At 45.1% G+C, this 69,783-nt stretch overlaps 7 protein-coding genes and 1 long non-coding RNA gene across 13 annotated transcripts in view; 3 read left to right on the top strand and 5 right to left on the bottom strand.

Annotated features, from left to right (window-relative positions):
• The window catches only part of macrod1 (mono-ADP ribosylhydrolase 1), a 114,391-nt gene extending 87,557 nt beyond the window's left edge, over positions 1-26,834 (bottom strand). Inside the window, exons 1-3 of one of the 5 annotated variants that reach the window (XM_014198901.2) lie at positions 25,817-26,834; positions 25,426-25,533; positions 23,943-24,074 (exon numbers count right to left, since the gene is read on the bottom strand). In XM_014198901.2, the coding sequence (XP_014054376.1) occupies positions 23,943-24,074; positions 25,426-25,533; positions 25,817-26,291 (715 nt within the window). In that variant the 5' untranslated portion in view covers positions 26,292-26,834. 5 annotated transcript variants of the gene reach the window in all.
• Positions 26,835-30,570: 3,736 nt separating this feature from the next.
• LOC106604371 (fermitin family homolog 3) lies at positions 30,571-39,962 on the top strand. The gene is made up of 15 exons (XM_014198930.2): positions 30,571-30,858; positions 32,330-32,454; positions 32,668-32,901; positions 33,087-33,203; positions 34,462-34,630; positions 34,750-34,852; positions 35,485-35,592; positions 35,840-35,974; positions 36,440-36,486; positions 36,666-36,790; positions 37,022-37,128; positions 37,321-37,533; positions 38,249-38,373; positions 39,036-39,177; positions 39,473-39,962. Exons 2-15 carry the CDS (start codon positions 32,331-32,333, stop codon positions 39,650-39,652), a joined length of 1,929 nt encoding a protein of 642 aa, XP_014054405.1. The 5' UTR covers positions 30,571-30,858; position 32,330; the 3' UTR covers positions 39,653-39,962.
• Positions 39,963-47,997: 8,035 nt separating this feature from the next.
• On the bottom strand, positions 47,998-49,592 carry LOC106604373 (uncharacterized). Its single transcript, XR_001328659.2, has 2 exons — positions 49,163-49,592; positions 47,998-48,177 (listed from the first exon to the last, which is right to left on the bottom strand). It is a non-coding gene; the product is annotated as an uncharacterized lncRNA (long non-coding RNA).
• Positions 49,505-53,108, top strand: LOC106604372 (zinc finger and BTB domain-containing protein 3). Of its 2 annotated transcripts, none has more exons than XM_014198931.2 (2): positions 49,505-49,581; positions 50,767-53,108. In XM_014198931.2, exon 2 carries the CDS (start codon positions 50,769-50,771, stop codon positions 52,530-52,532), a length of 1,764 nt encoding a protein of 587 aa, XP_014054406.1. In that variant the 5' UTR covers positions 49,505-49,581; positions 50,767-50,768; the 3' UTR covers positions 52,533-53,108. The 2 variants fall into 2 exon arrangements, with proteins under 2 accessions (XP_014054406.1, XP_014054408.1); XM_014198933.2 differs by lacking the exon at positions 49,505-49,581 and adding an exon at positions 49,702-50,374.
• A 3-nt stretch (positions 53,109-53,111) lies between these two features.
• On the bottom strand, positions 53,112-55,984 carry rnaseh2c (ribonuclease H2, subunit C). The gene is made up of 5 exons (NM_001140587.2): positions 55,916-55,984; positions 54,878-55,032; positions 54,622-54,734; positions 54,162-54,281; positions 53,112-53,455 (listed from the first exon to the last, which is right to left on the bottom strand). The coding sequence occupies exons 2-5, from the start codon at positions 55,029-55,031 to the stop codon at positions 53,432-53,434; spliced, it is 411 nt and encodes a 136-aa protein (NP_001134059.1). The 5' UTR covers position 55,032; positions 55,916-55,984; the 3' UTR covers positions 53,112-53,431.
• A 217-nt stretch (positions 55,985-56,201) lies between these two features.
• LOC123743238 (sodium/potassium/calcium exchanger 1) lies at positions 56,202-58,035 on the bottom strand. Its single transcript, XM_045719400.1, has 4 exons — positions 57,071-58,035; positions 56,646-56,831; positions 56,512-56,558; positions 56,202-56,406 (listed from the first exon to the last, which is right to left on the bottom strand). The coding sequence occupies exons 1-4, from the start codon at positions 58,033-58,035 to the stop codon at positions 56,300-56,302; spliced, it is 1,305 nt and encodes a 434-aa protein (XP_045575356.1). The 3' UTR covers positions 56,202-56,299.
• LOC106604353 (putative cyclin-dependent serine/threonine-protein kinase DDB_G0272797/DDB_G0274007) lies at positions 57,844-61,407 on the bottom strand. Its single transcript, XM_014198908.2, has 7 exons — positions 61,328-61,407; positions 60,973-61,032; positions 59,850-60,003; positions 59,579-59,662; positions 59,351-59,456; positions 58,646-59,267; positions 57,844-58,478 (listed from the first exon to the last, which is right to left on the bottom strand). Exons 1-6 carry the CDS (start codon positions 61,405-61,407, stop codon positions 58,663-58,665), a joined length of 1,089 nt encoding a protein of 362 aa, XP_014054383.2. The 3' UTR covers positions 57,844-58,478; positions 58,646-58,662.
• A 411-nt stretch (positions 61,408-61,818) lies between these two features.
• On the top strand, positions 61,819-64,997 carry zdhhc24 (zDHHC palmitoyltransferase 24). The gene is made up of 3 exons (XM_014198926.2): positions 61,819-62,410; positions 62,611-62,888; positions 63,145-64,997. Exons 1-3 carry the CDS (start codon positions 62,100-62,102, stop codon positions 63,447-63,449), a joined length of 894 nt encoding a protein of 297 aa, XP_014054401.1. The 5' UTR covers positions 61,819-62,099; the 3' UTR covers positions 63,450-64,997.
• The last annotated feature ends 4,786 nt before the right edge of the window (positions 64,998-69,783 follow it).

The following is a 69,783-nucleotide window of genomic DNA, read 5'->3' as shown; positions in this document are numbered from 1 at the left end:
GAACAAAGTGGGGGGGGGGGGTCAAAATCTAAAAAGTAACAGTCAGTATCTGGTGTGGCCACCAGCTGCATAAAGTACTGCAGTGCATCTCCTCCTCAGGGACTGCACCAGATTTGCCAGTTCTTGCAAGGCACCTGCAAGTTCCCAGACATTTCTGGGGAGAATAGCCTTAGTCCTCACCCTCCGATCCAACAGGTCCCAGACGTGCTCAATGGGATTGAGATCCGGGCTCTTCACTGGCCATGGCAGAACACTGACATTCCAGTCTTGCAGGAAATCACGCACAGAACGAGCAGTATGGCTGGTGGCATTGTCATGCTGGAGGGTCATGTCAGGATGAGCCTGCAGGAAGGGTAACACATGAGGGAGGAGGATGTCTTCCCTGTAACGCACAGCGTTGAGATTGCCTGCAATGACAACAAGCTCAGTCCGATGATGCTGTGACACACTGCCCCAGACCATGACGGACCCTCCACCTCCAAGTTGATCCCGCTCCAGAGTACAGGCCTCGGTGTAACGCTCATTCCTTCGACGATAAACGCGAATCCGACCATCACCCCTGGTGAGACAAAACCGCGACTCGTCAGTGAAGAGCACTTTTTGCCAGTCCTGTCTGGTCCAGCGACGGTGGGTTTGTGCCCATAAGCGATGTTGTTGCCGGTGATGTCTGGTGAGGACCTGCCTTACAACAGGCCTACAGTGAGGGAAAAAAGTATTTGATCCCCTGCTGATTTTGTACGTTTGCCCACTGACAAAGAAATGGTCAGTCTATAATTTTAATGGAAGGTTTATTTGAACAGTGAGAGACAGAATAACAACAAAAAAATCCAGAAAAACGCATGTCAAAAATGTTATAAAATGATTTGCATTTTAATGAGGGAAATAAGTATTTGACCTCTCTGCAAAACATGACTTAGTACTTGGTGGCAAAACCCTTGTTGGCAATCACAGAGGTCAGACGTTTCTTGTAGTTGGCCACCAGGTTTGCACACATCTCAGGAGGGATTTTGTCCCACTCCTCTTTGAAGATTTTCTCCAAGTCATTAAGGTTGAGGCTGACGTTAGACAACTCGAACCTTCAGCTCCCTCCACAGATTTTCTATAGAATTAAGGTCTGGAGACTGGCAAGGCCACTCCAGGACCGTAATGTGCTTCTTCTTGAGCCACTCCTTTGTTGCCTTGGCCGTGTGTTTTGGGTCATTGTCATGCTGGGATACCCATCCACGACCCATTTTCAATGCCCTGGCTGAGGGAAGGAGGTTCTCATCCAAGAGTTGACGGCACATGGCCCCGTCCATCGTCCCTTTGATGCGGTGAAGTTGTCCTGTCCCCTTAGCAGAAAAACACCCCCAAAGCATGATGTTTCCACCTCCATGTTTGACGGTGGGGATGGTGTACTTGGGGTCATAGGCAGGATTCCTCCTCCTCCAAACACGGCGAGTAGAGTTGATGCCAAAGAGCTCCATTTTGGTCTCATCTGACCACAACACTTCACCCAGTTGTCCTCTGAATCATTCAGATGTTCATTGGCAAACTTCAGACGGGCATGTATATGTGCTTTCTTGAGCAGGGGGACCTTGCGGGTGCTGCAGGATTTCAGTCCTTCACGGCGTAGTGTGTTACCAATTGTTTTCTTGGTGACTATGGTCCCAGCTGCCTTGAGATCATTGACAAGATCCTCCCGTGTAGTTCTGGGCTGATTCCTCACCCTTCTCATGATCATTGCAACTCCACGAGGTGAGATCTTGCATGGAGCCCCAGGCCAAGGGAGATTTACAGTTCTTTTGTGTTTCTTCCATTTGCGAATAATCGCACCAACTGTTGTCACCTTCTCACCAAGCTGCTTGGCGATGGTCTTGTAGCCCATTCCAGCCTTGTGTAGGTCTACAATCTTGTCCTTGATATCCTTGGAGAGCTCTTTGGTCTTGGCCATGGTGGAGGGTTTGGAATCTGATTGATTGATTGCTTCTGTGGACAGGTGTCTTTTATACAGGTAACAAGCTGAGATTAGGAGCACTCCCTTTAAGAGTGTGCTCCTAATCTCAGCACGTTACCTGTATAAAAGACACCTGGGAGCCAGAAATCTTTCTGATTGAAAGGGGGTCAAATACTTATTTCCCTCATTAAAATGCAAATCAATTTATAACATTTTTGACATGCGTTTTTCTGGATTTTTTGTTGTTATTCTGTCGATCACTGTTCAAATAAACCTACCATTAAAATTATAGACTGACCATTTCTGTGTCAGTGGGCAAACATACAAAATCAGCAAGAGATCAAATACTTTTTCCCCTCTGTAACGTCCGTTGTTCAAGGTAGACCAAGGCGCAGCGTGAGTTGAGTTCATTATCTTTTATTTTAAAGGTGAACCAGCAAAAAACAATAAATCAACACAACGAATGAAAAGCTTCATAGTGCAAAACACATGCAACCAAACAAAGACAAGATCCCACAACTGACTGTGGGAAAAAAGGGCTGCCTAAGTATGATCCCCAATCAGAGACAACGATAGGCAGCTGCCTCTGATTGGAAACCATACTAGGCCAATCAAAGGAAAAACCAACATAGCATTACAACACATAGAATGCCCACCCCATGTCACACCCTGACCTAACCAAACAGAGAAAAAACGTCTCTCTCAGGTCAGGGCGTGACAGTACCCCCCCCCAAAGGTGCGGACTCCCGGCCGCAAACCTGAACCTATAGGAGAGGGTCTGGGTGGGCCTCTATACTTGCCGGCGGTTCTGGTTCGGGGTGTAGCCCCCACACCGGCTCTCTCAGGTCAGGGCGTGACACCCTCACTGTACATGCCCTCAGTCCAGCCTCTCTCAGCCTATTTTATTTTTTATATATATATAAAAAAGAATATTTAACCTTTATTTAACCAGGTAGGCCAGTTGAGAACAAGTTCTCATTTACAACTGCGACCTGGCCAAGATAAAGCAAAGCAGTGCGACACAAACAACACAGAGTTACACATGGAATAAACAAACCTACAGTCAATAACACAATAGAAAAGTCTATATACAGTGTGTGCAAATGGCGTGAGGAGGTAAGGCAATAAATAGGCCATAGTAGCGAAGTAATTACAATTTAGCAAATTAACACTGGAGTGATAGATGTGCAAGTAGAAATACTGGTGTGCAAAAGAGGAAAAAAGTAAATAAAAACAATATGGGGATGAGGTAGGTAGATTGGATGGGCTATTTACAGATGGGCTGTTTACAGCTGCAGTGATTGGTTAGATGCTCAGATAGCTGAGGTTTAAAGTTAGTGAGGGAGATATAAACATCTCCAACTTCAGCGATTTTTGTCCAAACAGTAAAAAAAGGTAATTAAAATAAAACATCACAATTATTTTGGGGGGATGGTACAACATTTTCAGTAAACTTGAACGATTAAAACCAGATATAAAGTAGGTCGAAAAGATAATGGACCTAGTGCTGTGGAGGTCATGGAATTTCGTCAGCCTGTGATTGTCAAGCAAATAACTGCAGGTCTCATGGTAATTGACCATTAATTAACCTATTAGGGTTAGGGGGCAGTATTGACACAGCCGGATAAAAAACATACCCGATTTAATCTGGTTACTACTCCTGCCCAGTAACTAGAATATGAATATAATTATTGGCTTTGGATAGAAAACACCCTAAAGTTTCTAAAACTGTTTGAATGGTGTCTGTGAGTATAACAGAACTCATATGGCAGGCCAAAACCTGAGAAGATTTCATGCATGAAGTGGCCTGTCTGAGAAGTAGTGTTTCATCTTGGCTCTTTTTATTGAAAACTGAGGATCTGTGCAATAACGTGACACTTCCTACGGCTTCCATAGGCTCTCAGAGCCCGGGAAAAAGCTGAACGATATCGAGGCAGGCTCTGGCTGAAACACTATCGCTTTTGGCAAGTGGCCACTCAGAGTACTATGGGCTTAGGCGCGTGCCCGCGTCGACCGAATGCTTTCTTTTCTTTTGTCTGTTTACCTAAATGCAGATTCCCGGTCGGAATATTATCGCTTTTTTATGAGAAAAATGGCATAAAAATTGATTTTAAACAGCGGTTGACCTGCTTCGAAGTACGGTAATGGAATATTTAGAATTTTTTTGTCACGAATTGCGCCATGCTCGCCACCCTTATTTAGCCTTTAGGATAGTGTCTTGAACGCACGAACAAAACGCCGCTGTTTGGATATAACGATGGATTATTTTGGACCAAACCAACATTTGTTATTGAAGTAGAAGTCCCGGGAGTGCATTCTGACGAAGACAACAAAGGTAATAACATTTTTCTTATAGTAAATCTGACTTTGATGAGTGCTAAACTTGCTGGGTGTCTAAATAGCTAGCCCTGTGATGCCGGGCTATCTACTGAGAATATTGCAAAATGTGCTTTCACCGAAAAGCTATTTTAAAATCGGACATATCGAGTGCATAGAGGAGTTCTGTATCTATAATTCTTAAAATAATTGTTCTGCTTTTTGTGAACGTTTATCGTGAGTAATTTAGTAAATTCACCGGCAGTGTTCGGTGGGAATGCTAGTCACATGCTAGTCACATGCTAATGTAAAAAAGCTGGTTTTTGATATAAATATGAACTTGATTGAACAAAACATGCATGTATTGTATAACATAATGTCCTAGGGTTGTCATCTGATGAAGATCATCAAAGGTTAGTGCTACATTTAGCTGTGGTTTGGGTTTATGACATTATATGCTAGCTTGAAAAATGGGTGTCTGATTATTTCTGGCTGGGTACTCTGCTGACATAATCTAATGTTTTGCTTTCGTTGTAAAGCCTTTTTGAAATCGGACAGTGTGGTTAGATTAACGAGAGTCTTATCTTTAAAATGGTGTAAAATAGTCATATTTTTTAAAAATTGAAGTAATAGCATTTCTAAGGTATTTGAATAACGCGCCACAGGATTCAACTGGCTGTTGAGTAGGTGGGACGCAAGCGTCCCACCTAGCCCATAGAGGTTAACCAACACATTTAGCATCTCCAGGCTTCCAGGCATACTGTAGCCTACAAGCCACTGATGCAGACCTTTGGAACATCTACATTTTAACAAGTCTAATAAATCCATTTAATATAGCCTACACCATAACAATAAATCCATTATTATTTTAGACAGGTCTAAAGAAACATGATATGAAGAAAATGTAGTCTATTTCAGAAGAACAGAATAACATACTCTGAGTTGTCCTTATGTTAGGTCCTGATGTGGCTATCCCATATGGCTGTGGGCTACACTAGTTCATTTAGCAGGTCCTGATGTGGCTATGCCATATGGCTGTGGGCTACACTAGTTCATTTAGCAGGTCCTGATGTGGCTATGCCATATGGCTGTGGGCTACACTAGTTCATTTAGCAGGTCCTGATGTGGCTATGCCATATGGCTGTGGGCTACACTAGTTCATTTAGCAGGTCCTGATGTGGCTATCCCATATGACTGTGGGCTACACTAGTTCATTTAGCAGGTCCTGATGTGGCTATGCCATATGGCTGTGGGCTACACTAGTTCATTTAGCAGGTCCTGATGTGGCTATGCCATATGGCTGTGGGCTACACTAGTTCATTTAGCAGGTCCTGATGTGGCTATGCCATATGGCTGTGGGCTACACTAGTTCATTTAGCAGGTCCTGATGTGGCTATGCCATATGGCTGTGGGCTACACTAGTTCATTTAGCAGGTCCTGATGTGGCTATGCCATATGGCTGTGGGCTACACTAGTTCATTTAGCAGGTCCTGATGTGGCTATGCCATATGGCTGTGGGCTACACTAGTTCATTTAGCAGGTCCTGATGTGGCTATCCCATATGGCTGTGGGCTACACTAGTTCATTTAGCAGGTCCTGATGTGGCTATGCCAAATGGCTGTGGGCTACACTAGTTCATTTAGCAGGTCCTGATGTGGCTATGCCATATGGCTGTGGGCTACACTAGTTCATTTAGCAGGTCCTGATGTGGCTATGCCATATGGCTATGGGCTACACTAGTTCATTTAGCAGGTCCTGATGTGGCTATGCCATATGGCTGTGGGCTACACTAGTTCATTTAGCAGGTCCTGATGTGGCTATGCCATATGGCTGTGGGCTACACTAGTTCATTTAGCAGGTCCTGATGTGGCTATGCCATATGGCTGTGGGCTACACTAGTTCATTTAGCAGGTCCTGATGTGGCTATCCCATATGGCTGTGGGCTACACTAGTTCATTTAGCAGGTCCTGATGTGGCTATGCCATATGGCTGTGGGCTACACTAGTTCATTTAGCAGGTCCTGATGTGGCTATGCCATATGGCTGTGGGCTACACTAGTTCATTTAGCAGGTCCTGATGTGGCTATGCCATATGGCTGTGGGCTACACTAGTTCATTTAGCAGGTCCTGATGTGGCTATGCCATATGGCTGTGGGCTACACTAGTTCATTTAGCAGGTCCTGATGTGGCTATGCCATATGGCTATGGGCTACACTAGTTCATTTAGCAGGTCCTGATGTGGCTATGCCATATGGCTGTGGGCTACACTAGTTCATTTAGCAGGTCCTGATGTGGCTATCCCATATGACTGTGGGCTACACTAGTTCATTTAGCAGGTCCTGATGTGGCTATGCCATATGGCTGTGGGCTACACTAGTTCATTTAGCAGGTCCTGATGTGGCTATGCCATATGGCTGTGGGCTACACTAGTTCATTTAGCAGGTCCTGATGTGGCTATGCCATATGGCTGTGGGCTACACTAGTTCATTTAGCAGGTCCTGATGTGGCTATGCCATATGGCTGTGGGCTACACTAGTTCATTTAGCAGGTCCTGATGTGGCTATGCCATATGGCTGTGGGCTACACTAGTTCATTTAGCAGGTCCTGATGTGGCTATGCCATATGGCTGTGGGCTACACTAGTTCATTTAGCAGGTCCTGATGTGGCTATGCCATATGGCTGTGGGCTACACTAGTTCATTTAGCAGGTCCTGATGTGGCTATCCCATATGGCTGTGGGCTACACTAGTTCATTTAGCAGGTCCTGATGTGGCTATGCCATATGGCTGTGGGCTACACTAGTTCATTTAGCAGGTCCTGATGTGGCTATGCCATATGGCTGTGGGCTACACTAGTTCATTTAGCAGGTCCTGATGTGGCTATGCCATATGGCTGTGGGCTACACTAGTTCATTTAGCAGACAAGATTTGTTTAGAATTCTGTGGTATTATTTTATAGTATGAAGAATACAATAGAACATAGCTGAATAAAATGGAAAGGATATTTTCTACAAATGATTTCCAAGGAAGTGTGCGCACATGCGGATATTCTGTGTTGAGTGGTTAACAAAGAAACAGGTCCTCCTCTATATGCTTCATTTAGAGCTATTTCTGTAACTCTAGTTGTGATACAAAACATTGGGCTCTATGTTTTGATTTGTAATACATTCTATGGCTGCATGATGATGATGATTTGAAAAAAGTTGCATGGAAGGCATGAGCTCTGCTTTGTTTCTTGCACAGGCTGCACATGCTTAATCAGTTTCTCATTCACCATTTGACAAGTACTTGATAATTTTCTCACCAGGCCTCGAAATTCCTGGCGGCATCCCCCTTGTGTGGCCGTAACGCTCCCTAAAAAATCCATGCCTTTTGCGGCCAATGTGGCCGTTGTGCCCTTGGGCTGAATACACAAATTATAATTCCCTTCTCCCAGCTGCCATGCTCTGAAGCACCTCTCACTCACATGGCTCTCTCAGATATCTCAATTCTTATTAGCCAACGCCCATCACGTGATCGGTTCCTTCTCACAGGCATCTCAGCTAAGAAGTAAGCTACAAGTGAAGACAAACACAACTGTGCTAGTTCCTCTTATCCAATTCCGATACGCATATTGAAGATGTTATAAGAACTGTCCTCATTTACTTTTTGTCAGCCAACAAGATGAGTAGGCCTAACAAACAGCAAAAGCACTAGCCTATGTCAATCTACTATCCCCCACAGTACAAAAGGTGACCTATTCTATTGGTCAACTTGTCCCTCGGTGCAAGAAATTCATATTCCAAAACATACTCTGGGACAGTTGTAGGATGCGATAGATGCCAAATTATTACAACCACTCGCATCAAAAAAACATTTTAAAAGCAATGAGGCTGATGCAACAGATCAGAACGTTTAGCTTAAAATGTTGATATACTATTAGGCTATTTCTTCACATAAGCACAGCAACGAACATACAGCAGTAGGTTATAAGTGCGAATGTTCCAAAATGCAATTAGCGGGAAAACACTGTTCACAAAAGTGACCACTAATGTGATTATGCATGTAATACTTTAATATAAAGGTGCATTTCTATGGTGAAAATTATCTTCCCCAAACTTGAAACTCAGGCGCCGCTTATGTATGCCCGTTTGGCTACACTGGTTGAAAAGCGGATTAATGTGCTTCATTTTAAGAAGTTATTTGGCCACTTTAGTTGTGATACAAACCTTATCAAAACATATAGGCCTATGGACTAGGCTACATGAGGTGTGTGACTATGATTTGAAAAAGTCGCAAGAAAAGGGCATGCGCTGTTTCTTGCCTCATTCACAAGTGATAATACATCACTCACAAGTGGTAGGTTTATATTGTCACCCATCAGACTAGTCTTGATTTAATATTGTCTTTACATATACTAAATAATATGTGTGAAATTAGTTTGATTTTGAAAGAACCATTATCATGCACCTGTCTGGAAAAGGGGGCAGGGGGGGAAAAAAAACATGTAACCTCTGCACTTAAATAGCGAATGGAGGATACTTTTCCCATGGTTTATTTTCATCTCAGCCAGTTAGGCTATACTCCTGTTGTAAAGCAAAGCAATGTACTTAATATGAGGAAAGTTGATAAATATAGTAGGCCTAGCCTTCAGAAAGCTGATGGGATCCTCCTCTTTTTAATAGAGGCCATCTCTCTGTTCTCACACAATTACACAATGGTTGTGAGACATGGAGAGGCCTACAAAGACACAGTGTCTCACACCCACTGTGAAATTTTGTGGAGGATTGTTTTTTCCAGCAGGACAATGCTCCATGCCACAGATAGGTCAATCAAGGTGTGGATGGAGGACCACCAGATCAAGACCCTGTCATGGCCAGCCCAATCTCCAGACCTGAACCCCATTGAAACCCTCTGGAATGTAATCAAGAGGCAGATGGATGGTCACAAGCCATCAAAAAAACCCGAGCTGCTTGAATTTTTGCACCAGGAGTTGCATAAAGTCAACCAACATCAATGTGAAAGACTGGTGGAGAGCATGCCAAGATGCATGAAAGCTGTGATAGAAAATCAGGGTTATTCCACCAAATATTGATTTCAAAACTCTTCCTAAGTTAAAACATTAGTATTGTGTTGTTTAAAAATGAATATGAACTTATTTTCTTTGCATTACTCGAGGTCTGACAACACTGCTTTGTTATTTTGACCAGTTGTCATTTTCTGCAAAAAAATGCTCTAAATGACAATATTTTTATTTGGAATTTGGGAGAAATGTTGTCAGTAGTTTATAGAATAAAAGAAAAATGTAAATTTTACCCAAACACATACCTATAAATAGTAAAAGCAGAGAAACTGATCATTTTATATATACACACACACACACACACACACACACACACACACACACACACACACACACACACACACACACACACACACACACACACACACAGTGGCAAGAAAAAGTATGTGAACCCTTTGGAATTACCTGGATTTCTGCGTGTTATAATGTGTCATAAACTTTGATCTGATCTTCATCTAAGTCATAACAATAGACAAATACAGTCTGCTTAAACTAATAACACAAACTACTATAGGTTTTTTGTCTTTATTGAACACAATGTGTAAACATTCACAGTGTAGGGTGGGAAAAGTATGTGAACCCTTGGAATTAATAACTGGTTGACCCTCCTTTGGCAGCAATAACCTCAACCAAACGTTTTCTGTAGTTGCGGATCAGACCTGCACAACGGTCAGGAGGAATTTTGGACCATTCCTCTTTACAAAACTGTTTCAGTTCAGCAATATTCTTAGGATGTCTGGTGTGAACCGCTCGAGATTACGCCACAGCATTTTAAATCGGGTTGAGGTCAGGACTCTGACTGGGCCACTCCAGAAGGCGTATTTTCTTCTGTTGAAGCCATTCTGTTGTTGATTTACTTCTGTGTTTTGGGTCGTTGTCCTGTTGCATCACCCAACTTCTGTTGAGCTTCAACTGGCGGACAGATAGCCTTACATTCTCCTGCAAAATGTCTTGATAAACTTGGGAATTCATTTTTCCGTCGATGATAGCAAGCTGTCCAGGCCCTGAGGCAGCCCCAAACCATAATGCTCCCTCTACCATACTTTACATTTACATTTTAGTTATTTAGCAGACGCTCTTATCCAGAGCGACTTACAGTAGTGAATGCATACATTTCATACATTTTTTTTTCTCCATACTGGTCCCCCGTGGGAATCGAACCCACAACCCTGGCGTTGCAAACACCATGCTCTACCAACTGAGCCACACGGGACCCCACTTTACAGTTGGGATGAGGTTTTGACGTTGGTGTGCTGGTCCTTTTTTTTTTCTCCACACTTAGTGTTGTGTGTTCCTTCCAAACAACTCAACTGTAGTTTCCTCTGTCCACAGAATATTTTGCCAATACCGCTGTGGAACATCCAGGTGCACTTTCGCAGACTTCAGATGTGCAGCAATGTTTTTTTTGGACAACAGTTGCTTCTTCCATGGTGTCCTCCCATAAACACCCTTTTTATTTAGTGTTTTACGTATCGTAGACTCGTCAACAGAGATGTTAGCATGTTCCAGAGATTTCTGTAAGTCTTTAGCTGACACTCTAGGATTCTTCTTAACCTCAGTGAGCATTCTGCGCTGTGCTCTTGCAGTCATCTTTGCAGGACGCCCACTCCTAGGGAGAGTAACAACAGTGCTGAATTTCTCAATTTATAGACAATTTGTCTAACCGTGGACTGATGAACAGCAAGACTTTTAGAGATACTTTTGTAACCCTTTCCAGCTTTATGCAAGTCAACAATTCTTAATCTTAGGTCTACTGAGATCTCTTTTGTTTGAGGCATGGTTCACATCAGGCAATGCTTCTTGTGAATAGCAAACTCAAATTTTGTGAGGTTTTTTTATAGGGCAAGGCAGCTCTAACCAACATCTCCAATCTCGTCTCATTGATTGGACTCCAGGTTAGCTGACTCCTGACTCCAAGTCATTAGCCTAGGGGTTCACATAATGTACTTTTTCCAACCTACACTGCGAATGTTTAAATGATGTATTCAATATAGACAAGAAAAATACAATAATTAGTGTGTTATTAGTTTAAGCACACTGTGTTTGTCTATTGTTGTGACAAAGATGAAATCAAATTGTATGACTAATATATGCAGAAATACAGGTAATTCCAAAGGGTATACATACATACATACATACATACATACATACATACATACATACATACATACATACATACATACATACATACATACATACATACATACATACATACATACATACATACATACATACATACATACATACATACATACATACATACATACATACATACAGTGGCAAGAAAAAGTATGTATAAACAGTTGAAGTCAGAAGTTTACAATCACTTAGGTTGGAGTCATTAAAACTCATTTTTCAACCACTCCACAAATTTCTTGTTAACAAACTATAGTTTTGGCAAGTCGGTTAGGACATCTACTTTGTGCATGACACAAGTAATTTTTCCAACAATTGTTTACAGACATATTATTTCACTTATAATTCACTATATCACAATTCCATTGGGTCAGATGTTTACATACACAAAGTTGACTGTCCCTTTAAACAGCTTGGACAATTCCAGAAAATGATGTCATGGCTTTAGAAGCTTCTGATTGACTCAAATGATGTCAATTAGCCTATTGGAGGTGTACTTGTGGATGTACTGTATTTCAAGGCCTTCCTTCAAACTCAGTGCCTCTTTGCTTGACATCATCGGAAAATCAAAAGAAATCAACCAAGATCTCAGAAGAAAAAAAAAATTGGACCTCCACATGTCAGGTTCATCCTTGGGAGCAATTTCCAAACGCCTGAAGGTACCACGTTCATCTGTACAAACAATAGTACACAAGTAAAAACACAATGGGACCACGCAGCTGTCATACCGCTCAGGAAGGAGACGCGTTCTGTCTCCTAGAGATGAACGTACTTTGGTGCGAAAAGTGTAAATCAATCCCAGAACAACAGCAAAGGACCTTGTGAAGATGCTGGAGGAAACAGGTACAAAAGTATCTATATCCACAGTAAAACGAGACCTGTATCGACATAACCTGAAGGGCCGCTCAGCAAGGAAGAAGCCACTGCTCCAAAACCGTCATAAAAAAGCCAGACTACGGTTTGCAACTGCACATGGGGACAAATATCATACTTTTGGAGAAATGTCTTCTGGTCTGATGAAACAAAAATATAACTGTTTGGCCATAATGGCCATGGTTATGTTTGGAGGGAAAAGGGGGAGGCTTGCAAGCCGAAGAACACCATCCCAACCGTGAAGAACGGGGGTGGCAGCATCATGTTGTTCCAATCTGCCTTCCCCTTGTCGCTCTGCCTTCCCACTTTCCCCCTGTATCCAATAGCCAGGTTCTGACAATAAAAAAACCTACACAAATATCAGTGGGTGATTACAAAAAAAAGTAGCTGAGAGCCTGACTTACCATTAATGTATGTAACACAGGTATTGAGTAGAACTTGTGAGGTAGTGATAGGGATTAGTTAGGGTTTTTCATGAGCGGGTGGCAATATAGTGTAGTAGGGTCCAGCTGCGACATCATCTCTCAGAGCAGTCATCCCTCAGAGTCTCTATGTTCTCACCTACTGATATGTCATCTCTCAGAGCAGTCATCCCTCAGAGTCTCTATGTTCTCACCTACTGATATGTCATCTCTCAGAGCAGTCATCCCTCAGAGTCTCTATGTTCTCACCTACTGATATGTCATCTCTCAGGATGAGTGGGGGTGTCGAAAGGAGTGGGCGTTTCAGAAGGAACCATATAAAGGAGAAGTGGGCGTTTCAGAAGGAACCATATAAAGGAGAAGTGGGCGTTTCAGAAGGAACCATATAAAGGAGAAGTGGGCGTTTCAGAAGGAACCATATAAAGGAGAAGTGGGCGTTTCAGAAGGAACCATATAAAGGAGAAGTGGGCGTTTCAGAAGGAACCATATAAAGGAGAAGTGGGCGTTTCAGAAGGAACCATATAAAGGAGAAGTGGGCGTTTCAGAAGGAACCATATAAAGGAGAAGTGGGCGTTTCAGAAGGAACCATATAAAGGAGAAGTGGGCGTTTCAGAAGGAACCATATAAAGGAGAAGTGGGCGTTTCAGAAGGAACCATATAAAGGAGAAGTGGGCGTTTCAGAAGGAACCATATAAAGGAGAAGTGGGCGTTTCAGAAGGAACCATATAAAGGAGAAGTGGGCGTTTCAGAAGGAACCATATAAAGGAGAAGTGGGCGTTTCAGAAGGAACCATATAAAGGAGAAGTGGGCGTTTCAGAAGGAACCATATAAAGGAGAAGTGGGCGTTTCAGAAGGAGTCAACACTAGAAGCGCTGGAATTACATAACTACTAGAATCGCCATGACTTGATATTTCAATTATTATTTCAAATATTCAATAACAAATAATACATTGTAAAATGAACGTTGGCTAGAATTTACATGTACAAAAACCAGCTCACAGTGAGTACATTGTTTTTTTTTGCATAACTGAAATTCCTTTCTGTCATCTCTGCAGACCATGACTAACGTCTGATAACTCAAACAAAGTCTTGAGTGGCACCTTTCGAAACCCCCACTTCTCCTTATCTGGTTCCTTTCGAAACGTCCACTTCTCCTTATGTGGTTCCTTTCGAAACGTCCACTTTTCCTGAGGGATGCACTGCACTGAGAGGTGTCGCAGCTGGACCCCTCATATATTGCCATCTGGTGGCGACTAAAAACAATTGCATAATAACACCTATTATAAATTGAGGGACTCCTGACATGACTCGTGACTCGACCATTGGTGACTCGGCCATGGACTCGAACTTCAGCCATAGGGACTCATGACTCGAGCACAGCGGACTTGGTAGTTGACTCGGACTCGAGGTTTAGTGACTCGACTACAACCCTGGTTTTCAGTGACACTCCACCACACCACGTTGAATGCTTGGTCACCACTACCGGTGTGTACAGTCAACCTAGCTCTAATGACAGAAGCCCTAATCAAGGTAAAACTCTATTGAACTCTATTGGCCTAATTAAAGGTATAGGCCCAGCTCAGTTCAACAGACAACAAAGCACACAGCCTTGATGAACGCAGCTTGAGGAGCACTGTGCTGATGAGCAGGCCGACTCCTCTCTGAAATTCCCACATTGCACTGGGCCAATCTGGCTAATGAGGCTCTCACTTCATCCATTCGAGCTGAAGTGGCGATTGATTGGGGGGGGGCTTTTACAGAGGAGAGAAATAATTGCTATGAATGGGCGATCTGCAAACTCATTCACTTTTTTTCCTCCACCGTTTTGTTTACCGGTCATTAAGGCTTGACTCTGGGGGCTCCTGTTAACTCGTCAATGTCAAACATGTAAATGAAATATAAATCAGAATGTTGTAAATTCTTCTGGGATAATATGTCTGTCCGTTTTGGAGCGCTTCAGCACTGCAGTGGTTGCTGATGGTGGTCCGACCGGAATGTGTGTGTGTGTGATATATACATATATATGTGTGTGTGTGTGTGTGTGAGCATGTGGGTCAACAGACAAACTTCCTAACTACAGTGCAGATATACTTGGCCTACAGTACAGTATCCACAGTTAGAGATACACTAACTAAAACTGACAGAAATAGCCTGAAGTCACTACAGAAACTACAGCAGAGTTCCAGTAGAGACAGCAGTCAGTCATAACACCTACAGTCAGAGATATAGGCCAGCCAGTAGAGACAGCAGTCAGTCATAACACCTACAGTCAGAGATATAGGCCAGCCAGTAGAGACAGCAGTCAGTCATAACACCTACAGTCAGAGATATAGGCCAGCCAGTAGAGACAGCAGTCAGTCATAACACCTACAGTCAGAGATATAGGCCAGCCAGTAGAGACAGCAGTCAGTCATAACACCTACAGTCAGAGATATAGGCCAGCCAGTAGAGACAGCAGTCAGTCATAACACCTACAGTCAGAGATATAGGCCAGCCAGTAGAGACAGCAGTCAGTCATAACACCTACAGTCAGAGATATAGGCCAGCCAGTAGAGACAGCAGTCAGTCATAACACCTACAGTCAGAGATATAGGCCAGCCAGTAGAGACAGCAGTCAGTCATAACACCTACAGTCAGAGATATAGGCCAGCCAGTAGAGACAGCAGTCAGTCATAACACCTACAGTCAGAGATATAGGCCAGCCAGTAGAGACAGCAGTCAGTCATAACACCTACAGTCAGAGATATAGGCCAGCCAGTAGAGACAGCAGTCAGTCATAACACCTACAGTCAGAGATATAGGCCAGCCAGTAGAGACAGCAGTCAGTCATAACACCTACAGTCAGAGATATAGGCCAGCCAGTAGAGACAGCAGTCAGTCATAACACCTACAGTCAGAGATATAGGCCAGCCAGTAGAGACAGCAGTCAGTCATAACACCTACAGTCAGAGATATAGGCCAGCCAGTAGAGACAGCAGTCAGTCATAACACCTACAGTCAGAGATATAGGCCAGCCAGTAGAGACAGCAGTCAGTCATAACACCTACAGTCAGAGATATAGGCCAGCCAGTAGAGACAGCAGTCAGTCATAACACCTACAGTCAGAGATATAGGCCAGCCAGTAGAGACAGCAGTCAGTCATAACACCTACAGTCAGAGATATAGGCCAGCCAGTAGAGACAGCAGTCAGTCATAACACCTACAGTCAGAGATATAGGCCAGCCAGTAGAGACAGCAGTCAGTCATAACACCTACAGTCAGAGATATAGGCCAGCCAGTAGAGACAGCAGTCAGTCATAACACCTACAGTCAGAGATATAGGCCAGCCAGTAGAGACAGCAGTCAGTCATAACACCTACAGTCAGAGATATAGGCCAGCCAGTAGAGACAGCAGTCAGTCATAACACCTACAGTCAGAGATATAGGCCAGCCAGTAGAGACAGCAGTCAGTCATAACACCTACAGTCAGAGATATAGGCCAGCCAGTAGAGACAGCAGTCAGTCATAACACCTACAGTCAGAGATATAGGCCAGCCAGTAGAGACAGCAGTCAGTCATAACACCTACAGTCAGAGATATAGGCCAGCCAGTAGAGACAGCAGTCAGTCATAACACCTACAGTCAGAGATATAGGCCAGCCAGTAGAGACAGCAGTCAGTCATAACACCTACAGTCAGAGATATAGGCCAGCCAGTAGAGACAGCAGTCAGTCATAACACCTACAGTCAGAGATATAGGCCAGCCAGTAGAGACAGCAGTCAGTCATAACACCTACAGTCAGAGATATAGGCCAGCCAGTAGAGACAGCAGTCAGTCATAACACCTACAGTCAGAGATATAGGCCAGCCAGTAGAGACAGCAGTCAGTCATAACACCTACAGTCAGAGATATAGGCCAGCCAGTAGAGACAGCAGTCAGTGATTAAAACAGTAGCCCTAAGTACAGTGTAGATCAGTATGGAGGTAGTGTACCTGTGGGGCCTGTACTATAGATTACCTCCCGTCACTGAGAGAAGCAGTAGAAATCACTAACTCCCTGTGGCCATTGGGGCCAGCCACCTGTCAGTGCTGTGTGTGTGTGTGTGTGTGTGTGTGTGTGTGTGTGGCCAGTCAATTCTGCTGTGTTATCTCTAGACTAGTGGGTTTAGGCGTTGAGGTTGAAACACAGCTGCTCTGCTCCCGGGTGTCTGTGGGGCCTTGACCTGGACCGACGGGATTGCCGCTTATCTTGTATCTGAGCTACTGCTGCAACGGTGACAGTTCACCACAGCAACCAGGGGCCTCTTATCTCCAACACCCCCTAAGAGGCTGGAGACCTGGGAATATAATCAGCGAGAACATTTAGCCCTGCACATACCTCGCTGTCTGACAGCAGGTAGTTAAGAACATTTAGCCCTGCACATACCTCGCTGTCTGACAGCAGGTAGTTAAGAACATTTAGCCCTGCACATACCTCGCTGTCTGACAGCAGGTAGTTAAGAACATTTAGCCCTGCACATACCTCGCTGTCTGACAGCAGGTAGTTAAGAACATTTAGCCCTGCACATACCTCGCTGTCTGACAGCAGGTAGTTAAGAACATTTAGCCCTGCACATACCTCGCTGTCTGACAGCAGGTAGTTAAGAACATTTAGCCCTGCACATACCTCGCTGTCTGACAGCAGGTAGTTAAGAACATTTAGCCCTGCACATACCTCGCTGTCTGACAGCAGGTAGTTAAGAACATTTAGCCCTGCACATACCTCGCTGTCTGACAGCAGGTAGTTAAGAACATTTAGCCCTGCACATACCTCGCTGTCTGACAGCAGGTAGTTAAGAACATTTAGCCCTGCACATACCTCGCTGTCTGACAGCAGGTAGTTAAGAACATTTAGCCCTGCACATACCTCGCTGTCTGACAGCAGGTAGTTAAGAACATTTAGCCCTGCACATACCTCGCTGTCTGACAGCAGGTAGTTAAGAACATTTAGCCCTGCACATACCTCGCTGTCTGACAGCAGGTAGTTAAGAACATTTAGCCCTGCACATACCTCGCTGTCTGACAGCAGGTAGTTAAGAACATTTAGCCCTGCACATACCTCGCTGTCTGACAGCAGGTAGTTAAGAACATTTAGCCCTGCACATACCTCGCTGTCTGACAGCAGGTAGTTAAGAACATTTAGCCCTGCACATACCTCGCTGTCTGACAGCAGGTAGTTAAGAACATTTAGCCCTGCACATACCTCGCTGTCTGACAGCAGGTAGTTAAGAACATTTAGCCCTGCACATACCTCGCTGTCTGACAGCAGGTAGTTAAGAACATTTAGCCCTGCACATACCTCGCTGTCTGACAGCAGGTAGTTAAGAACATTTAGCCCTGCACATACCTCGCTGCCTGACAGCAGGTAGTTAAGAACATTTAGCCCTGCACATACCTCGCTGCCTGACAGCAGGTAGTTAAGAACATTTAGCCCTGCACATACCTCGCTGCCTGACAGCAGGTAGTTAAGAACATTTAGCCCTGCACATACCTCGCTGCCTGACAGCAGGTAGTTAAGAACATTTAGCCCTGCACATACCTCGCTGTCTGACAGCAGGTAGTTAAGAACATTTAGCCCTGCACATACCTCGCTGTCTGACAGCAGGTAGTTAAGAACATTTAGCCCTGCACATACCTCGCTGCCTGACAGCAGGTAGTTAAGAACATTTAGCCCTGCACATACCTCGCTGCCTGACAGCAGGTAGTTAAGAACATTTAGCCCTGCACATACCTCGCTGCCTGACAGCAGGTAGTTAAGAACATTTAGCCCTGCACATACCTCGCTGCCTGACAGCAGGTAGTTAAGAACATTTAGCCCTGCACATACCTCGCTGCCTGACAGCAGGTAGTTAAGAACATTTAGCCCTGCACATACCTCGCTGCCTGACAGCAGGTAGTTAAGAACATTTAGCCCTGCACATACCTCGCTGCCTGACAGCAGGTAGTTAAGAACATTTAGCCCTGCACATACCTCGCTGCCTGACAGCAGGTAGTTAAGAACATTTAGCCCTGCACATACCTCGCTGTCTGACAGCAGGTAGTTAAGAACATTTAGCCCTGCACATACCTCGCTGTCTGACAGCAGGTAGTTAAGAACATTTAGCCCTGCACATACCTCGCTGTCTGACAGCAGGTAGTTAAGAACATTTAGCCCTGCACATACCTCGCTGTCTGACAGCAGGTAGTTAAGAACATTTAGCCCTGCACATACCTCGCTGTCTGACAGCAGGTAGTTAAGAACATTTAGCCCTGCACATACCTCGCTGTCTGACAGCAGGTAGTTAAGAACATTTAGCCCTGCACATACCTCGCTGTCTGACAGCAGGTAGTTAAGAACATTTAGCCCTGCACATACCTCGCTGTCTGACAGCAGGTAGTTAAGAACATTTAGCCCTGCACATACCTCGCTGTCTGACAGCAGGTAGTTAAGAACATTTAGCCCTGCACATACCTCGCTGTCTGACAGCAGGTAGTTAAGAACATTTAGCCCTGCACATACCTCGCTGTCTGACAGCAGGTAGTTAAGAACATTTAGCCCTGCACATACCTCGCTGTCTGACAGCAGGTAGTTAAGAACATTTAGCCCTGCACATACCTCGCTGTCTGACAGCAGGTAGTTAAGAACATTTAGCCCTGCACATACCTCGCTGTCTGACAGCAGGTAGTTAAGAACATTTAGCCCTGCACATACCTCGCTGTCTGACAGCAGGTAGTTAAGAACATTTAGCCCTGCACATACCTCGCTGTCTGACAGCAGGTAGTTAAGAACATTTAGCCCTGCACATACCTCGCTGTCTGACAGCAGGTAGTTAAGAACATTTAGCCCTGCACATACCTCGCTGTCTGACAGCAGGTAGTTAAGAACATTTAGCCCTGCACATACCTCGCTGTCTGACAGCAGGTAGTTAAGAACATTTAGCCCTGCACATACCTCGCTGTCTGACAGCAGGTAGTTAAGAACATTTAGCCCTGCACATACCTCGCTGTCTGACAGCAGGTAGTTAAGAACATTTAGCCCTGCACATACCTCGCTGTCTGACAGCAGGTAGTTAAGAACATTTAGCCCTGCACATACCTCGCTGTCTGACAGCAGGTAGTTAAGAACATTTAGCCCTGCACATACCTCGCTGTCTGACAGCAGGTAGTTAAGAACATTTAGCCCTGCACATACCTCGCTGTCTGACAGCAGGTAGTTAAGAACATTTAGCCCTGCACATACCTCGCTGTCTGACAGCAGGTAGTTAAGAACATTTAGCCCTGCACATACCTCGCTGTCTGACAGCAGGTAGTTAAGAACATTTAGCCCTGCACATACCTCGCTGTCTGACAGCAGGTAGTTAAGAACATTTAGCCCTGCACATACCTCGCTGTCTGACAGCAGGTAGTTAAGAACATTTAGCCCTGCACATACCTCGCTGTCTGACAGCAGGTAGTTAAGAACATTTAGCCCTGCACATACCTCGCTGTCTGACAGCAGGTAGTTAAGAACATTTAGCCCTGCACATACCTCGCTGTCTGACAGCAGGTAGTTAAGAACATTTAGCCCTGCACATACCTCGCTGTCTGACAGCAGGTAGTTAAGAACATTTAGCCCTGCACATACCTCGCTGTCTGACAGCAGGTAGTTAAGAACATTTAGCCCTGCACATACCTCGCTGTCTGACAGCAGGTAGTTAAGAACATTTAGTCCTGCACATACCTCGCTGTCTGACAGCAGGTAGTTAAGAACATTTAGCCCTGCACATACCTCGCTGTCTGACAGCAGGTAGTTAAGAACATTTAGCCCTGCACATACCTCGCTGTCTGACAGCAGGTAGTTAAGAACATTTAGCCCTGCACATACCTCGCTGTCTGACAGCAGGTAGTTAAGAACATTTAGCCCTGCACATACCTCGCTGTCTGACAGCAGGTAGTTAAGAACATTTAGCCCTGCACATACCTCGCTGTCTGACAGCAGGTAGTTAAGAACATTTAGCCCTGCACATACCTCGCTGTCTGACAGCAGGTAGTTAAGCCATTACTCTGCTATTAGAGTCTAAATTGAGCTGTGGGTTTCATTGAAATAAATGCAATCGAATGCAGATACAACAACAGAACTAAAAACTTGTTGACTTGAGGCACTTTACAAGTGTAGAGTCACGCACCCACACACATTTACCTCATCACTCCAATGACAATTCACATTTCATTGCGTAATCCATCTTAATCAAATAGCCCATCAGAGACAATATATTCTCCTCTCAATCGCTTTCTCTCTCTGCTGAGGCCGGATGGAGTGATTGAGGGGTGTAAAGAGGAGGTTCTTCCCTGCAACCCGCCCTCCTCCCCATCTCTAAGACAGCTCTTAAGTGCTTGTGGGTTTTTATGTTTGCAGTGTTTTATAGGAGAATGCAGGAGCCAACAGCAATAAAATGGTGAAGGGGTGGGTTACTGTAAATCCAATCTTTATTGAGAATGACACAAACGACAGAAACAGTCCTCCCTTATCGGCTCGCCCTCCCTACTGATCGATCAGCAGCGAGTGAAGTGATGCGAATGCGTGGCACTGGGTGCGTGGCACTGGGTGCGTGGCACTGGGTGCGTGGCACTGGGTGTGCAGTTCTTCACCTATCATTATTGTAGTAGGGAAGGCCCCCCCACCAAACTCCATGTCACCACAGCAGTTGCCATAGTGACAGAGATACTCACAAGAGGTCCCCTTGATCCCTCTCCCTGTTACTCCTATCGCACTCGAGCTTTGTCCAAAACCCTATTCTTTATATACTGCACTACATAGGGAATAGGGTGCCATTTGGTTTCAGATGCATCCTCAGTCAGCCCGTCTCGTTCCCTCACTTTGCTCTGCCTGTCCCCTCTCCTCCAGGGGTTGTTTACAGCTCTGTTTCTCTTGTTATTCACTGGCACTTTGCATAGTGAGAGTGGGACTCTATAAAAAGCCTTGTAAAACATACAGGCTGCTGGCTCCAACATGATGTAAATGAGAGATGAGTTATTCACACAGCACCACACATGCAGCCATGCTGTTTTATGACAGTTAACACTAAATGACCAATGAAGAAACATCATTTTCTATGCAAAACGTGATCATCAAGTAGCTCTTTTGATGTTGGACTGTACACAGTAATGCCAATTCAATGCCAAACACAGTACTAATGAAAGTCTTGCTATGATCACAAAGAAACTTCAGACTAATATAGTATGATACACTTGCCTTTACTGCCATCTAGAGGTGGAGAATTATACTACACCCAAATGGCATGGAGCAACCAGTGTATTGTATCATATTAACCTCTTTCTAAAACACACATAATAAAGACATAAATACGATTCTGATTAGTTAATACTATAGTTAAAAAAACTAAAAACAAAGAGGCCCTGCAGACAGCCAACAGGGCAATATTTCAATGGAAACTGAGAAGACCACAGGGTCAGGGTGGGTAAAGGTCAAAGTTCAACAACAGAAGTAGAGCATAAGCATTAGCTCTTTATAAGCTCTCTGGGTGTCACTCTGAATGCAGTACAGTAGAGTCACACACACACACACAAAGAGAAGATACGGTTTTCATCAAACTCCCAGACCATTATTTACCCAAATGGAGGGATTATAAATGTGGGTGTGTAACCAGGTCAACTGTGACGTGGAGCGTGAATATAAGATACATGGGATGGGATCAGGATCATGTATCAACCCCAGGACACAGAGTTCTGACTAACCAAGACAGGCGATCACTATGATAATACTTCTCATTTCACAGTGATTTGTCCCATATAGAGCACTGAGGCCTCAGGACAGGTACACAATTCATGTTATACTATAAGAAATAGCACTACTTAAAGTAATAATAAGTGACATGTTATTACTAAGTAACACTATATTACTAAGTAATGCTGTTAATGCTAGGTAATGCCATTACTAGTAATGCAATGTTATTACTAGTCATGTTAGATTATTACTAAGTAATGCTATTACTAAATAATGTCATTACTAAGTAATGCTATGTTATTACTAAGTAATGATATTACTAAGTAATGTTATTACTAGTCATGTTAGGTTATTACTAAGTAATGCTATGTTATTACTAAGTAATGTTATTACTAGTCATGTTAGGTTATTACTAAGTAATGCAATGTTATTACTAAGTAATGATATTACTAAGTAATGTTATTACTAGTCATGTTAGGTTATTACTAAGTAATGCTATGTTATTACTAAGTAATGTTATTACTAGTCATGTAAGGTTAGTACTAAGTAATGCTATGTTATTACTAAGTATTGCTATTACTAAGTAATGCTATGTTATTACTAAGTATTGCTATTACTAGTCATGTTAGGTTATTACTAAGTAATGCAATGTTATTACTAGTCATGTTAGGTTATTACTAAGTAATGCTATGTTATTACTAAGTAATGCTATGTTATTACAGTAATGTTATGTTATTACTAGTAATGTTATTACTAGTCATGTTAGGTTATTACTAAGTAATGCTATGTTATTACTAAGTAATGCTATGTTATTACGAGTAATGTTATGTTATTACTAGTAATGTTATTACTACATGTGAGTGTTATTTTTAAGTAATGTTATTACTAGTCATGTTAGGTTATTACTAAGTAATGTTATTACTAGTCATGTAAGGTTATTACTAAGTAATGCTATGTTATTACTAAGTAATGCTATTACTAGTCATGTTAGGTTATTACTAAGTAATGTTATTACTAAGTAATGTTATTACTAGTCATGTAAGGTTAGTACTAAGTAATGCTATGTTATTACTAAGTATTGCTATTACTAGTCATGTTAGGTTATTACTAAGTAATGCTATGTTATTACTAAGTAATGCTATGTTATTACTAGTAATGTTATTACTACATGTGAGTTATTTTTAAGTAATGTTGTTAGTAAAAGTTAAAGCTGGAATCCTTAAATGGTGAAACAGCCACGTCCGTTTGCGATATTACAACAAATAAGTTACTGTAAACAACCAACACAGCTTTTTGCCCTGTGACATCATTGCACGTCAATAGAAGAGCACATGATGTACTGAAATGTATTTACCATGCAGCATGACACTCCTCAGCTCAGCAACTACAGCGGTGGTGGGACGGCCTATGGCGTCGTTTCCATCTTTAAGTTATGTTATTACTATCATGTTAATATTAGCTAGGTTACTATATGATCACCTGCATTGACGATCCCATCAATCTCCAGTTTGGTGATGTCACCGCTGAACAGGGAGATCTTCTTGTCCAGAGCTTCGTTCCTCTTGAATTTGGTCGCCTTGACTGAATCACCTTGGACACAGAGATGAACACCTGCTTCTGTCAACACTGTTAATAAGAACACTGTAATATTAACATGCGTTTAGTGTTTATGTTGTCTTTCCAGAATATCTATAGTGGACACTCAGCGATGCTGGTCTCCAGTGTCTCACAGCTGTAGTCCTGGGGCCCGATCGGCCTACTAACCTAGCATTAACTAAATGACAGTGTGTAGTCCTCAGGCCCGATCGTCCTACTAACCTAGCATTAACTAAATGACAGTGTGTAGTCCTGGGGCCCGATCGGCCTACTAACCTAGCATTAACTAAATGACAGTGTGTAGTGCTGGGCTGGACCAAACACATGTAAACCTGTGTTGTGGGGCCCCAGAACGGGAGTTGAGAAACAACAAGGGTTTAGAGCAGTGGAGGCTGGTGGGAGGAGCTATAGGAGGACGGGCTCATTGTAATGGCTGGAATGGAATCAATGGAACGGTATCAAACACATCAAACAAATGGAAACCACGTTTGACTCCATTCCATTCCAGCCATTACAATGAGCCCATCCTCCTATATCTCCTCCCACCAGCCTCCACTGGTTTAGCGTGAGGATGGCGCAAGATGAGACGCCTGGAAGTAAGGCATGGCTATAGCTGGCAGTGCAGCAGACAACCTGCCAGGAGACCAGGTCCCCTACTAACACCCTAAAGTTTATGATGAACTTCACCAACGGCGTCGAGCTGAGGCTTTCTGAAATCTGTCTCTGACTACATCGATTCTCCCAAGGTCAATCATTTAAAAACATTTAATTATGAAACGCCGAGCTTGCACCTATGTTTGTCCTCTGTAGTTGCGTGCCTTTGTTTGCTGAAACCCAGACTTTTTCAATAAATGTTAATCAAATACAACCACCTACTGTTTGCTCATTGCTGTTGCTCTAAGATGGCAACTCGGCGCAAATGCGCATGTGCCCATTGAATCTCAACAAGGAAACAGTCATTGGTGGAATTTGATTAACGTTTATTGAAAAAGTATGGGTTTCAGCAAACAAACAAAGGCACGCAACTACAGAGGATAAACATAGGTACAAAAAAATTATGGCCTTTTCATCATTTATTTATTTTTAAGTCTTGACCTTGGGTGAATCGATGTAGTCGGAATTAGATTCCACAAAGTCTCAGCGCCACGCCATTGCCGAAGTTCATCAGAAACTTCCTTCACCACAGAGTGGAGTTTAGTCCGCCAGCAGTGGAGGCTGCTGAGGGGATGGTGGCTCATAATAACAGCGCAAATGGAATGGCATCAAACACATGGAAACCATATGTTTGATGTATTTAATACCATTCCACTGATTCCGCTCCAGCCATTACCACGAACCCATTCTCCCCAATTAAGGTGCCACCAACCTCTGTCCACTAGTGACTTGGCGGTCCACACAGGCACCTCCTCCAGGGACACGTAGGTAGTCCTGTAGTGCTTCCTTCTCTCCTCCTGACTCATATGGAGCAAGGCAGCTGGAAGAGGAGATGTGGGTAATCAATGTGGGTAATGTAGCGATTACAAATGAAAAGCTGTAATGCACTAATGGCTTGGTAGTAACCCAGTACCACATAAGGTCACGATGAGCCACTTCAAACTGAGTTGGCACCTACATTTGTTCTATTGCAATTTAGGCCACACAGCTTTGCCAACTTTACTTTTCACATGCAACAGGTCCTGTTGAGCAACCAAATTCTCAACATGAGCACCTATAGATTCCCACCCACACTCCCTGACTGTGTCTGTCTGCAGACTTACCCTTCACCTCGTTCCAGTCGCCTTTGGCTGAGTCAAGGTTTAGCCGCTCCAATCCCGTCGCCATGGCGAGATGGGCACTTGCGTGCAGGGACACGACCGCGGTGGTCACCCCAAGCGCGGCGAGGGCGATCCGGTACAACGAACCGTACTTTCCCCCGGAGGTCGAGGCCTTGTTTTGCCCCTGAAACGACTCAAACGACTTCGCGGCAGCTGTAGTTGTTGAAAACTTCTCCACACGGTTTGCAAAATGAATACCCCCTGGGTTCAGAATGGCCTTGCACTTTGCAGGGCTGGAGTTCGCCGAACTCTGCCCACTTCGCACTAGCGAATACACCTGACGATTTCCAACACCGAAAATGTTTCTAAATTTGGAGCACACACCGATATCACTAGTATGAAAGTCACCACTACGACAGCGGGAAAATGGACCTATGGCTCTGATACGCGAAGAGAGAGTTGACATTTGAAATGCCATGCTGTGAGTGTGATCCTGAAGTCAATCCGACACAGAACTACTAACGTTACGTCAGTGTCCGGTGTGTTTTTCAGTTCGGTAGTTCGTTTCGTTTTCGTTATTTAAAGCGCCTTTATCCAGTTTGAATATAGGGGAAGAAATACTTGGCCATTTTGTTGTAAACAATGACGCATGGATTGTACCAAATGGGAGGGGAGCTAGATGACCTATATAGAGTATGACCATAAGGAGAGTATGTATTGTTGTGTTGCTATAAAACACCTTGCAAGCAGAGTATAAACAAATGAATTATTCAACAAATTAACCATCACCGTTCACTCGAATTATCAACCCCGTGTGTGGAATGTGGATATACAGTATGGTAGGAGTTGTTTTATTTATTTTAGTGACATTTTCTCCCCATTTGCGTGATATCTAATTGGTAATTACGATCTTGTCTCATCGCTGCAACTCCCCAACGGGCTCGGGAGAGGTGAAGGTCCTCCGAAACGGGATCCGCCAAGACGCGCTGCTTTTACACACTGCTCGCTTAACCCGGAAGCCAGTCGCCCAACGTGTCATGAGCTCTGTGTTGAGCTGATCGAGTAATACTGTTTCTCTGTCTGTCTTTCACCACCCTCTACTGCCCAACAGATAGAATTACATCTTACTCTGTAACGTCATTTGAAGCCTAATTGCAGCTCGTGTATTTGTATTTATTATGGATATCCATTAGCTCCTGCCAAGGCAGCAGCTACTCTTCCTGGGGTCCAGGACAAAATTAAGGCAGTTTATGCCATTTTAAAAACATTACAATACATTCACAGATTTCACAACACACTGTGTGCCTCAGGCCCCAACTCCACCACTACCACATATATACAGTACTAAATCCATGTGTATGTGTGTATAGTGCGTATGTTATCGTGTGTGTGTAACAGTTGTTAAAGTACTATGTGAATTTCACCAGGTTCATATATTAATATGTCATGTTGATTTGTTATTATGCATCCTGGGAGTAGGGGAGTGTGTACTTACGTTTTGCCCTGCGTCCTCAAATCATTTTGATGCACTGCTTTTTCTGTCTTCAGAAAGGTTTGATTATTTTAAGCACAAAGTCATACACACAGTGTTTTGTTCATGAATAATGTTGTATATTTAGAGGGTGTCCGAAGTGCCAGTAGTTTAGACAGACAGCTCGGTGCATTCAACATGTCAATACCTCTCATAAATACAAGTAGTGATGAAATCAATCTCTCCTCCACTTTGAGCCAGGAGAGATTGACATGCATATTATTAATATTAGCTCTCTGTGTACGTCCAAGGGCCAGCCGCGTTGCCCTGTTCTGAGTTAATTGCAATTTCCCTCAGTCCTTTTTTGTGGCACCTAACCACACGACTGAACAGTAGTCAAGGTGTGACAAAACTAGGGCCTGTAGGACCTGCCTTGCTGATAGTGTTGTTAAGAAGGCAGAGCATCGCTTTATTATGGACAGACTTCTCCCCATCCTAGCTACTACCAGGGTTGCACATTTTGGGGAATATTCAGAGGTGGAAACTTTCTATGGGAATTAACGGAAATGTATGCAAATTAATATTAATACCATTTAAATGTAGAAGTTTTTTGCATTGGATATATTTACCATATCATATGGAGACAAACATAAACCTTTTACCTTATCATAAGTAGACAATTGCAAATGATTAAATCCTTCCAATAGAAAAAAAACAAAACACCTATTTCGTTACGAATTGAACTTTAATGAAATGAGTTGACTCTTCACATGGGATGATTTCACTGAACAACAAAAGAAAGGGAATATTGAATGATCCCCAATGATCCAAAATGTTTTCAACATACATCTGTAAAATGATAGTCTAGAAACTAAAGCTTTGGTTGTCTTCCTCTCAGGCTTCCATGTCTTCTCCCTGGACCTCCTCAATGTCCACCTCTTGAACATCAGACTCTGAGGCCTCATCTTCACTGTCACTTTCCAACCTTGTTGAGGATGGCTCGTTGTCAGGCTCAAAAAGCCACAAATTTGCCCAGATGGCCACCAATTTTTCAACCCTTGTATTGGTCAGCCTGTTGCGTGCTTTGGTGTGTTTGTTCCCAAGCAAGGACCAGTTGCGCTCTGAGGCGGCTGATGTTGGTGGGATTTAGAGGATGATGGATGCAACAGGGGAAAGAGCCTCAGATCCACAAAGTCCCTTCCACCAGGTGGCTGATGAGATATGTTGGCACGACTGCCATATTGCATCTCCATCACAAAGCCCTTGCTTGGAAGTGTACTTCGCCAGACTGCCAAGAACCTTGTCCTCATCCAGGCCAAGGTGGCGAGACACGGTAGTGATGACACCATAGGCCTTGTTGATCTCTGCACCAGACAGGAGGCTCTTGACAAGAGAATACTTGGGGTCCAACATGTACGCTGCGGTGTGTATGGGCTTCAGACAGAAGTCTTCACGCTTTTTGATGTATTTCAGAACTGCAGTTTCCTCTGCTTGGAGCAGCAATGAAGTGGGCAGGGCAGTACGGATTTCTTCTCTTACATCTATCTGCAAGCAGAGTCTGAACATCAGACAGGTTGGCATTGTCTCCCTAAATCTGTGCAATGGATAGCTTTTTACTATCATTATTTAAATAATTGATCTTTGTTTCATAGTATAGTTTATTTTTATTTAGTTCTGTCACATTATTTCTTAATCTGCAGTACGTTTGCCAATCGGTTGGGCTGCCAGACTTATTTTCCATACCTTTTGCCTCATCCCTCTCAACCATACAATTTTTCAATTCCTCATCAAGCCACAGGGATTTAACAGTTTTTACAGTCATTTGCTTCATGGGTGTGTGCTTATTAGTAACTGGAATAAGCAATTTCATAAATGTGTCAAGTGCAGCTTCTGGTTGCTCGTCAAAAATTAGATACATTACACACCACAGACCAGAAAATGTTATTTACATCATCAACATATGAATCACTACAAAACTTATTGTATGACCTCTTATACACTATATTAGGCCCAGCCTTTGGAACTTTGGTTTTCCTAGATATGGCTACTATATTGTGAGGGTTAGGAGCTAGGGTTAGTTTTAGGGTTAGGAGCTAGGGTTAGTTTTAGGGTTAGGAGCTAGGGTTAGTTTTAGGGTTAGGAGCTAGGGTTAGTTTTAGGGTTAGGAGCTAGGGTTTTTTTTAGGGTTAGGAGCTAGGGTTAGGGTTAGGAGCTAGGGTTAGTTTTAGGGTTAGGAGCTAGGGTTAGTTTTAGGGTTAGGAGCTAGGGTTAGTTTTAGGGTTAGGAGCTAGGAGCTAGGGTTAGTTTTAGGGTTAGGAGCTAGGGTTAGTTTTAGGGTTAGGAGCTAGGGCTAGTTTTAGGGTTAGGAGCTAGGGTTAGTTTTAGGGTTATGAGCTAGGGTTAGGAGCTAGGGATAGTTTTAGGGTTAGGAGCTAGGGTTAGTTTTAGGGTTAGGAGCTAGGGTTAGTTTTAGGGTTAGGAGCTAGGGATAGTTTTAGGGTGAGGAGCTAGGGTTAGGAGCTAGGGTTAGTTTTAGGGTTAGGAGCTAGGGTTAGTTTTAGGGTTAGGAGCTAGGGTTAGTTTTAGGGTTAGGAGCTAGGGATAGTTTTAGGGTTAGGAGCTAGGGTTAGTTTTAGGGTTAGGAGATAGGGATAGTTTTAGGGTTAGGAGCTAGCGTTAGTTTTAGGGTTAGGAGCTAGGGTTAAGATTAGGGTTAGAGTAATAGTACGGGTTAGGGTTAGGGAAAATAGGATTTTGAATGGGACTGAATTGTGTGTCCCCACAAGGTTAGCTGTACAAGACTGTGTGTGTCCATCACATGTCAATTGACACACAGCCTACTGCAGGTGGTTCCCCAACCTGCGGGGGGATTTGATTTGGCCAAGTTTTCTGAGCCCTATAAAAGTTTTTTGTTTTCGACATTAAAAGACTGTTAAAAACACCAGCAAATCAGCACCAAGTGATTTTAATTTGGGAAATCTGTTCCAAAGTATTCCCACGCATAATAGAGAGACACTGTATATCTAAGTTAGGTTTGAAATGACTATGTTTTAGTCAAATATTATATCTGTTTGGGCTTCTTGCGGTCAATTTGCAGTCTACAGATTATCTGGCCCTCTGACCATCTGCCCAAGAAAAAAAACGGCCCGCGGCTGAATCTAGTTGATGAACCCTGGTCTACTGTATGGATCACATGACCCTCCCTTCCCCTTCCCACCCTCCCAGACTGCTGCAGAACCAATGAGACTGACATACGGTCATTATAACTGACACACACACACACACACACACACACACACACAGAGCTAAATTCAGTGTCACTGTCACTCACACTTCCGGTGGCCGGAAACTGACAAAGGAGGAACACTCTTTTCAGCAGTGACATGTGCACCGCATATCATACATAGACCACGACTCAAGACCCAACCCAACTGAGACAGAGAGGGGAAGTGTAACAGGCAGGTTTCACCAAATGACTTCAGAAGGGTAGTTTCACAGAACAAGCAGAAGAGGGGTAGTAGGTCTTTTTTTAAAGAAGCTGCCAGAGTCCCCTGCATTTTGGACGGTGGAGAAGGTAAGATGCACGAGAGTGTGTAGCAAATGTGAGACTAACTGTGCTGTTTGTGTGAGAGTGTTTCGCCCGGGGTCTCAGAGAGAGAGATGTCTTTCTGGTTGATTGTGATGTTGGAGGAGGGGACAGAGGGATGGATGTGAACAGTATAGGACAGCAGTAGGCTTCTATCGATGGGCCAAAACTCTGACTCCTTGGCTGTGAGTAGAACAAGACAACTAGTCAAGTTACAGAGTGCTTAACCTTACACCATGTTGTTATTACCATACTTGACATGACACACACACACACACACACACACACCAGTGGCGGCTGCTGAGGGGAGGACGGCTCATAATAATGGCTGGAACGGAGCAAATGGAATGGCATCAAACACATGATGTATTTGATACCATTTCACTGATTCCACTCAAGCCATTACCACAAGCCCTTCTTCCCCAATTAAGGTGCCGCCAACCTCCTGTGCACACACACAATTGGCCATTTTATGGTGTTGGGTAGGGTAGGGTAGGGTAGGGTTGGGTAGGGTAGGGTTGGGTAGGGTAGGGTAGAGTTGGGTTGTGTAGGGTTGGGTAGGGTAGGGTGGAGTAGGGTTGGGTAGGGTAGGGTGGGGTAGGGTAGGGTAGGGTTGGGTAGGGTAGAGTTGGGTTGTGTAGGGTTGGGTAGGGTAGGGTGGAGTAGGGTAGGGTTGGGTAGGGTAGAGTTGGGTTGTGTAGGGTTGGGTAGGGTTGGGTAGGGTAGGGTTGGGTAGGGTAGGGTGGGTAGGGTTGGGTCTGAAAGCGGAAGTATGCGTCCAGAATGATTGCTGAAGTTAGAAATAGGAAGTGTGTGTGTGTGTTGTCATAGTGAACTTGTCAGAATAACCCGGTCATCCAGGGTGTGTGTGTGTGTGTGTTGTCATAGTGAACTTGTCAGAATAATCCGGTCATCCAGGGTGTGTGTGTGTGTTGTCATAGTGAACTAGTCAGAATAACCCGGTCATCCAGGGTGTGTGTGTGTGTGTGTTGTCATAGTGAACTTGTCAGAATAATCCGGTCATCCAGGGTGTGTGTGTGTGTTGTCATAGTGAACTAGTCAGAATAACCCGGTCATCCAGGGTGTGTGTGTGTGTGGTACGTGTGGTTGGGATTCCAAAGTGTGTTTCATGTGACATACACACACATTTTCTGTCCTCCCCTTCACACGTTCTTTCTCTCATTATTTTTCGCAACCCAACACTTGTTCCTCCCTTACTATTCTCTCTCTCTCTCTCTCTCTCTCTCCCTCTCTCTCTCTCTATTTCTCTCTCTCTCTCTCTATTTCTCTGTCTCTCTATTTCTCTCTCTCTCTTTCTATTTCTCTCTCTCTCTATTTCTCTCTCTCTCGCTCTCTCTCTCTCTCTCTCTCTCTATTTCTCTCTCTCTCTCTCTCTATTTCTCTCTCTCTCTCTATTTCTCTCTCTCTCTCTCTCTCTCTCTATTTCTCTCTCTCTCAGTATGGCAGCGTGGGACCTGTCAGTTACAGTTGAGGACCTGGGAGCTGATGCTCCGCCCATCACTGTCAGTGTGACCTCTGACCTACACATAGGTGGGGTTATCCTCAAACTGGTGGAGAAGTCACGTGAGTCACACACACACACACACACACACACGTATTCAGATAGTGCACACTGTATGGTGGAGACCAGCAATCTCCCTATCCTACACAGCACTGTATAGAGGTGATATTCACTCATAAGATCCACCACAAGTAGATCCCAAGGCACTGACTGTGTGGGTGATGCATGGCGGACATGTTGTGTCAGAGGGCTCACCAGTTTCCTCCCCTTTGCAGAGGTAAAGCGTGACTGGTCAGACCATGCCCTGTGGTGGGAGCAGAAGCAGCAGTGGCTCCTGCGAACGGCCTGGACCCTTGAGAAGTGTGGCATCCAGGCAGATGCCGGGCTCATCTTCATGCCCCAGCACAAGCCCCTGAGGCTGGGCCTGCCCAATGGACTGAACCTCAGGCTCCGGGTCTGCTTCTCTGGGCCTGTGTTCCGCACTGTGCTGGGCATCTGCAAGATGCTGAGTGAGTTCAGAAATCAATTCCTTTATTTTCTCTTTTCAAGAAGTTTGCTTTCATGTCAACATAACAAAGGAATCCACAATCTACCATATGACCTGTGTATAGCTTTAAGTAAAAGAAAGTTTGGCACTCCACAAAACACTTTTTCACCCATCCCTCCATTCTTTCTCCTTCCTCTCTGGTTCCAGACATCCGTCGGCCAGAGGAGCTGTCCCTGCTGCGACCTGTAGAGGAGAAGAAGAGGAAGAAAGATAGAGACTTGTCAGAGGAACTGTATGACCTCACAGAAGTGCCTCTCACCTCAGGTACACATTATGACATCATCATGTTCCCATCGACCCTCAGCTGACCAATCACAGTATGAAGAGCAGAACCCTCATCGTTATGTCTGACTAATTATTAGCATAAGTAAGCTTGCTTAAAGCTTATGCAACTAAGTAATTGCTATAGTAGTAGTAGTAGTAGCAGTAACAGTAGTAGCAATAATATTAGTAGTAGTAGTAGCGGTAGTAGTAACAGTAGTGGTAGTAGTAGTAACAGTAGTAGTAGCGGTAGTAGTAACAGTAGTGGTAGTAGTAGTAACAGTAGTGGTAGTAGTAGTAACAGTAGTAGTAACAGTAGTAGTAGCGGTAGTAGTAACAGTAGTAGTAGTAGTAGTAACAGTAGTGGTAGTAGTAGTAACAGTAGTAGTAACAGTAGTAGTAGTAACAGTAGTGGTAGTAGTAGTAACAGTAGTAGTAGTAGTAGTAGTAGCGGTAGTAGTAACGGTAGTAGCAGTAGTAGTAGTAGCAGTAATATTAGTAGTAGTAGTAGCGGTAGTAGTAACAGTAGTGGTAGTAGTAGTAACAGTAGTACTAACAGTAGCAGTAGTAGCAGCAGTAGTAGTAGCGGTAGTAGTAACAGTAGTGGTAGTAGTAGTAACAGTAGTAGTAACAGTAGTAGTAATATTAGTAGTAGTAGTAGTAGCGGTAGTAGTAACAGTAGAGGTAGTAGTAGTAACAGTAGTAGTAGTAGTAGCAGATACAGTAGTAGCAGTAATATTAGTAGTAGTAGTAGTAAATGTAGTAACAGTAGTAGTAACAGTAGTAGTAACAGTAGTAGAAACAGTAGTAGAAACAGTAGTAGTAGTAGTGGTAACAGTAGTAGTAGCAGTAGTAGTAACAGTAGTGGTAGTAGTAGTAACAGTAGTAGTAGTAACAGTTGTAGTAGTAGTAGTAACAGTAGTAGAAACAGTAGTAGTGGTAGTAGTAGTAACAGTAGTAGAAACAGTAGTAGTAGAAACAGTAGTGGTAGTAGTAGAAACAGTAGTGGTAGTAGTAGTAGTAACAGTAGTGGTAGTAGTAGTAGTAGTAGTAACAGTAGTGGTAGTAGTAGTAGTAACAGTAGTAGTAGTAGTAGTAACAGTAGTAGAAACAGTAGTAGTAGTAACAGTAGTGGTAGTAGTAGAAACAGTAGTAGTAGTAGTAACAGTAGTAGTAACAGTAGTAGTAGTAGTAGCAGTAGTAGTACGATCTTCACTATATGACCCAATATTGGCCCTGTCCTGTTTCCCTTCCTACCCAGTGTCCCGCCCCTGCTTGTATAATGGCATGCCTGCCCATTTCGCTGACTCCCCTAAGACTGAGAAGGTGTACAAGATGCTGTCAGTCTCCCAGCCTGCTCCCCCCCCAGAGGCCATCGCTAAGCTGTACCGCCCCGCCAGTGTGGTAGACAAGGCCCACATCCACAGCAGGTAGACACACAGACACACACAAACACACATTTCTCTGTCTCGATCTTCACTTCTCTCTGTAGTCGTCTTTCGTTCTAAATACTTTCTCTCTCTCTCCTATCTCTCTCTCTCTCTCTCAGGTGGCTGGACTCTTCTCGTTCACTGATGGAGCAGGGAGTTCAGGAGAATGACAGACTCTGGCTGCGCTTCAAATACTACTGCTTCCATGACCTGGAGCCCAAGGTGTGTGTGTGTGTGTGTGTGTGTGTGTGTGTGTGTGTGTGTGTGTGTGTGTTATACCGAATGGAAAGTGATAGTTGGATTGGAAATAGGCTCTAAAATAGAAGTGTGAACTCTACTCTGGAATCTAACCATCTGGGTTTCACTGACTCGCTTCTGTGACCTCGTCTGACCTCTCTCTCTCTGCCCCCTCACCTCTCTCTCTCTCTCTCTGCCCCCTCACCTCTCTCTCTCATCTTTTTCTCACTCTTTCTTCTCTCTCCCCTTTTCTCTCCTTCTTTCTCTGCCCCCTAACCTTTCTCTCTCTTCCCCCTCACCTTTCTCTCTCTCTGCCCCCTCACCTTTCTCTCTCTCTGCCCCCTCACCTCTCTCTCTCTCTCTGCCCCCTCACCTTACTCTCTCTCTCTGCCCCCTCACCTTACTCTCTCTCTCTCTCGCTGCCCCCTCACCTCTCTCTCTCTCTCTCTCTCTGCCCCCTCACCTCTCTCTCTCTCTCTCTCTACCCCCTCACCTCTCTCTCTCTCTCTGCCCCCTCACCTCTCTCTCTCTCTCTACCCCCTCACCTCTCTCTCTCTCTCTCTGCCCCCCGACCTCTCTCTCTCTCTCTGCCCCCTCACCCCCCCTCTCTCTCTCAGTATGATGTGGTGCGTCTGACCCAGATGTATGAGCAGGCTCGCTGGGCCATCCTACTGGAGGACATAGACTGTACTGAGGAGGAGATGCTGCTGTTTGGAGCTATACAGGTACACAGGATGGATACTTCCTAGACATGTGCCTTCATGCTAATACCTGAACCCCATCAAGCATTCACCAAAAGAGAGCATCAACTGTCAAAATGAGCTGCTGTCATTTTAAACCAGATATAACATGTTCACAATCACATACTAACATGTAACTGGCCCATGTTGTCCTATTTCTAATGTGCTGTAAGTATAACTATGACTACCTCTCTCTTGTCATCTTCACCCCCCCCCCCCCTCCCCCCACCAGTACCACATCAACAAGCTGTCCCTGTCGGAGCCCCAGACGATGACCTCCAGTCCGGCCATGGATGACCTGGACTCAGCCCTACAGTGTCTGGAGGTCAAGCTGGATGGGGCAGACAGCAGCCCCCAAGACATGCTGGTCAGAACATTGTGACTCTTTATTTCCCACAATATATTGTATTGTGAAGTCAAAATATGATGTGTATTTCAGTTATGTATTTGGATTATAAATAAAGTAGCCCTTTCCTGCAGTCAAATGACCAAATCCCCTCTGGTGTTTCTAAGTCAAACGGATTGATATGTTTATAAAGTGTAATATTGGGATGAAAAATCAAATATCTGACATGGTACAGGTGTCTTCTTTTTTTGAAGACCATAACCTTGTGTGTGAGGTGTATACTTTAGTTTCAAAGTAGATTTGTTACTACCAACAAACTGTCTGTGTGACTCTGATTTAGCCCCCTGCAGTAAAAGGTTAAATTAAGTAGAATTCAATTATAATATGTTTTTTATCGACACAGATGCCAGAATTATTTCCCATGCCTATTTGAAAAGCAGATGTTAAACAAGGAATAATTTGCATGTTGCTTTGGCTTCCACACAGGAGAACCTGACCGCCCCAGAGCTGAATGATTATTTGAAGTTATTCCGGTAAGATCCGACATTTGTGTGAAAAAATGTCTGATTCCTCATTTCCCTGCACTATTTTTAGACTGGAACACACAAAATCGTACACACACAAACATGCATTATCAGCACATGCACACACCCACCCACAAACTCATTCCCACAGCACGTGAAGCAGTAATAACAGTGTACTTCTGTTTCAGGCCCAAGAGGTTGACTCTGAAGGGATACAAGCAGTACTGGTTCAAGTTTAAGGATGCCTCCATCTCCTACTATAAGAGCAAAGAGGAGAGCCTGGGAGAACCCATTCAACAGATCAACCTCAAAGGTATGAAGCAGATACTGAGGGAGAATCTCAATTACATTTCCTTGATTTCTTGCATCCTGTCTCCTGGCCTCTTTCTCAAAACCCATTGGATGAGAAGGTCAGAGGAGAAGGAATCAAGGAAATGCAATTTAAGTTCTCCCTTAGATCAATTGTCTTTAGTCTCTTTCACCTGCTTATACTAACAGTACAATGGCCTTATACACACAGTACAATAACCTTTCACCTTCTCAGGCTGTGAGGCCGCTCCAGATGTGAACGTTGCTGGACAAAAGTTCTGCATCAAACTTCTGATTCCAGCTCCAGAGGGCATGAACGAGGTCTACCTGCGCTGTGAAAATGTGGGTTACACACACACACACACACACACACACACACACACACACACACACACACACACACACACACTGCCAGATACACGAGTACTACATTTCTTACAATATTTGTTGAAAGTGTAGATAAAATCCACGATAAGGTCCAAGATCTTGCCCATAACTGTAGTATCTCTCTTTCTCTTTCTCTCCCCCCCCCAGGAGGAGCAGTATTCCAGTTGGATGGCAGCATGTCGTCTGGCCTCTAAAGGGAAGAGTCTGGCAGACAGCTCATTCCAGAGCGAGGTCCAGAGCATCCGATCCTTCCTGGCCATGCAGCAGACCAACCCCAACACACACACTGATGACAGCATGAGCATCAACACACACAGCCTGGTCTCTCCACGCTACAGCAAGAAGTACAAGGCCAAACAGGTACCAAGTAGAGATGCACATCCTCATCATCAACCTGAAACACCCTCTCATGTACCTAATGATAAATCCTGATGAACTCCATAATGATATACAGGTAACTGCCAAAATGAAGGAAACACCAACATGAAGGGTCTTAATGGGGCGTTGAGCCAGGACAGCTTCAATGCACCTTGGCATAGATTCTTCAAGTGTCTGGAACTCTATTGGAGGGATGTGACACCATTCTTCCACCAGAAATGTCATAATTTAGTGTTGTGTTGATGGTGGTGGAAAACGCTGTCTCAGGCGCCGCTCCAGAATCTCCCCTAAGTGCTCAATTGGGTTGAGATCTGATGACTGGGACAGCCATGGCGTATGGTTTACATCATTTTCATGCTCATCAAACCATCCTTTGACCACTCGTGCCCTGAGGATGGGGGTATTGTCATCCTGAATAGAAATGATTTACCATAGGTTGAAGGTGATCACTCAGAATGGCTGTGTATGTATTGGCGTTTACCTGACCCTCTAAGGGGATGAGAGAACCTAACCCATGCCAGGAAAATGACACTCCACAACAGAGCTGCCAGAACCCTCATTTACTCAAGTGTGTGCTTTATTTTGGCAGTTATCCAACACAGTACAACACAGTTGAGTCACTTTAGAGACCATTTTATCTCCTTCTAACCCCACATAATATAACCATGACCCTCTCTCTCTCTCTGGCCATGCCCAGTTGACCCCTCGTATCCTGGAGGCATATCAGAACGTGGCTCAGCTCTCCCTGACCGACGCCCTCCTCCGCTTCCTCCAGATCTGGCAGGCCCTGCCTGACTTTGGTATCTCCTTGGTGGTGGTGAGGTAAGGAGGATATGGCAGGCCCTGCCTGACTTTGGTATCTCCTTGGTGGTGGTGAGGTAAGGAGGATCTGGCAGGCCCTGCCTGACTTTGGTATCTCCTTGGTGGTGGTGAGGTAAGGAGGATCTGACAGGCCCTGCCTGACTTTGGTATCTCCTTGGTGGTGGTGAGGTAAGGAGGATCTGACAGGCCCTGCTTGACTTTGGTATCTCCTTGGTGGTGGTTAGGTAAGGAGGATCTGGCAGGCCCTGCCTGACTTTGGTATCTCCTTGGTGGTGGTTAGGTAAGGAGGATCTGGCAACCCAGTGTATCACACGTTTCACAGCAAGGCTATTCTCAGTACCTAGAACCAAATCTTGAGTGCACTAGCTGGGCAGTTACCACAATTTACATTTATGTTATTAACAGTCTATCACCAAAGATTAGTGAGCGTCTAATGGCTGGCTAAGGATAAGTTGTTGTGGTGAAGTTGAGTTTAGTGGCTGGTCTAAGGATAAGTTGTGGTGAAGTTGAGTTTAGTGGCTGGTCTAAGGATAAGTTGTGGTGAAGTTGAGTCTAGTAGCTGGTCTAAGGATAAGTTGTTGTGGTAAAGTTGAGTCTAGTGGCTGGTCTAAGGATAAGTTGTGGTAAAGTTGAGTCTAATGGATGGTCTCTGACCCGTTCAGGTTTAAGGGCAGCAGGAAGGACGAGGTGCTGGGCATCGCCCCCAACCGTCTGATCCGTATCGACCTGGGGGTGGGAGAAGTGGTCAAGACCTGGCGCTACAACAACATGAGGCAGTGGAACGTCAACTGGGACATACGACAGGTGATCTGACCCGTCAATCAAACAATCAAAATGTTCAAATTTTTCTGCACAGAATCTCCTTTAGTAATCTGCATCGCCAAATACACACTGAACTCTGTATCCCTTTTTCCTGGTCATTTAGCTTTGCTCGTCGTGTGTGTGTGTGTGTGTGTGTGTGTGTGTGTGTGTGTGTGTGTGTGTGTGTGTGTGTGTGTGTGTGTGTGTGTGTGTGTGTGTGTGTGTGTGTGTGTGTGTGTGTGTGTGTGTGTGTGTGTGTGTGTGTGTGTGTGTGTGTGTGTGTTTGACTAACCCTCAGATGGCCATAGAGTTTGATGGGAACGTGAACATAGCGTTCAGTTGTGTGACGGCTGACTGTAAGATCGTCCATGAGTTCATTGGAGGCTACATCTTCATGTCGACACGCAACCGCGAGCAGAGTGACACACTCAACGAAGATCTCTTCCACAAGCTGACGGGGGGCCACGAGGCTCTGTGACACCCTCACCCAGTAATATACAGCAGCTATAACCCAAGGAGCAATCTATACATACATACATACATACATACATACATACATACAGATGCACCAGTGGACAGTTTGAGTGTTTTAGGGTGCTGCTGCAGCAGCCTTGAAGAGAAATGACAACCAGTCCACGTTGGGATCCTAACAGACATGCAGTTGACTATTCAATAAATCAAGGAAGAGGTGACCCATGAATAGAAAGTTATAGAAAATGATTAACAATGTAATGAATTGTCAATTCTGAAATCCATAATTAAATATGTTTATTGACATACATAAAAAAGTTGACAGTTGTTTTAATGTCCAGATGAGGCATTTGGCTTGATGGTTGAATGTCCTCGAGTATGGTGGCAGTTTCCTGAAATGTTGCTAAATGCACAGGAAGCCACAGGAAGGCATGCGGTGTGTGTGTGTGTGTGTTCCTATCTCTGTGGAACAGTTGAGACTGTCCGTTGACAAAACCACAGCTTGTGCCTTCTGCTTCCCATCTGATAGATAGCATCCTTTTGTGTCTTCCAGTCATGTGACAGTGTTATCAGGAACACCCGTCAGTCTCTGTGCCTGTACTGTGGCCTGTATGGTAATAGAGCTGTTGTTGTTGAGGGTGTTTTCAGAATCATAGTCTTCATTCAGTCTTCGGGTTCTGGTTCCGAACAGTATCGGTTTCCATGGAAACAGTCTAGACAGAACTGGAAATCGACAGCTGTCTGATGACAAATTCAGCCATGTCTTTTACCTCCGAAGCGCAGATAAGCCTCTTCACCTACTCCAGTGGCAGAATACTCGCTGAAACAGATGATTTCTATCATTTGTAAATATTCACTTCCCTCTCTATCCATCCCACCTCCCCTTCGTGAGTGTGTGTCATGTGCGAGGTACTCACGTGTGGGTTTTAGTTTTAGGGCGGGGAAGTAGTTTCCCCCTCAATACTCCATTCTCCAGCCAGAAGAACTGGATACCCTCTGCACAAAAAACAAACACATAAAGAAAAATACTTATGCATTTAGACAATGGCAGCACTCTGATACTTTAAGTTATCAGACAAGGCTTTGGGGACGTCAGTGAATATGGCCAGGTCACAGTCTCTCCTCATGCCTGGAGCAAAGGGAGGATTCAGACATCAAAGGAAGCCCATCTATGAGAGGCTCTATGGCAAGTTTCCCAGACCCAGATTAAGCATATTCCAGGACTAAAAGCACTTTAAGAAATCATTCATTGAGCATGCTTGTAAAGCTTGGAGTAGGCTATTAAGCCTTCCCAGAAAGCCCTCCTTATTTGGGCAACAAATAATTTCACAGTGCTTAGGGACAGATCGGACTGGGGTGAGGGGTGGTCCAAAACACGGGAGGGTTGCCAACCTTTTCTTTTTTCTTTTGGGAGGGTAGTGTGTTTTGTGGGGGGACACGGGAGGGTAGTGTTTTTGGGCACCCTGACACAGACAGCTCTAATACCCTGCAAAATAAATTTAGGAATCTATGTTATTCAATTATTGCACACCACACTGCCCGCGAGCGTTATTCTGACGCAGATCGCGCTGCAAGTCGTGCCTCTCCCATCTCCTCATTGGTTTATAGAAGCAGGTACCCACGTGCCATCTCCTCATTGGTTATACCCACGTGGGTGATTGAAAGACAAAATGTTTTGCCGGTTGTCGTGGTAATAATATGAAAGTGTAGATGCCAATCACCATATAAGTTTAAAGATGAAAAAGCCTGGAAGGAGGAGAGATGACTAGAAACGATTCGGTTGACCGTTTTATGTGTGGATTAATTGTCAGAGTAGAGGACCTTGTGCATTTCAGGTAAAATAACAACTCAATGTTTATATCCCAGGACAAATTAGCTAGCAAGCTAACTAGCTAAATTGCCATACATGTTTAATGCTTTTTCGACCAGTCCCCAAATTAATGTCATTGGTTCAGAGTATGTTTTTATACTTTAACATGCGTGTTATGATCGCGTTTGGTGTAGGGGGACAAAATACATTTATGCATGAAAGCACACGATGGCACACGTGCGCAGCCGGTTTGGGTTCCGTGTAAGTGGAGGTAATTAGTGGAAAGTGCCAACCAGCCGTGGAGGCCAAATAAAAGGAGCACGGTGGCACACCACGAGGGATAACGGGGAGAGACCGACACCAAGCGAAAGGAGAGAAGAAGGACTGAGCCAAGTGATTTTCTTTGTTATGTTTATTTTCTGTCTTGGTAAAGTAGTTTTTGCGTCAATCTCAGCACGCTCAACCCAACACCCCATGGTTTACCACATATGGTGGAGAATGCGGGCATCTCAGTAGCTTTGGTTGCCGTGTGGTCGAGCGTACGGAGATTACCATGGAGGAGCTGGTGGCTCAGTTCATCCTCAGCCAGCAGAAGCAATAGGCTCTCCAGGAGCGAGCACTGGAGGAGCAGCACCAACAAAACCGCAGACTGGTAGCGGAGGTAGCCCAGTTGAAGGTTGGGAGGGCTCAGGAGTCTGGCCCGAATCAGTTCCTGGTTCAGTTAAGGGAGGAAGATGACGTGGAGTCGTATTTGTGCACCTTCGAGAGGACGCATAGAGGGAAGGATGGCCCAAGCCCAAGTGGGCCAACCTGTTGGCACCCTACCTCTCTGGGAAGGCCCAGAAGGCCTACTTTGATTTGAACACTGACCAGGCCGCGAATTATGAGGGACTCAAACGGGAGATACTGAGTGGGTTCAATCTCGCACGCCGTGCACAACTGGTCCACGACTGGGTCTTTGACACCCCCGTGCTCAGATGAGCGACCTGGTGCACCTGACCAAGGGCTGGCTACTGACGGAAGTACCGTCCCTCCCGATGCTCGACAAGCTCGTCCTGGATAAATACCTTCGGGCCCTGCCCTACGAGATGAAGAAGACGGTGAGCATGCAGAACCCCCAGAGCCTGGAGGGATTGCTGACCGCGGTGGAAATTCACCAGAACACCCAGGACCTGCTGAGAGGGGCCCGAGCGGAGAGAGGAAACGCGGTGAGGGAGACGAACAACACAAAGTGAGGCGAGGGGCTGAAGGGGGCCCCGACAGAACTAGCCGAGGCTGTGAAGCGGGAGGGTGACCCAAACCGACGACGGCGGCGGCTGCTGGACCCAGATCAGAGACGCTGTTTTGAGTGCGTGGAGCTGTCCCAGCCTGGAGGAGGCCATGCTCTCCACATCACCCAGCTCTGGGGTAACCCGGATGGCGAGTTACGTCACCTCCTGTTGGACGCACACCGAGATGGCCCCTCCGATGGTTCCTATACGAATCGATGGCATCGACACCAGCGCTCTGCTGGACTCCGGCAGCAGATTCCCGACAAGGGAATCCTCACGGGTAGTTCGGGACGGCCCAGTTAGAAGACCCCAATCTCCAGAACGCTAGGGGACAGGTGATTGCGGTGGATGGCGTACTGTTACCTGGGGTAAGTGATTGGCGCTACCCCCACTTCGCAATCAAGCAGAATTTATTGTATCAGGTAGTAAAGCATAATGGGGAGACAAAAGACTTGTTACTCATACCCAGCCAGGATGTTAGGACTGTGTTGCAGCTTGCCCACACCCACCGGCTTGGGGCACACCTGGGGATGGAGAAACCAGGGAGCGGATCGGGAACAGGTTCCACTGGGCCGGAGTCAATCGTGCCGTGGATGACACCTGCTGTAGTTGCCAGATCACAGCTCCGAGGGTACATTATCGAAACGTTCGTTACGTGTGTGACGCTACAGGCTGGTTTTGTGCCGGGTATTGTTGTAACCCATGGTTTTGTTATTTGTACCTATTTGTGTAATTTGTGCACTATGGCTTTTTTCCTTGGGCCGGAGTGTTGTGACGCAGTTGCATCCGGCTGTTTTCCTCTGCCTGAATAAAGTGTGCCTGTTCACTCATCTCTGCTCTCCTGCACCTGACTTCCTTCGACCAGTTGCGCACACTCTGACACCTTTGGTTCCCTTGCCCATTATAGGAGTGCCATTCGAGCGGGTGGCAATGGATCTGGTGGGTCCATTGGTGAAGACCGCGAGGGGACACGAATACATCCTGGTAATCGTGGATTACGCCACCCAGTATCCTGACGCAATCCCGCTACGCACCGTGGCAGCAAAAGGTATTGCACGGGAGCTCTTCCATTTATTTAGCCGGGTGGGTATTCTGCGGGAAATCCTGATGGACCAGGGCACCGCGTTCATGTCTCGTGTGATGAAAGATGTCTGCAATCTGTTACGAATAAAACAGGTGAGGACCAGCGTGTACCATCCACAAACGGACGGGCTGGTGGAACGCTTCAATAAGACCCTAAAACAGATGCTGAGGAAGGTCATCGAGAGAGACGGGAGGAACTGGGACCAGCTGCTGCCCCACCTGATGTTTTCAGTGCGCGAGGTACCCCAAGCATCCACGGGGTTCTCCCCCTTTTAGCTCCTGTATGGCCGTCGGCCCCGCGGGCTGCTGGACCTTGCCAAGAAGGTCTGGGAAGAACAGCAGACCCCCCTTCGCAGCGTGGTAGAACATGTGGAGGAGATGAGGGAGAGAATGACGGCGATTTGGCCAGTAGTGAGAGAGCACATGGCCCAGGCGCAATGTGCCCAGGAGCGTGTCTACAACCGGGGGGCCCAACGACGAGAGTTCCAATCAGGTGAGGTCTTGGTGCTGATCCCTACAACAGAGAGTAAATTCCTGGTTATGTGGCATGGGCCCTATGACATCGTTGAGCAGGTCGGTGACGTCAATTATAAGGTCCGCCAACCGGGGCGGAGAAAACCCCTCTAGCTTTACCATGTGAACTTACTGAAGAAATGGTACGCACGCGAGGCGCTGTGCGTAACGTGGACCCGGCCACAGCAGGGCCTGCCCTCGGTCGAAGTTGCATTGGGGGAAGACCTCAGCCCGACCCAACGACAAGAGGTCAGAGATTTGGTCCAGCAGAATTCTCCGAGGGGCCGGGGCGCACGGATCTCGTGGAACATCATATCCACACCCGTCCAGGAGAAAAAGTGCGTAAACGGCCATACAAGATACCACAAGCCCGGAGGGTGGTGGTCCAGCGGGAAGTGACGACAATGCTAGAAATGGGGGTACTGGAGGAGTCACACAGTGAGTGGTCTAGCCCCATAGTGCTGGTTCCGTTACCGGACGGAACCGTCCGCTTCTGTAATGTCTTCCGGGGCCTGAATGAGGTCAGTAAGTTTGATGCCTACCCCATGCCCCGAATGGACGAACTGATTGACCACTTGGGGATGGCGAGATACGTCAGCACCTTGGACCTGACGAAGAGGTACTGGCAGGTGCCACTGGCAGCGGCCTCCCGGGAGAAGACTGCCTTCTCTACCCCGGGGGGCTATACCACTACCGGGTTCTGCCTTTCGGGCTCCACGGGGCACCAGCGACCTTTCAGTGACTCATGGACCGCGTCCTTATTTGGATGACATAATTGTGCACAGTGACAGTTGGGAGTCACATCTGGGTAGGCTACAGGCCGTGGTTGATGCGCTAAGGGATGCAGGTCTGACCGCGAACCCCTTCAAGTGCAAGCTGGGCTATGCCAAGGTGGAGTACCTGGGCTATCAGATCGGGAGGGGAAATGTGAAACCCCAAGAAAAAAAATCGCTGCCATTAGGGGATGGCCGGTCCCCCAAACCAAGAGGCAGGTGAAGTCATTCCTGGGGTTAGCAGGGTACTACAGTAGATTTGTACCTAACTTGCCGCAATAGCTACTCCCCTCACAGACTTAACAAAGGCATAACTACCCCAGACGGTGCGATGGACGGAGGACACAGAGGCGGCGTTCCAGGCCCTGAAGGATGCGCTATGTTCGCACCCGGTACTCGTCACCCCGGACTTCTCAAAAAACCTCCTGGTCCAGACAGGCATGTCTGACACAGGGGTAGGGGCCGTTTTGTCCCAAGAGCAGGAAGACGAGGAGCACCCCATCATGTATGTCAGCAGGAAGCTCCTCCCGAGGGAGAAGAAATACTTGTTTGTCGAGAAGGAGTGCCTCGCCGTGAAGTGGGCACTGGACACCCTCAAGTATTACCTCCTTGGGAGGAAGTTCACCCTGATCACTGACCATGCCCCCCTTGTGTGGATGGCAAGAGGTAAGGACACGAATGACCGTGTCACCCGCTGGTTCCTGTCCTTACAGCGATTCCCTGTCATCCACAGGTCGGGGGCCCAGCACGGCAACACAGACGCCCTATCCAGGAGGGATGTAAACCTAGCCCTGAGCATGCCTCCCTCCCAGTCAGGGCTAAGGGGGGGGTGTGGTATCCCAGGAGGTCTACCCCAGGGATGGTAATAGAGGGGAGGTACGTGAGGCGACATTGGCTCCCTCTGCTGGGAATACGGGAGCTGGGCACCCCGACAGCTCTAAGTGGAGGTAATTAGAGGAAAGTGCCAACCAGCCGTGGAGGCCAAATAAAAGGAGCACGGTGGCACACCGCGTGGGAGAATGGGGAGAGACCGACACCAAGCGAAAGGAGAGAAGAAGGACCGAGCCAAACCTCAGTGATTTTCTTTGTTTATTTTCTGTCTTAGTAAAGTAGTTTTTGCGGACTAAAGCCTCCCTGTCTCTGTGTCAATCTCTGCAGCTCAACCCAACACCCCACGGTTTACCACAATATTCACATGAAAATGTGTCGCCAACTGAATGAAAACCTAGCTATAGACACCCTAAAGACTCTGGCAGGTGCACCAGTCCAGTGTCACTTGATTATGCCTGCACATCATGGTTCACCAGCAGCCACAAACATCTAAAGAATAAACTACCAGCCAAACAAACTTGTAAGAATTGTACTTAAAACCCCATCATACTCATCTGGAGGTTGAGTATTTTTTTTGTCTCTATGTAATTGTTAATGTATTTATGTAAAAAAATAGGGACCACAATGGAAATAAGTCCCCAACTTTATTGTGCAATCCCGGTCATTTTACGGTCAATCCCGTATGTTTTTTTCCCCCGGACAAAATCAATCAATCAATCCAAACTGTGCAGCGGCCAATTGATTAATGGAAAGAGACATCTGTAACAAAATACCAAAAAGTGTAATGACATTCAGAGATTGTCAAGCAAAGCCTTCGATACTGGGTAAGTCTACAAGGTAGGGAAGGATGTATTTTCTGTTTGTCCAGATTTCCATTGTCTAGTTACTGAGGTGTTGAAACTGAATACCATGATATTGAAGTGCCTGAAGTCGGCATCTTTGTTTATTGGTTGTGTGGTGCATTGGCACAGAAACTTGTTGGTGGAAAATCTGATTACCCCTAGCTGATCATTGTATGCAGCCGGCTCTGATTGTAGTGTAATGAAACAGGCAGGGAGAGTGAGCTAGTCTGTGGTGGTTGGTGAACCCTCAACCTTCTGGCCCGTAGCCCTGCGTGGCATCGACTGTGCCACAAAAGCATGCTGAAGTGGCAAAGTCAAGAACCACGTTCAGGTCCAGATCAGACGGACGGACTGACACTACTGACACTAGCCCTGGCAGTTTTCAGCCCGTTCATGACCACGTCATGCTCCACCTAGGGATGCGTCCGAAATGGCACCCTATTCTCTATAGTGCACAACTCTTGACCCTAAGTGTGCTGAGCTCTGGCCAAAAGTAGTGCACTGATTGGCTCGGCTCTGCAGCTGCCCGTCCTCAGGGCGAGGCAGAGCTTGAATCGCTGCTTCTCATTGGTGGCCACAACTCTCTCCACGTCATCCAATGAGAAGGAGTGGAACTGTGCATGAGCCAGAAGGTCCTCCGCAAATAGGAAGCCATCTAAGGACAATGAGGGACAGCATTATTATTCAGACCTACACTGAGTGGACAAAGAATTAGGAACACCTGCTCTTTCCATGATATAGACTGACCAGGTTAATCCAGGTAAAAGTTATGATCCCTTATTGATGTGACTTGTTAAGACAGTATAAAGAAGAATTTTTAAGCCTTGAGACAACTGATATATGGATTGGGTATGTGTGCTATTCAGAGGGTGAATGGACAAGACAAAATATTTAAGTGCCTTTGAACGGGGTATGGTAGTAAGTGCCAGGCGCACAGGTTTGAGCGTGTCAAGAACTGCAACGCTGCAGGGTTTACATTCAACAGTTTCCTGTGTGTACTGTATCAAATATGCTCCACCACCTAAAGGACATCCTGCCAACTTGACACAACTGTGGGAAGCATTGGAGACAACATGGGCCAACATCCCTGTGGAATGCTTTTGACACTTTGTAGACTCTATGCCCTGACGAATTGAGGCTGTTCTGGGCGCAAAAGGGGGTGCAACTCAATATTAGGAAGGTGTTCCTCATTTTTTTGTACACTCAGTGTAAATGAGGAGTAAAGATTGTAGGGGTGCATGTCATGTTTATTGTGCAGCAATATGAAATGATGGAACATTGGGATTATAAACGAGACAAAATGCAGCTAAATAAGATGTTTTTATAACAGGATTTATGTGAAGTTCCATCTGATTGGCTCCATGGCGCAGAGCAAAGGACAGAGACTTGGACAGGCGGGCATCCTTGTCCTGAAAGACAACACATGCACACTTGTTGTTACCCACATAAACAAAATACTGTAGTATACCATGGTATAAATACTATAGTATTCACTTTTGTGTTTTTACGTTATTCACTAAAGTCTGCAAAAACACTACAGTGAATACTGTAACATACTATAGTATTAAAAGTTAACTACAGTACAAATACTGTAGTAAAATAACTGTAGTATATGCTATAGTAATTCATGTAGTGTTTTTGCAGATTGTAGAATACTTTAGTATTTACTGTAGTGTTATATGCAAACTGTACAATATTGTTGTATTTACTGTAGTGTTTTCTCTGACATTACTGTAGTACAGCGATATTGAACTAATTTTTCCACGGGGGCTGCATTCAGTCTTCAACGGGTTTGTTTATATTTCTTTACCATCAACATTTTCTATAAATTGTCCTCTATCCATTGTTTTTGGAATTGCAATGCTCCCTGACTGTCTAGTGATTATTAGCGAGCTGGACAGTCGGAAACTGTATTAATAAAGGTTCATTATCAATTTGGTTTTAGTCCTTTTAAAGTATATTGAGTTAATTGTGGTAGGCCTATATTATTCTACAGTATACTACAGTCCACTATAGTAAGTACTGTAGTATTCTATAGTAAACATGTAGTATTTTTTTTATGTGGGAGTATGTGGTGGTAACTCACACCAGCTAACTATAACACCACCACTCAATATACACATGCAAAACGAGAGGCTTTCCAGTACTCTGCTACTTGCTAGAATATAATAAACGTCCTCAAGTTAGTCTTATGTCACGTTCACAAGGAAACTCGTACGACTTGCTAATTCTTTGAACGCGGCACGTGATTAACTACAACTAGTTAACAAGTCGGACATTTCCGAGTTTCCTAGTTCTGATTTGCATTTGAACACTTCATTAGAGAAGGGCTAACGAAAGATATGAAACAGCCCAATGGGGACTGTCTATTTTCTCACTCCTCTTCACGATTACCTGACCTCCCCCGTCCATGTCCTCTTCCTCCACTCTCTTCCTCCACTGTCCATTTACAGTACACTTCTTTCTGTCGGTTCAATGTGGAATGGATCTCTCAACTCTCATAACATTAGGTTACACAGCAAGGCAAGCTCCCACAATAATTAAAACCTTATGGTGCCCGGCATGCCTACTGCCATGCCTACTAAAGAAAAGTTTGCACATTCAAAGCGCAAATGTTGAATGTTCTTACGTAAGCACAATCAATTACTGTGGTAAAACTTACTGGCAAAATATAGATTGACATACATGGTTAAAAAATTGCACGAAATGTAAAAAAACAGGCACTCTGTTCAGACTCCAACCAGTAGGTGGCAGTAATGGGCTTTGGCCCTTTGTTTTGTGTCAATAAAGGAAAGAGGCTACGTTTTTAGCAGGTAAGAATATCTTGTAGCAGCTGGCTAATGATTGATTTGGATATAACAATTGTGTTTCCAACTACATTTTGGTACATGTCCCGATAAAGGCTTTATCAATTGATCTAAAATATGTTTATTTAGAGATGTACGGGGTAAGATTGTCATAATTCAGTATTAGCAAGCTACCAGTTAGCTAGCTAACATTGGTCCAGCTAGCATCAAAATAGCTATAAACCTCGCATAACTGGTAAATATTCAAATACATGAATCATTCGTGTTTATTGTGCACTTACTCGCTAATATAAGAAACTATTGTTTTCTAGTGATGAACAACAGTGCTTGATGTGTAGCTATTGAAAATTACGGATAGTTCTGTCATGCCTTTAGCTCTTTTAGGGAAGAGAAGCGTTGAGGATTTTCTTGCCTTTATCATGCATACAAGGAGGTCAACCAGTGCCCGAGGACTAGCGAGGCGACTTACACACTTGTCTCTAACATGTCAACTCAGCATTCCTGAACAGGCTATTAACTGTCAGAATGTTGAATCAACTTCCCCTTTAATTTACTTTACCTGTTGTCCACTTATTTTGACTTTATGTAGGAGGTAATCTGAGCCATAATAGCCACAGGGAAGTGTTATTAGCCCGTTTTTCATACACTGGTCTGTACAGTATATGGTTGGTATTTCCGGTTTTTATTTTCAATACTGATGCAATTCGCACGTGACAAACACTTGCACAACCTACCAGCGCCGCAAAGGTCGGTTTAACAACCCTTTCCATCCTCCTACCGCCAAAAGGACTAACAGCAGGTACGACTGGTAAAGTATATGTAAATATAGTTTTATTCTACATTGTCTAGTAGAGACTATTGCGACTTAAGTCAGACTGATAATCCATGGAGTAACCATGGCAACAGTCTGATGTTTAGACAAGGGAGGCAGTCCAAGCAGACTGATTGCCAGTGTGAGGGAGCACACTGCCACACTCCAGTAGGTGCTTCACTGGTTCTTTGTTTCTCTGTCATCCTATCCATCAGATCTCCTTGTAATTCACCCTCTCTCCTCCTCCCTCTCTCTCTCCCCCTCCCTTGCTCTCGCTCCCCTTCTCTTGCTCTCTCTCTGCCCCTTCTCTCTCTCTCTCTCCCTCCCCCCTACTCTCTCTCTTCTCCATTCTCTCTCTCTTCTCCCTTCTCTCTCTCCAGTAATGGAGTTCCCCCAGCATGCCCTGCAGCTCCTGTCAGGCCTGCGTTCTCAGCGCCAGCGTGGGTTCCTGTGCGACTGCACCGTCTTCGTGAGTTCCTCACGTTTCCTGGCCCACCGCGCTGTCCTGGCCTCCTGCTCTCCATTCTTCCACATGTTCTACTCTGATCCCCCAGGGGGCGCCGGGGCCAGCTCGGTCACGCTGGACGGGGACATTGTGACGGCGGCGGCGTTCGGCCTGTTGTTAGACTTCATGTACGAGGGTGTGCTGCGGCTTGAGGCCCCTCCCCCAGCAGAGGACGTACTGGCGGCGGCAAGCTTCCTCCACATGAACGAGGTGGTCCGGGTGTGTAAGAGACGGCTACAGCACCGACCTCCACCAGCTGAGGCAGACAGCACGCGCCCGGAGGAGAGTGGAGTGGTGGTGGTGGGTGGTAGTGGACCCGGAGTCGGCATGGTGGCAACAGGAGCTGCCAAAGTGGTGGCTATGGCGATGTCAGTGTCTGCGTCAGTGGCGATGCAGAGAAGCCAGTTGGGCTGTTATACGAGGTCAGAGAGGAGGGTGGAGGTTCATGCCCCTCTGAGCCCTGACATGGCCGACACCACCCAGCCGGGCATGGACCACGCCCTCCTTCATGTGGGTGAGCTGGTTACCCTCTCCTCCGGCCCCTCTCTCAGGCTGGGGGGTCAGAGAGAGGGTCAGGGGGGCTCGGCCCTTTGCAGCCCCTGCAGCTCCACAGAGTCATACAATCTCAGCAGCCACCATCGCCAGCCCTCTTCATCAGCAGCTGCATCATCAGTGGTACCTGTGACCCAGACTGATGGCTCCAGCTCCATGGTGGGGATACTGACCCAGTCCGACCACAGCAGCTCCTCCAGCCCAGAACAGGACAGTCATGACCCTGTCTCTAACAAGAACACAGTCATCACACCAGGCATACAATGCCAGCAGCATGGTCTCAGTATCAACACACACCCTCAGATTAGAATACAGCCTCCACACTCTCTCCTCACCTCACCTCCCAACCTGAACCTTGTACCCCATCAGGGCCAAACCTCAGCCCTGTCCAGGCCTGACGGGCTGCAGCATGGGGGGTCAGAGAGGGAGAGCAAGGAGACTAGTGAACACTCTAACATGGGGACTGTGGGAGTGGAGCAGGGGGAAGGGGTGAAAGTAAAGGTGGAGGCCATAGTGATCTCAGATGAGGAGTTTGAGGAGATGGAAGGGGTGATGATAAGGAGAGGAATGAATGGGGGTAGAGAACGAGGGATGATGGAGGTAGAGGACAGGAATGAGTTTAACGATGATAATAAAGACAGAGATGAACTGAACAACCCCCACTTCCTCCCTCCTCACCCCCACCACGCCTCACACCAGATGACCCACCCCTCTGAGCCTTTCTCCTTCTCTTTCTCCCCCTCCGGGCCTGGCTCCACCTCTTCTGACGCTCCCCCTTTCCCATCCTCCCTCTTCCCCTCCGTGGGCCAACATTCCGACCAGCCCGTCTACTTCCAGGATTCCATGGGGAACTACGTCGAGGACGTCCCCACGTGCAGTGTCTGTGGGAAGACGTTCTCGTGCGCGTACACCCTGAGGCGACACGCCATCGTGCACACACGCGAGCGCCCCTATGAGTGCCGCTACTGTTACCGTAGCTACACGCAGTCAGGTGACCTGTACCGCCACATTAGGAAGGCCCATGACTCCAGCCTGCCAGCCAAACGCAGTAAAGGAGACACTGAGGAGGGCCAGCCTCCACACAGCTAACACACACAGCTAGCTGTATACTTCTCCATTTTACGGAGAATGACACATTATTTATGCCTTCCCCCTTCCAACACCAGACATCCTGGTCTTGCATGTCCATGGCAATGATCTGGAATACTTCCAAACTATCTGGGATATGTCAGATACGTGTTTCCCTCCCCCATGGTCTTTTCAGACATGCCCATTCCCGGGACTGAGTGGGCCTGGTGCTGGTATTCCTAAAGGACAGGGGCTGGTGGTGTTTTAGCTATTTTAAATGGGACTTTCAGGACTTTTGTCTTTTACATATTGTACCAGTTGTCTTACTATGACCTCAGTGCCAAAATACTTTGTGTACTGTACTATGTTATATATTCCAGATAAATTGCCAGTTGTCAAGGGTACTGTTTTTTGTCAACACTAATAGCGTAATGGTCTGTGATACTTCTACCTGTAAGTCTCCATTGTTGCCAACTTTTACGATTGGCTGAATATCACTACTACTTCATTGCTGTGAATAGAACAAATTTCTTCAGTCCAACATATTATACATTCCCTTCCATTGGAGTACTATTCAATAAATGACTTCCAACACGATCTGTATCACAATGGTCTATAACATGAGTATAATTGATGACAGAAAATGACAACAAAAAGAACATGGTACAATAGTAACAGAAGTCACAAGAAGCAGCAAGCGCAATTCACCCCTATGGATCTGTAGAAGATGGACACGGTGTCCACTACAACACTAGGGACTGTAAGGAGTGTTCTCCCCATTGTCTGTCCATTATTCCCATTTTCACAAGCTAAGCAATGGCTACTGAACACACAACCAATGTGTTTAGAGGCAGTCTTCAGGCTGCAGCATGTAAAGGAGGGTAGAGAAGGGATTGATCTTTGCTTTGGCCTCTTCCATGTCAGTCATCCACCGGCCCATGTATCTGTCAAACATGAATAATGTGTTATTAACCATGGGCCATGTATGGTAATACATCACTGGGGCCGAGCTCCCTGCCATCCAGGACCTCTATACCAGGCAGTGTCAGAGGAAGGCCCTAAACATTTTCAAAGACTCTAGCCACCCAGGTCATACTGTTCTCTCTGCTACTGCATGGCAAGCGGTACCAGAACGCCAAGTCTGGGACCAAAAGGCTCCTTAACAGCGTCTTCCCCCAATCTATAAGACTGCTGAACAGTTAGTCAAATGGATATCCTGACTATTTGCATTGACCCCCTTTTTATTTGCACCGACTCTCTTGCACCGGCTTTATGCACACTCACTGGAAACTACCCGCACACACTACACTGACACTCCAACTCACACAGACTACATACACAAACAACACACACAGACACATCACATACACTGCTGCTATTTACCCCTACCTACATTTATATATTACCTCAACTACCTCATACCGCTGCACATTTACTCTGTACCGGTACTCCTTGTATATAGCCTCGTTTTTGTTATTTTATTGCGTTACTATTTCCTTTTTGCAATTATTCCTACTTTTTAACATTGTTGGGAAAGGGCTCGTAAGTAAGCATTCACGGTAAAATGTACACCTGTCGTATTCGTCGCATGTGACAAATACAATTCGATTTTGATTAATGGAGAAAAACAAATTATTGTATTACACACACCGCTTCTGCCAGATCCGGCCAGGCCATTGCCATGACAATGCCGTCATCAGAGTTGGGCGGAGTCTCGAGGTTCCAGTAGGTGACGTTATGGAACACTGAGGACACCTTCACAGTCCTGTCCTGGACACACACATTACCTCACATATAGCATTACTGTCAGTGTGTGAAGAGTTTAAATATGCAATATTGTGTTATACAGTATGTGTTCCTGCTGCAGACAATGGAAAAGGAAGAGTTTCATATTTCCTGGTTGGTGTGTGGGGTTCACAGCACAAAAACGGATTATTAGCTATCTTCTTTGAGTTGTTGCCCAGTGGCAAGAGTTTGTGCACATTGGTTGGTGATTACAGATAGATTAGAGGAGATTCTGACAGCATTCTTTGTGAATTGTTGACCTGCTACGGTAGATTATGTGGATGTTGGCCAGACAGTGATGATTTTGGCAGTGTTTACTGTTTACCTCCTGGTCAGTGCCTGATTTGTTGACCTCTCTCAGCACCAGGCCTGTGTAGCCCTGCGGACAGCTGACCTCCTGACCTTTTAACCCACGACCCCTGAACGACACCGTTTTCTCTGTGGAAAATGTGGAAGAGACACACAAGCCGTATTAAAGTAATCTGTATTGACAGTAGGCTACACACAGCATTCTGTGACATCAGATGTTGGTCTTCTAGTCTCTGTACAGAATGCATGCAGCTACTGCTGCCTCTATGTACCATGTTTTCGGTCTTTGATGGTGGCTGTGAAGAACTGGGACACCTCTGCAGGCCCGTCGTGCTCTATCTCACAGGGTAGCAGGTGAACTGGGGGGCATTCTGCCTGGCTCACTGAGTCCAGCTCTAATGTGGTCACACTGCAATTGGATGACATCCTGAAAGAGAGGGGCAAAATGTCCAAAACAAGTATATGGCCCATATGCACTATTACAGATACCAACATGTTCTCTGTATGGGCACTTAGGTATCACACTTCGCTGGCAGTAAATGGTGTGGTGAATTCTGTGTTTATCTTTAGCGCCTGTAGAAAGTTACTTCCTCTATCTCCAGCAACATCATTTGAGTAGACAGGATTTAGCGCACACACCTCACCCTGAACAGCATAGGACCAAGCATCTTGTTTTCGTTCAAAGTGAAAACACAACACAAGAAGTGCATGAGGACCCACAACCAGAGGGGCAGGCCATCTTTGTAAATAAGAATTTGTTCTTAACTGACTTGCCTAGTTAAATAAATACTACAAAGCAAGATCAATGAGTTAGCCAGCTAACTTTGATAAACAACCAGAAATTAATGTTTCCTTTTTGGGTCATTAAGAAAGCTACATTTAGATGTGTGTTTTTGGTTGTTGAAGCAATTAGACCATGCCAATTTCAAACGTAACATTCTAAAAAATAAAACGTTTCAGAATATTTTTGGCAAGTTAACTGGCTAAGTCATTGATCTTCCTTTGTAGTATACCCCTTTACGGAAAATGAATGCACGGCAGTGAATTCTCAAAAAGGACTGAAATAAATCATTGTCAAACCTATGATCAGTATAATTGGTCAAACGTTGGTTTATCGTTAGCTAGCTAGCTTGTCTAGTCGATGACAATGGACTGATTCCCTTGCTCAGCATTCAGATAGATTTTCTAAGGCACTTTCGCAAACAAATTTCAAACATTTGGTTATGAATATTGATACAGTATGTGGACTGAAACATACAGTTACACTATACAGAAACGACTCTACCATAAATACATATCTCAATAGCTACCTTTCAATGGTCCAGATTTCTAATGTTTTCCTTCAACTTCCATGAGGGCAAGTAAACTTCGACGTGATTGGATAAGATCGTCTTCTTCACCACAGAAATATATGCTTTTGGCGCGTGCAGCCTCAACTCATTTGGTGTATGCTGCCCCCTAGTGTGCTGGAGTGGTAATTATATCTCAATCTCAAAACAGCATTTTCAATCTTCTCTTTTTAATAAAATGCTAATGATTTATATTCAGTGCATCTTGACATTAGATAAGGAATGTTCATTTCATGTTCAAGTGTTGTGGATTTCATGTTCAAGTGTTTATTTAGAAGTCTGGCATTAGTATTGCAGTCACTCATATCTTGTTGAGGTTTTAGGTGAGCTGGAACACATGGCTTGTCAGTCGTAGAAGTGATCAAACTCTTCTGAGTCTGTGTCCTGATTAGCCCCTTTCTTTTTGTGAAGTGCTTTTACTTCAGAGAAACTGTCCAAGTCTTCATCTATGGCTGAAAAGACACATAGCACAGGTTAGGTTATAAATAGTGCATATTACTGGCGAGTAGCTAACCTTTTTAGTTGTATCTATGGATTGCAGTCTGCAGTGATCTTACCTTTGGGTTTGACAAGGACCACTGTCTTCTTCTTTTCTTCTTTCTCTCTTAAAATAAACAAAGGTCCTTTTTAGAAAAATGTCCAGAGATAGTAATTTGGAGCAGTAATTTGTCAAAGAAATAACAACACTCACTGTTTTTCCTGAGACTTTGCTTGTGGAGCGAGAAGACTTTCAATATCATCATCCTCATCTGGAAAGGGATCTACAGACCATGAATACCCTTTCACTTTGTCATCTTCATCATCATCATTTTCACCATTATCACCGATCACTTCTTCCTCCTCCTCTTCCGCTACCTCTGCCAGGCCTTTGGATGACCTGAGAATCATAACAATTGAGTCATCATCATCATCATCATCATTTGTCCTTATCATTATCATCATCATCATCACCATCATCATCTTCCTTATCATTATCATCACCATCTTCATCATCATCATTGTCTCTATCATTATCATCATCACCATCATCATTGTCCTTATCATCATCACCATCGCCATCATCACCATCTTAATCATCGTCATTGTCTTATCATCATCATCATCAGGTTGTTTTACCTGTGTTCTGGTGGTGAGATGATGCTGTCGTCAGAGTCTCTCTCCTCTTCATCCTCAGGTTGCCCTGCTGCTGAGTCTTCCTCAGCATCCTGACAACGCTGCTCCTCTTCCTCACCACCATCTTCTTCACCTTCTGACCCCTCCTCATTATCATCTCTTTCATCCCCAACTCCCACATCCTCCTCTTCTATCTCTCCGTTCTGAGAAGTGTGTGATTCCTCTCTTTCGTTCTCGCTCTCTTCCTCCAAGCCTCTATCACTCCGTTCCACCTCCTCGCACTCTACCTGCCCTTCTGAGTCCTGCGCCTCCTCTGCTTCCTCTTCTCCCCTCTCCCTGTCTTCCTCGTCCTCTGCAGTGTGCTCCCTTATAGAAACGCTCTCACTCTCTGGTTGGACTTCTTCCTCTTCCTCCTCCTCCTCTCCTTCCTCTCTGTCTCTCTGGCTTGCCTCATTGCCTTCATCCTGATCTTCTCCTTGCTCTTTTTCGCCTTCATGTTCTCCCATTCCCTCTTCTTCCTCTGTTTCCCTCCCCTCCTCTCTGTCATGTTTAATTTCCTCCTCCTCTTCTCCTGTTGCTCCCCCCTCCACACTGAGTCCAACCAGACTCTCTTCTTCTCCTGTTGCTCCCCCCTCCACACTGAGTCCAACCAGACTCTCTTCTTCTCCTGTTGCTCCCCCTCCACACTGAGTCCAACCAGACTCTCTTCTTCTCCTGTTGCTCCCTCCTCCACACTGAGTCCAACCAGACTCTTCTTTACTGAGTCCAACCAGACTCTCTTCTTCTCCTGTTGCTCCCTCCTCCACACTGAGTCCAACCAGACTCTCTTCTTCTCCTGTTGCTCCCTCCTCCACGCTGAGTCCAACCAGACTCTCCTCTTCTCCCTCTGTGGCCTCCATGTCATTATCTCCTACTTCTTTCTCACTGGCTACTTCCTCCCTATGACTCACTGACTCCATTTTAATCATTGACGCCTGCATTTGACTTCTTGACTCTTCCATTTGACTCACTGGCTCTGCCCTATGACTCACTGATTCTTGAATTTGACTTGATTCCTCTTTTTGACTCACCGACCACTCCCTATCACTCCCTGATTCGTCTCTATGACTTCCTGACTCCTCTGCACTGAATAGGTTAGCCAGTCCCCTACTCATCCTGCTCCTGTTGCTCCCTACCACCGATGTCCCATCATTCTCTGAGCTTTGGACCACAGAGGCAGAAGATACTGAAGCCTCAGGAATAACCACCTTCCCGGATCCTGCAGAGGACCTGTCTGTTGCGCTCTGTCCTGCTCTTCCTCTATTCTTCTCCTTCCTCTTCCTCCTCTCCCTGCTACTGACGCTGTCTTTACTGGCCTGACTGGAGGTTCTGCTGCTCTCACTGCTCTCTCCATGTCCACTCGACAGACGCACTGCAAACGCACACACAGATTTAGGTTATGATTAGTTCAACAATTACATTTAGCAGTCAGCTCGGGCCAGTGTGGCCAGAGTTGACAGTTAGCTTGGGTTTAGTTGCTGGTTCATTGTTGGTTAGTGTACAGTTAGGCACGTTTAGATTATATGAAGCAGTTCTTACCTGGTTTGATGTCGAGCTCATGTGCCAGATCGCTGCTCTTCTCTCTTCTGTCTGTGTCCCACACTGCTCCCTCCTTCAGGACTAGTCGCTGCACTCCCCAGATCCTCCCCCGCCACACCCTGTACCATTCTCCATCCCTGGGTATCCGACATGGCAGGGCTGGTCCAGGAGGTTTGAAGGCCCACTGGGGCCCTGAAAGGGAGCCCAGCCGTGGCGACCCCAGCAGCCCATTGTATGGGGAACCCTGTCGGTGGTGCCTCCTGCTGGATCACAATGTGGTGTTTACTAGGGGTAGAGTAGGCCTGAGGGGGCTGGATAGGGTAAGGCTGAGGGGGGTAGAGGGACTGAGGGGGCTGGTCAGGGTAAGGCTGAGGGGGGTAGAGGGACTGAGGGTCATAGGGGTGGAGGGGGTGAGCGGGGTGGTGAGTCATGTCTCTTTGTTGGAGTTTGGAGTGCATTCTGGTTTGGGAATCAACCCATTGGGAACGAGCATGAATCAACCAGGAGGACTGGATTGAAGGGATGCTGGGATCATGGCGGCCATTTTGGATGTAGTCCTGGTGGCCATTTTGGTTGTGGTGTTCTTGATGCGCAGCGGCATTCTGGAGCTGTTGGACATGACCTAAAGAAAGAGAAATGACAGTGAGGTATGTTGGTGGGAGGTAAGCTGAGTATATGAACTGTATAAGGGTGTGTTGGTGTTACATGGGGAAAGTGGAGGTTGGGCTCCAATGGGGGGTCTGGAGCCCCTCTCTTCAGCCCTGTCCTCCTCCATACTCCTCAGGCACTCCTTCAGGTGCTGCTCCATTCGCTGTGGAAGAAACTACAGGATTAACCTAACCTGCCTGGTGTGTCTCAAATCACATCACATATGATATCTGTAAACATCTAATAAATGACTTGTTGTTATGGTGTCCGGCAGGGTAGGCCTACCTTACGTTGGGCAGATCGTGTCTTCTGTTTGAGCTGCTGCTGCCAGCGAGGGAAGCTCTCCTCCAGATACCTTTCATACTCCACCTAGAGGGGTCAGTGGTCACAGTTAGGGATCAGGGTCATCTGGGGGCCCAGAGAGGGACAATGGTGAAGATTGTATGTAAGTGTTTTTGTTTGTCAAGGCGTGGAGGTAGGAGGATGTCCACCATTCCACACGCGAGTGGTGCATGCCATGTGTGTTCATTTAATTTTTTCATACGGGTGTCCTCACTTTTATGGTATTCATAGCGGCGGTGCGGGTGACCATGTCTCTCAGAGTGTCCTGGGCTCTGTCAAACTCCTGCAGCAGCTGCCTGTTCTGCTGCTGGGCCTGACGCTCTCTCTCACTCAGCTCCTGCCACCGGCTCTGCAGCCGCACAGCCCGGCTACGGCACACAGATAGGCAGGCACGCACACACATACGCAGTGGTGGAAAAAGTATCCAATTGTCATACTTGAGTAAAAGTAAAAATACCTTAATTGAGAAGGACTCAAGTAAAAGTGAAAGTCACCAAGTAAAATATTACTTGAGAAATAGTCTAAAAGCATTTGGTTTTAAATATACTTAAGTATCAAAAGTAAATATAATTGCTAAAATATACTTAAGTATCAAAAGTGAATATAATTGCGAAAATATACTTAAGTATCAAACGTTTTTTTTTTAAGTATGTAGTTTCATAAAAGTATAAATTATTTAAAATTCCTTATATTAAGCAAAATAGGCCCTATTTTCTTGTTGTTTTAATTTCCTGATAGCCAGGGGCACAGACCAACACTCAGACATCGTTTACAAACGAAGCATGTGTGTTTAGTGAGTCTGCCAGATCAGAATCAGTAGGATAACCAGGGATGTTCTCTTGATAAGTGCATGAATTGGACCATTTTCCTGTCCTACTAAGCATTGAAAATGTAACGAGTACCTTTGGGTGTCAGGGAAAATGTATGGAGTAAAAAGTACATCGTTTTCTTTAGGAATGTAGTGAAGTTAAAGTAAAAGTAGTCAAAAATATATATAGTAAAGTACAGATACCCCAAAAAACGACTTAAGTAGTACTTATTTTTACTTAAGTACTTTACACAACTGCACAACGCACGCACGAACGCACACACACACATGCACACATGCACACCAGCGCACACACACACACACACACACACACACACACACACACACACACACAGACACACACACACACACACACACACACACACACACACACACACACACACACACACACACACACACACACACACACACACACACACACACACACACACACACACACACACACACACAGTAGTCTTTTATTCTTATATATTTTGATTCCCAAATAAAAAGTACACTGCTCACTCACAGGCGCTGATCCCTCTGTAAGGTCACAAGGTCACTCTGCAGCTTTATCCTCCTGCGCTCACTGTGGGGAGGAAGACACACAGAACAGAGCTACTGAACATGTTCTAATTATGTTTTATTTCCAGTGCTTCCCGACAGGCGACAATGACCCCTTGTGGTGGATAGATTCTGTCCTTTTTCATACTGTGCAATAAACAATAATATACTTCTCATAATCAAAATAACAATGTTGAAAAAGCAAGTTAACAAAAACAAAATACTTTAATATCATACTAGTAGTCACATCAAGTCACAGCAATCATTTAACCCCTGTATTATCTAAAATAAAAGGATACCTGAGAGGTTCTCTCTCTCACCTCTGTAGCAAACCTTCTGGTCCCTGTTTTGTATAAACACCTCGGTTATCCTCGGCACCGTCCATATACCAGGTAGACATAATTTATCTTTTACTACTGGCATGACAGGAACCACAAACCTTTGAAATCGAAGGCTCACAAACAGCCGCCTGGGATTAACATGGATTAAGGGTTAGTTGGATTACTCTCTTATAGGGGGAGGAACATGGGTCATATTGACATTACTGTCATCACAGATGAATTGGAGAAACCTTAGTATCTTTGCTGTCGTCACTATGAGTAAGAAAATATATAGGACAAATAATGTTACACTAATGAATAACCTCAATAAAATGAAAGTAATGTCATTTGAATGTCTGATATTAAATAATAAACGTTCATATTTAGGAGAGTTTATTTGACTGTAAATACACATTACAAATTTTTATTGTGGTACAGTCCTTTAGTCATTTCACACGGATCATTTACGCGTTATGTTTAGATATGGGGGGCGCTTTTTCATGTAACACAGGATACACTGACAGCTCTACTTCATTTGTTTAATGAAGACGCATTTGGGGAAAATACCATCAGCGCTTATCCACACACCGATTAATGTTAATGGCAACAGACAAATTGTAGTTTATTTTATTTTACTCACTAAATCGCTAACGTCAGCATCAGATCACACACACACCCCCTTTCATTCGCCTGTCAGATATCGTGTTAGTTAAAATCAAAACAGAGTGGCGACAACAAGGAAGCATAGAGAACACAAGACCGACAAGGCACCATGACGTGGTTTAGCTTCGCAGGTCGGGTGTGGGATCGCGTGGAGAAGACGTGTCTTCACCTGCCCATCGTTCTGAACACCGTTCTCGTGTTTTCCATCACGGCGGAGGTGAGCTACCTGGTCCTGGTCGAGGCGCCGCTCCAACCGGACCAGAAGAAGACCCAGTGGTCTACCGTGTGGAAGACTCTGCACCTCCTCGTGCAGTACTTCATGTTTGGCAACATCATATGGAACGCCTCGCTGTTTCTGAAAACCAGCCCCAGCATTCAAGGAGTGTTCCTGGGGTCAGAAGGCATGGCACAAGGCTGGAGGTAATCTAAACAGACATAATGCTTCATCAGTAGGACAAACAAACTGTCAAGACTGGTTGAATCACATGCATTTTCTCATCGATAGGCTGGTGGTATTCAGAAAATGTTGTTCTCATTATTCAAATATTATTTCCCCAGTGTTCATGACACTGTTATACCTGCAGTTATTACATTGTAACACACATCTATTCCACCCACAGGTACTGCTACACATGTGAGACCCACACTCCCCCACGGTGCTCCCACTGCTATGACTGTAAGGTGTGTGTTCTGAGACGAGACCACCACTGTGTGTTCTTCGGCCAGTGTGTGGGCTTCCGTAACTACCGCTACTTCCTCAGCTGTCTGCTGTTCATGTGGACGGGGCTGCTGTACGCTGTAGTGATGAACGCTGAGGTCTTCATCATCATCCTGAAGGAAGGAGTCACGCTGCATAGCATCCTGCTACTTCTCATGCCCTGGATCATGCTCGTCTCTGGTTAGACTGGGAGGGGGGAGGGAGGGAGAGATAGAGAGACGAGCGAGTAAGAGGTGTGTGTGTGTGTGTGTGTGTATGTGAGAAGTGTGTGTGTGTTAGCGAGAGAGAAAGGGTATGTGTGTGTGTGAGAGAGGTCTGTGTGAGAGATGTGTGTGAGCGAGAGAGATAAAGGGGATGTCTGTGTGTCTGCAATACAGAGAGAGGTGTATTTGTGTGTGAGCGTTGTACTATTATCTGACCCTCTCTCCTCCTACAGGTCAGGTGACAGCGCGGGCCTTTGCCTTTGCCTTCATCGCAGACACCTGTGTGTTGGGCTTCCTGCTGGTGGCAGCCTTCCTCTTCTTCCACCTCTTCCTCCTCCTGCGAGGCCAGACCACCAGAGAGTGGTACTCCATCCGTAGGCCCTACAACCTGGGCTTACTGGGCAACTTGCGGCACGGCCTGGGTACCCACTGGTACATCTGCTGGCTCTGCCCACTCATCCCCTCCCCACTGCCTGGGGACGGCATCCACTTCCAGGTCACAGAGTCACTGGAGCCGGATCCAAACCGCTCACGGTAACCCTGGTAATGTGACGGTCACAGGTGTGTGATGATGACAGTGACACCTTGCAGTGCAGGCGTTGGGTGTGGCCTTCGTGGAGAAGTTGACTGTAAATCTGAAAGCCCATTCACCCACTGCTTGCCCTGTTTGCTGAGTCAGTCAGTGAGTGGGTGGGTGGGACAGCAGGTGTAGCTGCAGTATCTCAAGGTTGCTCTGTGGTACTTTGACCCATTGTCTATGTGCCAACATTATTTGATCCATTGCCTAAGTCAATCAGCGAAATGAGAAAGGATGTATTTACTGGTTTGCTTTCCTCAGCAGTTAAAACAATTAAATGAGCATTGAAATGTGAGTCCACTGAAATTATAAATGTTTTGATTGTTAATTGATTGTACTGTATTGATTTCTTGCTGAGGTTTGCTGTGAAGGTAGGATTGTTGATTTGGAAGGAGATCCCCCACACTTACTAGTGCTGGAACAAGTCTTTATAACCCAGCATCGACCTCTAGTGATCTGATAGTGGTCTTACAGGACTCATTATCACCAGTTAACCACTCCTTTCTGAGAGTCCATATTTGTCTACTGCTGGACTTGAAAATAGATTTTTTTAATGATGTTGATGTCCACTCTTTTCATTGTTATTTGTCCTGATTGATTGTGCCTTTTGATTTAGTTACCTACAAAACCTGCCTTGCCAAACCACACATGTACACTTGGCGGACAGTTTGTTAAGAACACCACTCCGTTCATGAAAGTGGATCGCTCCTACAGACAATGAGTCACGTGGCCGTGGCTTGCTATATAAAGCAGGCAGGCAGGCAGGCATCGAGGATCCTACAGACAATGAGTGACGTGGCCGTGGCTTGCTATATAAAGCAGGCAGGCAGGCATCGAGGCATTCAGTTACTGTTCTATTTGGGCTAAATGAGTGACCTAAGTGACTTTCAGCGTGTTATGATCGTCGGTGCCAGGCACGTCGGCTCCAGTATCTCAGAAACGTCTGCCCTCCTGGGCTTTTCATGCACGACAGTGTCTATGGTTTCTCGAGAATGGTGTGACAAACAAGAAGTATCTAGTAAGCAGCAATCCTGTGGATGAAAACAGCTCGGTGATGAAGGAGAATGGCAAGAATCGTGGGAGCTAACAGGCAGGCCACAAACAAACCAATAACGGCGCAGTACATCAGTGGAGCACAGAACGGCAACTCGGAAGGCACAACCCGGAGATCCTTGTCATGGATTGGGCTATTACAGCAGACGACCACACCGTGTTCCACTGTTATCAGCTAAAAACAACAAGAAGCGGCTCCAGTGGGAACGCGATTACCAACACTGGACAATTTAGGAGTGGAAAAACATCACCTGGAACATGACAGCGATTTCAGTTTACTTGAGTGGCCTGCACCGTCCCCAGACCTCAACCCAATAGAACATCTTTTGGATAAGATGGAATGGGCAAAAGGGAGTCCGACCCAGTACTTTACATTTTGATTTAACCTTTATTTACTAGATGGGTGTACCTAATAAACTGGCCTCTGAGTATGGTCTCACGTTATGTTGAGTTTAATTGAAGGCCTATTGATTGTGTTTTTACCTCGGATGCACAGAGACAAAGCGATTTATTGTTAATTGCAGCATGGTATGTTTTTCAAGTTTGAGATAGGGATGTTTAAAGGTCCAATGCCATTTTTAGCTCAATATCAATATAATTATGGGTAACAATTAAGTACCTTACTGTGATTGTTTTCATTTAACAGGGTCAAAAATAAACAAAAATAGTTACTTTGCCAAGAGCAATTTCTCAAGCAAGAATTTTGCTCAGACTGTCTAGGAGTGGTCTGAGTGGGAAAACAGAAAATGTTCTGTTATTGGCAGAGATGTTTGGAACTCTCTTTATTATTGGTCTATTAACTAATTTACCACCTGGTGATGTCACCAGGCTGGCCAAAACTCCATCCAGCCAATACAGGCTGAAATTTCAGGCTGTCTTTTCAAACAGCTCTTAACCTGAAAGGGTGTTATCAGCATTTTCACAGTATTATTCCAACCTCATAGTGTGGAAATACAGTGCCTTGCAAAGTATTCAGAACCCTTGGATTTCTTCACATTTTATTGTGCTTCAAGTGGGATTCAAATATGTGTAATTGTCATTTTTTTGGTTAACAATATACACAAAATATTCTGTAATGTCAAAGTGAAAAATGATATATTTTTGTAAGATTAATACAAAATGAAATAACTATAGTCAGTTGTTGCATAAGTATTCAGCACCTTTGTTTAGGCAAGCCTAAATTAGTTCAGGAGTAAAATGTGGCTTAACAAATCACATCAAAAGTTAAATGGACTCTGTATGAAATAAATGGGTTGACATGATCGTTTATGACTAACCCTTCCTCTGTCCCCCATACTTACAACATTTGTAAGGTCCCTCAGTTAAGTATTACATTTCAAGCACAGATTCAACTACCAGAGAACTTTTCAAAAGCCTCGTAAAAAAGGGCAGTAATTGGTAGATAGGGTAACGATAACAAATCAGACATTGAATATCTCTTTAAGCATGGTCAGGTGAATAATTATGCAGTGGATGATATACTAAACCACCCAGACATATTAAAGATATTGTCATCCTTCTGAACTGAGCTGCAGGACAGGAATGAAACTGCTCAGGGATGTTACCTTGAGGCCATTGGGGATTTTAAAACCGTTACAGAGTTCGTATATACGCAACTAAAATATGAATGCAACATGCAACAATTTCAACGATTTCTACTGAGTTACAGTTCATATAAGGAAATCATTCAATTGAAATAAATTAAGTAGGGCCTAATCTATGGATTTCACATGACTGTGCCGCGGCGCAGCTATCGGTGGGCCACATCACTGTGGAGGTGGGCCACATCACCCACTGTGGAGCCAGGCTCACAATCAGCCAATCAGAATGAGTCTTTCCCCACAAAAGGGCTTTATTACAGACATAAATACTCCTCAATTTCATCAGCAGCAGATGATCCCGCAGGTGAAGAAGCCAGATGTGGAAGACCTGGGCTGGCATGGTTACACGTGGTCTGCGGTTGTGAAGCCGGATGGACATACTGCCAAATTCTCTAAAACGACATTGGAGGCAGCTTATGGTACAGAAATTAACATTCAATTCTCTGGAAACAGCACTGGTGGACATTCCTGCAGCCATCATGCCAATTGCATGCTCGCTCAAAACTTGAGACATCTGTGGCATTGTGTTGTGTGACAAAACTGCACATTTTAGAGTGGCCTTTTATTGTCCCCAGCACAAGGTGCACCTGTGTAATGATCATGCTGTTTAATCAGTTTCTTGATATGCCACACCTGTCAGGTGGATGGATTATCTTGGCAAAGAAGAAATGCTCACTAACAGAAATGTAAACAAATTTGTGAACACATTTCTGGGATCTTTATTTCAGCTCATGAAACATGGGACCAACACTTTACATGTTGCGTTTATATTTTTGTTCAGTATATATTTTTCTCACGCATCTACACACAATACACCACAATGACAAAGTGAAAACGACATGTTTTTCGAAAATTGAATACAGAAATATCTAATGTACATACTGTAAGCATTCACACCCCTGAGTCAATACTTTGTAGAAGCACATTTGGTGGCGATTACAGTCGTCTGTATCCGCTTTGCACATCTGGATTTGGGGATTTTCTCCCATTCCTCCTTGCAGATTTTCTCAAGCTCTGTTAAATTAGATGGGAAGCGGCAGGGAACAGTAACCTTCAAGTCTTTCCACAGATTTTCAATGGACTTTGGCTTGGCCACTCAAGGACATTCACATTTATTGTTCTGAAGCCGTTCCAGCGTTCCTTTGGCTGTATGCTTGGGGTCATTGTCTTGTTGAACGTAAATCTTTGCCCCAGTCTAAGGTTGTTGGCTCTCTGAAGCAGTTTCTCATCAATCATTTTCCTGTATTTGGCTGTCACGACTTCTGCCGAAGTCGATGTCCCTCCTTGTTCGGGTGATGCTCGGCAGTCGACGTCACCGGTCTTCTAGCCATCATTGATCCATTTTTCATTTTCCATTGGTTTTGTCTTGTCTTCCAACACACCTGGTTCCAATCCCATTCATTACATGTTGTGTATTTAACCCTCTGTTTCCCCTCATGTCCTTGTCAGAGATTGTTTGTTGTTATGTGCTCGTGTTGTTGGATTGGTGCGCGACAGGTTATTGTACCCATGTTTATTTTATTATGTACTTTGGTTTTGGAGTTTGTTTTTAACTTTATTAAACTACTCCAGTTACACCAAGTTTGTTTCTCCTGTGCCTGACTTCCCTGCCATCTACACACACACACACACACACGACGTGACATTGGCTCCATTCATTGTTCCCTCTATCATTACCAGTCTCCCAGTCCCTGAATAGCATCCCCATAGCATGATGCTGCCACTACCATGCTTCACGGTAGGGATGGTGTTAGACGGGTGATGTGCTGTGCCTGGTTTTCTGCAGACATAGCGCTTTGCATTCAGGCCAAAGAGTTACATTTTTGTCTCATCAGACCACAATCTTTTGCCTTATGATCTCAGTCTTTCACGTGCCTTTTTGCAAACTCCAGGTATGCTGTCATGTGCCTTTTTCTGAGGAGTGGCTTCCGTCTGGCCACTCTTTCAAAATGCCCAGATTGGCGAATGGCTGTAGAGACTGTTGTCCTGGCAGGTTCTCCCATCTCAGCCAAGGAACATTGTAGTTCTGTCAGAGTGGTCCTTGGGTTCTTGGTTACCTCCCTGGCCAAGGTCCTTCTTGCCCGGTTGCTCAGTTTGGTCGGATGGCCAGCTCTAGGCAGAGTCTGGGTAGTTACATTTTTTTTCTCCATTTCCCAATGATGGAGACCACTGTGCTCTTGGAAACATTCAACACTCTATAAATTGTTTTATACCCTTCCCCAGATATACACTGAGTGTCGAAACATTAAGAACACCTGCTCTTTCCATGACAGACTGACCAGGTGAATCCAGGAGAAAGCTATGACCCCTTATTGATGTCACTTGTTAACTTCAATCAGTGTAGATGAAGGGGAGGAGACAGGTTAAATGAGGATTTTTAATGCTTGAGACAATTGAGACATGGATTGTGTATATGTGCCATTCAGAGGGTGAATGGGCAAGATAAAATATGTAAGTGCCTTTGAACAGGGTATGGTAGTAGGTGCCAGGGCCAGCTGCTTAGGCTGCCCAGAGTGGCTCTCTTCTGGGCGTGCTGGCAGCATGTGGCAGCACGTTCGATTGTGTGTCAAGAATTCAGCATAGCAAGTTTGTCTGAAGGTGTGGTTGTTATATGGGTCAATAGTTTAATCCATTCTCCATTTCGTGACTTTTTTTCACAGGTAAATAGTAATATGCTCTAAAACACTCTGGTGACAAACTTTTCTGCACTGTTTCCAATCGTCCACATGGCTGGGGAGAACCTATTCAAGTAAGTAAATACATTTTGAAAATGTAAAAAAAAAAAAAGATGTATTATTAGCTAACTAGCTATAGTGCATGCTAACTCAAATGAGCTGCTAACGTAGCTAGCTAGCTATCTAGCCAACTTTACATAGATTATAGATAGGCAGATGGTGATATTTAAATCATTTAGCTAGCTAACTTCATATTATCTAGCTATCAATGTATTTATCACTGTAAAAAACAAACTCCAAATGCATTTGTCGGTAGCTAGCTAAAAGCCATGGAGTAGGGTGAAAGGATAGCAGCCCCAACTGTCAAAGTGAGGGAGTAGACTATTTTGGATAGGGCAGGTACTTTTGTGTAGTTCCAGTCCCCAGAAGTGAGGACGGAGATAATAGTAACATAATATTCAGTGCCTGTCTAATTTGAGTGTAATGAAGTCTGTTTCTTGTGAGATTTTCCGTCCTCTGATACAGAGAGCTGTGAAAGCCTGTCTGCAGATGAAGAGGTCCCAATGAAGCATGGTGGTTCTCAGTCCTGGTCCTGGGAACTCAAAGGGGTGCACATTTTTGCCTTAGCACTACACAGCTGATTCAAATGATCAACTCATCATCAAGCTTCAAGTGGTATTTATTTATTTGTTTGTGATGCCATCCTTGATATGATCCTGCTATTGTCACATGCTACACATGCACATGTGTGTGCACCTGTATCTATCCAATGTTATCATGATGTTATAAGTGATATTATACTTTAGTAATCCACAATAACCTAGTGATGTAAAAGTCTAATGACATTATCTTTCATATTCCTACAGATACCTTGTAACTGGAGATTCCTTCAAAGCGATTGCCTACAGTTACCGTGTAGGGCACTGCAAGGTTGGGTGACCATGGCCATCTGGAACTGCCTTCTGG

Source organism: Salmo salar, chromosome ssa05 (genome assembly GCF_905237065.1).
Source record: "Salmo salar chromosome ssa05, Ssal_v3.1, whole genome shotgun sequence".
Lineage (NCBI taxonomy): Eukaryota > Metazoa > Chordata > Actinopteri > Salmoniformes > Salmonidae > Salmo > Salmo salar.
Note: the sequence above shows the minus strand (reverse complement) of the source record. Positions and strands in the feature narration are given on the sequence as shown.

Bases quoted from the DNA above. Each gene is read 5' to 3' on its own strand.
- LOC106604371 (XM_014198930.2), top strand. From the start codon at position 32,331: ATGGCAGCGTGGGACCTGTCAGTTACAGTTGAGGACCTGGGAGCTGAT. The intron at 35,593-35,839 runs GTACACAGGATG...TCCCCCCACCAG, and splicing joins TGCTGTTTGGAGCTATACAG to TACCACATCAACAAGCTGTC. The intron at 38,374-39,035 runs GTAAGGAGGATA...TGACCCGTTCAG, and splicing joins ATCTCCTTGGTGGTGGTGAG to GTTTAAGGGCAGCAGGAAGG.
- LOC106604372 (XM_014198931.2), top strand. From the start codon at position 50,769: ATGGAGTTCCCCCAGCATGCCCTGCAGCTCCTGTCAGGCCTGCGTTCT.
- rnaseh2c (NM_001140587.2), bottom strand. From the start codon at position 55,031: ATGTCATCCAATTGCAGTGTGACCACATTAGAGCTGGACTCAGTGAGC. The intron at 54,282-54,621 runs GTAAACAGTAAA...GTGTGTGTCCAG, and splicing joins AATCAGGCACTGACCAGGAG to GACAGGACTGTGAAGGTGTC. The intron at 53,456-54,161 runs GTGTGTGTAATA...CATGTTTGACAG, and splicing joins GGCCGGATCTGGCAGAAGCG to ATACATGGGCCGGTGGATGA.
- LOC123743238 (XM_045719400.1), bottom strand. From the start codon at position 58,035: ATGATTAAAATGGAGTCAGTGAGTCATAGGGAGGAAGTAGCCAGTGAG. The intron at 56,832-57,070 runs GTAAAACAACCT...TATGATTCTCAG, and splicing joins ATCTCACCACCAGAACACAG to GTCATCCAAAGGCCTGGCAG. The intron at 56,559-56,645 runs GTGAGTGTTGTT...GTTTATTTTAAG, and splicing joins GCAAAGTCTCAGGAAAAACA to AGAGAAAGAAGAAAAGAAGA.
- LOC106604353 (XM_014198908.2), bottom strand. From the start codon at position 61,407: ATGTCTACCTGGTATATGGACGGTGCCGAGGATAACCGAGGTGTTTAT. The intron at 59,663-59,849 runs GTGAGGACACCC...TGACCCCTCTAG, and splicing joins CCGCTATGAATACCATAAAA to GTGGAGTATGAAAGGTATCT. The intron at 59,268-59,350 runs GTAACACCAACA...CTCTTTCTTTAG, and splicing joins CCAACCTCCACTTTCCCCAT to GTCATGTCCAACAGCTCCAG.
- zdhhc24 (XM_014198926.2), top strand. From the start codon at position 62,100: ATGACGTGGTTTAGCTTCGCAGGTCGGGTGTGGGATCGCGTGGAGAAG. The intron at 62,411-62,610 runs GTAATCTAAACA...TTCCACCCACAG, and splicing joins GGCATGGCACAAGGCTGGAG to GTACTGCTACACATGTGAGA. The intron at 62,889-63,144 runs GTTAGACTGGGA...CTCCTCCTACAG, and splicing joins CTGGATCATGCTCGTCTCTG to GTCAGGTGACAGCGCGGGCC.